At 48.7% G+C, this 64874-nt stretch overlaps 1 protein-coding gene across 3 annotated transcripts; it reads right to left on the bottom strand.

Moving 5' to 3' along the window:
• Positions 1 to 5996: 5996 nt before the first annotated feature.
• TRIM67 (tripartite motif containing 67) lies at positions 5997 to 54514 on the bottom strand. Of its 3 annotated transcripts, XM_057308380.1 has the most exons (12): positions 54390 to 54514; positions 53762 to 54272; positions 53477 to 53698; positions 21665 to 21760; positions 20676 to 20798; positions 19567 to 19677; positions 18289 to 18448; positions 16158 to 16303; positions 13725 to 13863; positions 12053 to 12356; positions 10055 to 10217; positions 5997 to 8924 (listed from the first exon to the last, which is right to left on the bottom strand). In XM_057308380.1, the coding sequence occupies exons 1-12, from the start codon at positions 54512 to 54514 to the stop codon at positions 8859 to 8861; spliced, it is 2166 nt and encodes a 721-aa protein (XP_057164363.1). In that variant the 3' UTR covers positions 5997 to 8858. The 3 variants fall into 3 exon arrangements, with proteins under 3 accessions (XP_057164363.1, XP_057164362.1, XP_057164361.1); XM_057308379.1 differs by having other exon boundaries at positions 53477 to 54514; XM_057308378.1 differs by having other exon boundaries at positions 18295 to 18448; positions 53477 to 54514.
• Between the last annotated feature and the right edge of the window lie 10360 nt (positions 54515 to 64874).

Below are 64874 nucleotides of genomic sequence, written 5' to 3'. Positions count from 1 at the left end.
TTCTAAAAGTGGTGTAATGTTACTATATCATGAAAGAACCAACAGTGTGAAAATTGGGCAGCTCTCTTGTGGGAAAAGCAGTTGTAATTTTTAGCCTCCCAAGTGTATAAAATGTCCTTTGTAAGAAGCTAAGTAAATAAAACGCACCTTTGTGGTATATGTAGCTGAGACTTTAACTTATGCCCTAACACCTACACGTAGGCTAATGTGATCTTCAAAATAATCACCTTGGGTGGCTAAACATTTATTTTTTAGTGATACTGCACTTGCTGAAAGTGTCTGGAACTTCTCAAAGCTTATGACACCAAAAGAAGTCTTCAGAGGTGGTAATCAATTATGACTTTTTTTTTTATGACCAAAAAGTTCTGATCCAAACCTAGTAAATAATAAGGTTTTGATCGCAACAGAGAAGCATAACTGGCTGATGTTCTTGTGTGGCTCAAACTTGACCGCAAAGGCATGGCCAAACAAGGAACTCCACGAAAGCTCTGAGCTGAAGGGAGACGCAGTCTGTGTTCTATTTTCCAAATTCATTTTGGAAGGCGGTAGTCGGCAGGATATGTGTTTTGGCAGTTTCTAAGAGTGATTTTTTTAAAGGTGTGGAAGATCCCAAGTGTGACAAAGCACCAGGAAGCGTCTCAGGCGCTAGAAGTGACCTGTCAGTTCTTTATCTACGTAGAGCCCAGGGTCCGAGGCAGCCCCACCTCACGCCCGCCTCCCCGAGCCACGTGGCGCAAACCGCTGAGCGCTTAGCCAGACTCCAAACCAAAGTCACAGGCTAGTGAGTTCCGGAAAAGTTCCAAGTATAAATTTCTCCTCTTGATTGGTTTCACTTTTTAATGTACTAAGTCAATACTGAAAGAGTGGTTTTGTTACCACTGGGTGCTCTAGAAATACTCGGACGTTTAGAGGCTAAAAGAAACCTGTATTTTAAGGGCTGGAGATCAGGCTTAAGACCATGCTTTTTATTTCCGCTTTGAGAAAGTTTCTTCCAGCAAGATTAGCAGCAGAGAGAAGCCCCCATGAAAAAACAGTCATCCAAAGGAAGATGGTTATGACGAAGATTCTGGCAACAGCCACCAGGGGAGCGGACCTGGGCTCCAGGGCAGTGATCAGTGTGCCCTTACTGTCTACAGCCTGCTGTTTCCCCTTTGCAGGGGTTTCTTCCAGTCCTGGACACAGTTTGGTGGATCAACCATTGCTCCACACCACAGCCCCCCTACCATTATTCCCAGTGACCCACTTAGGGACCTTGAGATTCCCTGTCCCCACAACTCTTGCCCCCCATGGATCTGGAGACCCTTCTTCTCAAAGGAAGAAACAGCACAACACATGTCCTGCTGAACCGAGATTGTCCAGGCAAGAAGAGCCACACCTGGCAGGGGTGACCCTGACCATCAAGAGGAGGTAGGGCTGCTGTCACCCAGTGGGGCAGGGAGAGAAGCTGCATGCAGGCGGTCCCCTCAGCCATCTCTTCATATTCTTTTTGCCTGATTTTGATGGCAAATAGACAAAATGCAGCAACCCTGGGGGAGAAGGGCCTGGTGACCTGAGGCTCGGACCCCCAGGGATGAGGGTCTGGATCACAACGAGAAGAGGGTGACTAGGTGAGGGCGAGTGGATCTAGACTGACTAGGAGAGGAGGCTGACCGGGAGCGTCCCATGCAGCTCCAAGGCCAGCTACAGCCGCAGGGAATGTAGTTTGAGCCCCTGGCCTTAGCTGAGCTTCTCTCACGGGAATTCTGGAGGAACTTCTCCCCAGACTTCAGCAAAGCATAGGTCTGTGGTATGGGGATGGTGCCAGGCGCTGTGACGCCTCACACACATCCCTTTCCAGGAACGAGTAATTACCACTTCATTGTTCTGAGCGGGGATTGCGTCACCTCCCTCCCAGGGTGGCTCACAGTCCTGGCTGGATCCAGGGGAGGGTGTTAAAGCCCCGTGCTGCCTTCCCCGCACAGACTGGCCGAGGCCTTTGCTGGGTCTGTGTCACAGCTCAACCTCCCCGTGGCCAATCCTGCTTCCTTTGCTTCTGTGGGGGAAGATCCACAGAGCACCCTCTAGTGAATGCCCTGCCGCCTCACCTCAGTCTGCAACCGCCCCTACCCAGGGAAGCTGTTCAGGGATCCGCAGGTAACTGGACTGCGAGGCCAGGCCGAAGGGGCTGTTGGGAGGGTGTGACACATGTGCTCCTGAGGGTCATAGTTTGAGGCAGGCCACAAGAGACAGAGTTTCAGGTCAGGCACACCTGGGCTCAGTCTGTGTGGTTGAAGGGGCTGGTCAGTGTCCTTGGTGCTCATAGGTTATTAGGACATGTCTTCCCCCACCAGTGATGGGTAGTAAGGAGGGCACGTATTGCATGGTGCACTGGGTGTTATACGCAACTAACGAACCATCGAACTTTACATTGGAAACCGGGGATGTACTGTATGGTGACTAACATAATATAATAAAAAAAATTAAAAAATAAAATAAAAAGCAGTTTCCCCGGGGGGGGGGGGGAAGGACGTGTCTTCCCCAAATCTCAGTTTCTTATAACCCCTGACCAATGTTTTATTCATGGGTGTATCTTAACCATAGTGTTACCTGTTACCAATTTCCAACCCTGTCACCTCCTGCAAGGATGAATTCATGAACTCCGCATTGTTTGAGATGGACCCTATCGTCTAGAGTCATGGAATCACCCCAAGATCCGTGGGCATACGCAGCGCGGCCACATTGACACTGGTGCCTCACAAGGCCCAGGCCCTCTGGGTAAGAGACAGGGTGGCCTCCCGCCCTGCAGCCTCCGCCCCAGCCGCGTGCCAGCGCTCAGGGCCTGCGGGGTGAGAGGCACGCCCCACTGCTGAGCAGAAATTACAGACCGTGCCTTGTCTCTCAGTTGTTGGCAGTGTCAAAAGAATTTATTTCAAATCTGCTTAAGACTGTGATAAAACTCAGGTTTTCCAAAAGGCAATACACAAAGTTCAACCAACCCCCAAAGACCAGAAAACACAGTGTTTCCAATTCAAAAAATACAAACGCGTGTGGGTACCAATACAAAAATTAGAAAAAAGTTGCTTTCCTCCCCACCTCCCCAACACCCCCCTCCCCCCCTCCCCGTGTTTCCAGTGGGACATGAACACCAACGGGACCAGGAGCTGCCACCAGATACCAACAACTCTCACAGGAAGTGGATGCGATGGTGGGGGAGGGGAGGGAGAAAACGGGGAAAGAAAGGCAGGGACATGGAAGTTCTGTGGACAGTCAAAACAAGGACACAAACTTTTTAAATTCCTTTTGCCAACGTTAAATCTCTCATGCTTAATACACAGTTCAGTGGGAAAGCAGCAATTCTACATCATGCATTTAACTTCTTCTGCTTGCTCACTCTGCACTTCCTCTTGGTGCTGAGGAAGCCGGGGGCTTAGGATGCCCAGTCACCAGGTGTGGGAGGAACTGGAAAGGTCCGGCCCTGGGCTGGGCTCTCACTCAAAGGACACCCGCCATGTTTCCGCTTCCGCAGCCACGAGCAGTCACTTCCAAACCTGAAGTCTGTTTTTTGGACTCTCCTCAGAGCCTGCCTGAGGGCCTGGCCTGATGAGTGGTGCCCACCTTGCTGGGGTCTTCCCCAGGACTCGGGTGGGCAGCCTGCACCCTCCATGAGCTGCACTCTTTGAGAGAAGAGTGATGCCTCCAGACGAGACTCCTGTAAGGTCTCAACTCCCAACCCAACTGACGTCAACCTCATTCACTGAGGGGGGGGGGAGAGAAAGCCGGGAACCCCCCCCCACCCTTAGCAGGTAGTACAAGTGGAGTCCCAGGGCTGTGATGACCACCCAGCAGGTGTCTCCCACCCTACTCTTAGATACTGGTTCTCACAGCTGCTCCCCTGCTGACATCTTGGGAGACAATGGAGTTACACTATGGGTCAGGGGACACCTTAGATATTAGAACTTAAGGTGACCGAGGAGGCAGAAAGGCAGGTTAACCTCTTTCCAGGTTTTATGGGGACTAACAATGAGAATGCTGATACGCAGCCTGTTTACAGCACTTTGTACAGAAAGTACCATTAAAACAGGCCTCACTGGCAATGGGAACATTTGCGTGTTGTGTTGCTTTGTATGGTTATGTGAAGCCTATTTTAAATGTCAGTTTTCCCTCCTCAAGGCCAGGCAGCAGTGTAATAAATACATGCTCCTGGTCCTAAGAGGCTTGGATGGAAGACACTGTCTGAGACACTGTCTGTGGTCAGAGAACATTCTGGAAAGTCACCACACGGGCTTGATTCACTGAATGGGAACCAGTAGCCTAGACTCAATGGATGAAAGACTATATATATTTTTTCCCTTAAAAAATGTTATTCTGAATCCTCTCAATATATCAGAGGAGGTAGGTTAGTATGACTCGTTCCATTTTCGGGTGGGGATACAGAGGCACGGAAAGATTTAAGACGTTTGCCCACACGCATGCCCTGAGCCAATATCAGAGCCAGGTTAAAAAGAGATGAGTTTCTAAGGGCTGAACTTGGTGTGTGATCAACACATCCTACCCCAACCTAGTCTTACCTATTTTACGGTCCACTGAAAGTGAAAGCCACCAGGATCTTGTTCTCACCAAGGAGAGCTTGCCAAGGAATGTGATCCCTGAACACAGCTACTGGCTTACTTGCAAAAGTGGAGATTTCCCGGAATCAGCATAAGCCTTAAATACCTTCTAAGGAGATCTGATTCCATTTTAAAACCAGATAAAGGTCACAAATCCATTAAGGAGTTCCCGTTGCTTCCAGTCAAACGTGGCCAAGGAAAAAGAAGGTAACAAGTTTTGCCCTCTAGGAATGGGGGTGTGGTGTGGGGGGCCTCTGCAGGAGATACAAAGTGAGACCTGACAGCTTGGCTGCTGCTTCTGGTTCACCCCGTCTTCCCCTACCTTCCCCAGCCGGTGGAACACTGCAGACCTATGGAAAATCCTGGACTTGGGTGTTGAGATGAAGGCCCACAGCCTCGTGATACAGGCTTTCTGTCTGACACTGAGGTGGGTGCTTACACGTCACACTGCATACGGACATATGACAAACCAGTAGCATAACTTTGTGATTCTCAGACCAGGGTGTCCCCCAGGGGACAGTTGGCAATGTCTGTAGACACTCAATTGTCACAGCGAACCTGGGTTGCTACTGGCATCTCGTGGGTCAAGGCTGAGGGTGTTGCTAGCCACCCTCCCGAGCACAGGAGAGCCCACAACGGTAAGAGTTACCCACCCCAAAACGTCAGTAGAGCTGAAGTTGAGGCACCTGGCATCATCCATGCACCTTGTAGTACTGTTTTCCAGCATTCACATGCCGAGCCCCCCCAGGGCTCTTCCCTACCCTCACTCTCTCACCATGAGCAGGTGGCCTCGGGACGGACCAGCAACAGCTTTGTGTAAGAGCTGCTGAAACACGCCTTCACAGGGGCCCAAGCCTTTCGCTTGCAACCAGAATTAAGGCTACAATGCAAATATCCCCAGAAGAAGGACACATAGAACCTGTGTTCTGCTCCTTTCCTGAGAGTGCTCTGGGGGACAGAGGGGCGGGGAGGCATTCCCGGGTGCCACGAGCAAGGAGGATGGGCCTGTGGCCATGGCCCCTGGTGAGCTACGGTTCTTCCCCAGGCTCACTCCCCATCCTCCTCCCTCTCAACGGGCACGGGGCGCCCGAGGGTGCTGTCACAACTACAGAGTTCACACAGGGCTGAAGATTCAGCCTAGAACTATATACAGTTTCATAGTTTTCAGGTCAGTTACCTTGTGGGTCAGGATTACTAATGTCCACTCTAATTAGAATCATTATCTTCCCGAACTGGACAGAGAGGGGGAAGCAGGGCTGTGTGTGATACCTTACCTTGGTTTGACTTAGGAGCTAGGATGCTATGCAGTGAGTTGCTATTGGACAGTTTTAAAAAGGATTAATTCTAAAAGGAAAGGCATACACTTTGACCAAACTTGCTCACTAGCAAAGAACAAACTGCAGAATTAGGTGAAGGAGGCATTATTTACAAGGCAATGGAACTTGACATTTTAAGTTACTTTGAATTCCTTTCTCACTGAAACTGCTCGATAGACAAACACCGAGTTATTCCTCAGCCAGCCCAACAAAAGCATCGTCTTGATATAATTTTATGTACAAAAATGCCACCACGTTCGTTGGAAAGGGACAGGGAGTTCGATGGCGGATGAGAAACCCGTGACCCGTCGCCTCTACTCCGAACCCCAGGGGCTTCCGGGGAGGGTGACGTAAAGCCATGGGCTGTTGATGATTCCTTCTTCGTTGGCTAATCCCTCAAAAACACAGGTGTGTGGCACGGACCTGCCTTCTCTCTTCAGTCCGTTCTTGTCCCTGAAAGGTGTTTTGTGCTGAGGACAGGAGAGGTGGCTGAAGGACAGCCTGAGATGGTCCTGGGATGGGCCGTATTGCTTCTGGGCTCCTGGAGGAGTCGGCAAAGGTAGAAAGGTGCCTGCCCCGGGCACTCACAGGGCCTCCTGGGGCTGGGGACTGCTGCAAAAGTGGGGGTGGGGGAGTTCTGGCAGCTTCCTTCTGGAAAATCACCTTGTATTTCCGAAAGAGATCCCCCCATTGTGGGACCTTCCCTTCTCCCTGTTCCAGTCTCCCTCTGACCTAGGCGCTGGCTGTCCTGAGGGTGTCACCAAGGCCACCTGAGCTTGAGCAGCTCCTCTCCAGCGATCCAGAGCCAGGGCCAGCTTCGGGGGTTCTGGATGCTTCCCAGCCTTTCATCCGGACCCCATGGCAGAAAGTCACCGCCGTCTTCCCAACCACACTTACTCCTGGTGTCACTCCCAGGGCGCTGCTCCTTCTTCTCCCACAGCCGATACACCTGGACCCACGGGCCACGCTTCATCCGTCCCAGGAAGGCCGTGGCTCCTCTGCGTCTTTTGGAATCCTCCCCACCTTCCAAGCTGAGTCCACCCGGAGCTATGGCTAAGGAGTGAAACCAAAGGCAAGTGGAAGCAAAGAGGAGAGAGGCAGCTGCCAGGAAGACAGGTGGCAGCCTGGGGCCCAGGCGGGACCTCCCTGGCAGCTGGGGGGATCTGGCAGAGCTCCGGGACAGGACAAGGAGCGCCCCTGTGCACCCAGGGAACCACGCAGCAAGCGGAGAACGAAGAGGCAAGACCTCAGCTCCCCTGGCAGGTGGGTGCCAGGACCGGGGCACGGAGGCTTCGACAGCACCAAGCAGCTTCTGAAGGCCCCGGGCAGCTGGCCTAGCGGCCACACCTGCCCACAAGGCAGGGACAAGGCAGCTTGCGGTCCAAGGGCGCGGGCTCTGAGGTAGGATTGTCGGATCTGCTGCTAGGGGCAGGGTCTACACAGCATTGGCCGGGGTGACTCAGAAAGCACAGGCAGCATCTGAACAAGCAGGTAGAACCGAGTCAACACAGTTGCTGCCGGTTTACCGGCTAAGTTTTATAAAAATCCAATTCAGCAAGTGGACAAAATAAAATGCTTGATAAAATATATTCTTTCAAAAAGGAGAGAGAACGTTTCGCTACCAGATGGAAAATGGAGGTGGCAGGTGACAAGGAAGAAAAGGAGGGACGGGAAGGTGCTCTGGGGACAGGACCAAGGCAGGCTCCGGGCTCAAAGCCCTGAAAACCAGCTCTCTTTCCGAGAGACACAAATGACTTGTGAGCATCTCCAGGGAGAAGGTCTGTGTTCCCAGCAAGGAGGCCTGGGCCTCTCAGACCTGCACACCCAAGCTGAGGGGCAAGGAACACGCTGATATTGCTGTTTCCTGCCTTCTTCAGAGGACCTGCCTCTCCCCCTTACCCCCATCCCCAGGGCAGAGCCACCCCTGCCCTTGGGGTCACCTCCTGCTTTCAGGATGACAGTAGGGGGGTCTCCAAGCAAAGGTAGGCGGCTCTAAGAGGCTTCCCCAGGGCCTCGAATCTTGTGTGCTATGAGTCTGGGAGGGGCCCCCTCTGGAAGAGAGCAACTCAGACAGGCTTGCAGTTCCAGAAAGAGCCACCAGGTGAAGACTCCTCACACTATCATTCCAATGTCAGTGTTTTCCTTTGTGTTTAAGAACTAAGAACTAAATGAATGAATTTTAGCAGACTGCGTGTGTGGGTGGGTATGTGTGTGTGTGTGTGCAAGAGAGAAAGAGACAGACAGAGAGAGACAGAGACAGAGAGAGAGAAAGACACAGAGAGACTGGGTGATTAATGAAGGACCAAAGGAAACCATTTTAAGGTTCTCAACAGTTCGATGGGAGTGGTGAAGGTCAAAATTAATGCCCCTTGCTATCGACCCTGGATTAGGTCTGCAAGGGCATAACACAGTGGAGACTCCAGGACCAAGATGCAAAAGGATAACATTTCCTGGAGAAGATGAGAACCTGCAGCCTCGGGACTGAGTGGTGTCCCGGCAAAGGGTCAACCCTTGGGCCATGGGATTCCGAAGCGTCTTCCTGGCCTCCTGTTCTCAGGATGCCCGTCTGCCCTCGTGCCCGTCCCTTCCCCCAAAAGCAAGCTTTGAAAACAGATGGCAGGAAACATCATCAGAAACCCCAGATGCTTTCTCACTCCCTTGAGAAAGGTCCTTCTTTGGGAGTATCTGCAATGTCCAGGAGGAAGGAAAGGGACATACACACCCATGTTCACCACGGACCAGTGGTCACTTCAAGTGGCCAGTTTAACCAGTTGCCTCAACAAGCATGGCTTGCAGACCTATTCTGCATCTCCCAAAGAAAACATGTCTCTAAGATACTCAGTGGCTGCTGGGGCTGCACCCATGACATCATTGTCCTACCCTCATGGGTTCTTTGAACGTAGTGAGGTGTGGTGGGGCTTTTCCCAGATGCCGGTGAACAGCTGGAGCTGGGAGGCTAGTTGCCTGACGGCTTGGGCCGCCCCAGGTTTGTTGGCACTTCCAGTCCTGTGTGCAGGGTGACCTGGAACAGAAGACAGGGTGAGTGAGGGTGGGGGAGAGGCCACCACGAGAACCCCGACAGCTCACATAGCACAGTGGGTCGCCACAGGCAGCAGCCCGAGGGCTTCTGTCTGTGGTGGGCGACGCTGTTTACTGTGTGGATCAGTATCACTCATGCAATGTCTGCTAGTTGGCCCGAGGAGGTGGTCTGAGCCCGGATCTCCCACGTGGTCCCATGGCCAGAAGCCCAGACAAGGCCGACGTTCCATTGCAGCAGGTGTACTGTTCTCCCCATTGTCTATTGTTTCTGTTTTCTTTCCGTGGCCTCATTCCTTTCCTACACCTGTTCTCTTAACCCTGTGGGAGGACGGCCCATATTTCAGGCTGCCTCAAAGCCCTTCTGTGAATGAGTGGAGGTACAAATCACTGCTTGACACAGACCTGTCAATATTCAGAGCCAGTGGTACGCACCACAAAGCAGGACTCCCAGAGGGAGGAGGGCTCTGCTCAAAACCAAGGGTGCTGCCTCCACATTACTCCCCCCCCCATGGGCTCCCATTTTGTCTCTGTCCTTTTGGGGCCTCCTGAGTCCTCTGCCAGGACGGCCCAGCCCTGAGATCTAAAAGGGCAATTTTCCTGCCTGCTTCATGTGGGAGCCAGAGGGGGCAGAGAAGAGTGAGAAGGAGCAGAAGGAGACTCACAGCCCCTAGGACTGGTCTCTTCCAGCCCACCTTTGCGTTTCTCCTCTCAGGGGAGAGCCACGCCTGGAAGGTCTCAGCACACATCTAGCCATCGGCTGAAGCTGGGCAGGGGGCACCGGCGTCCTCCCAACTGCTTACCGAATGCCTCCATTGCACCTGTCCTAGAAAATGGAACCCCTACCTGCTTCCCCACTCCACTCCCTTCCCCCTCCCTCCCACTGCGGCTCCACAAGCCAACACCTTAGAGTCTCTGCTTATTTCAAGTGAGTAAGTAAGACGTGATCATGCCGGAGAGACCGTCTCCGGGGGTGGGCTGGTGGTAGGTAGCACTCTGCCTGGGCGGGCGCCAGTCAGCTTCTTTATAGCCCACGCTGTCCAAGTGTGCTTCGGAAGCCCCTGAGCCCCCGAGGGGAGCCGCTGGGCCAGCTCCTGTCTGGAGGGTCCACAGTACCTGCACATTGCGGTTGAGGCTGAGGGCTGGCATGAAGACCCCGTCCACATGGCTGAAGGCTGTGGGGCCCTGCTGCTGCCCGTTGATGAAGAAGGTCAGAGTGTGCTTATTCAAGTCCAGGAGCACGCCGACAGTGGCCCCCTTGCACACACCGCCTTCCGTCCTGGGAAGAGAAGCCCCAGGAAGCTCCATCACCACACCCACCTCGGGATGTAGGTGATGGCTCAGAAGTCACTTAAAGGATGTTAGGACTATCCTCACCAGCACACAGCCCCTATGGCCATGTAGGGAGCCATTCTTCTGGGCTATAAGGCTTTTCCTGAAGTGCACTCACCAGTTAAGGGCCACACAGGAAGGCCTTACCCTTCGTGTATGCTTCTTTACCCTGGGGGAACCAGCTTATTCCGTCCCTTTTATCCTCACAGTCCCTGAGACCTGGACACCCAGGGAGTTAGGGTTTTGATGAGTGGGTCCCACTTGCAAACCTGGAGCGGGGAGCGTGGGGAGGGAAGGCTCCTTTACCTGCCAAGGAAAGGAACTAACTTGGGCCCTCGACAGTTTTAACCAGTGAGGATGCTGAGATCCACCAAGAGGCGGACAGCCAAGCCTTCAGGAGATTTCAAAGGTCCACGGGGCTTCAGCTCATCTCGGAAACATCCCGGGGACTCTTGAAGGGCCGTGCATGGCAGGGGACAGATGCTGAACTTGGAATCAAGTCCCCTATCTGATTCGCCATTCCATGTTGCCAACAGAGGAGCCTTGGGGCTAAACTGTGAAGCTCTTGGTAAATGTCCCTGATCCTACTTTCGGCCGTGCTGAGAGTTCACATCCGCGCTGCGACAAGCCTCAGTGAGCGGCACTGTGCTGCGGGGCCCTGGCCGGCTGCTCCATCAGACTGCCTTCCCTTAGCTGAGGGCTGAGGTCTCCGCCTCCTCTCTGGCCGCTCCACTCTGACAAAACCATTTTTACCCTTTTCCCGAGGGGGCAGGAGCTGATCAGCTGCAGGCTGATGGCGGGGCAGAGAGCAAGGTCATGAGGAAGGTCGTGAGAAAACTCGGGGCGCTGACCGGAAAAGCGCGTCCGGGGGTTTCCCCGGGGGTGTGTTCGGACCGGGGCCAGGATCCTGCAAGTGGGGAAACGGAACTCGAGCCGGGCCCCTCGTGCTATTCAGACACTGCTCGCCGGGTGGCGGTAGAGACCGGTCCGCGGCGCACAGATATGATTCCCAACCAAGCGCTGCCTGCGCCCTGGGTCCGCGCGGGGCTCCCCTGGGCAGCCCCCTACCCAGGCCCCCATCCACCCCCCACCCCAATCAGAAAGGAGGCGGGACCCTGAGCTAAGTCCTGACAGCGCCGCGAGGTAGCCCTGTGACTTGGGACACTTGTTTATCCTAAGCTCTTCATATCATCTGTAAAAGCACTTTGGTACCCGAGCCGGACTGAAGGAGATCACGTAAGTCAGGTGCTTCAGACAGTGCCAGGCCCGAAGGAAGCTCAATAAGGCTCCGTGTTATTCCTCCCATGGGCAGCGTACTGGGCACCATTCGGTTTAAGCAAGTAGAGAGGGAGCTGGTGGGTCTGGAACTGGCCCCTCTGTGGTTTGTGAACAGGGACAGGGGTGGGTCCAGTGCCTGGGCAATGGCACCTACTCCCCCTGTAGAGACCTGGTCACAGCCATGAGGGCACTGGCCGTGTGGGGACTCAGGCCCCGGCTGAGAGCACGTAGGGGAAAGTGGAGTGGAACTGGGAAGGGAAGGACAGCCGAGGGGCCTGGCAGAAGCTGCTCCTGGGGCCCGGGGAGTGTCCTGTAAAGCCACGTGCCCTGGGGCTGCTCTAGTCTGTGCAGCAGGCTCTGCAGGCGAACGCTCACTTCTGCTGGGACCCTGGACCCAAGTAGCCGCAACTACCTCCCGCACACTCCTGACGCCTGAGCTCGGGAACAGCTGAGGGTCGCGGTGCACACAGGGTCCCCGGTCCCAGACACCCCACAATGGCGCACCTGTTGGTGTGGGAGTTGCAGTGCATGAACCAGCTGCGGTTGTTGTCCACGTACATGGCCCAGGCCTTGTCGTCCTTGCCCAGCATCATGTCCTTGACCACACTGGCCCTGGCCACCCCGAAGGCGGGGTCCGGGTGGTTGTCGTACCGATCCACGTGCAGCTCCCAGTAGTGCACGCCCTTGGAGAAAGCCGCCGTGCCCAGCACCACCCGGTCGTCATAGCTACTGCAGGTGGCCGTCTGGTTGTCATTGGATAAAATGATGTCCCGGTGCCCAGAGTTGGGGTCAAAGGTGAACCAGGCCACTGGAAAGGAAGGAAGCAGAGTCAGGGATGGAATTCGTTAGCAGTCTCTTACCTGGGCTGGGAGAAAGACTCACGTGCATCTATCAGAAAGTTGGTATCCAGCATTGAATGTTCTTCCCTGTATGATTCACACGCAGGCACACGCACAATCCCCATGTACGTGGGTGCACACACACACTCTGTCCAATCTGTGTTCGTCCAAGTTCTCGATCTATGAACCCAACCTCGCCAAGGAACATGGACATTTGGGCCTCAGAGCCTCAAATCTAAATGCATTTTATGGAGTCTTGGTCTCTGACCCCCTTCCCTTATGCCCCCTACACTGTGGTGAGTTAAAGAGGAAGTAGCTATCATGGCTCCACTTGGTGGGCAGGGGTTTGACACACAGAGAGGTGAAGCGATGTAACCAAAGTCACCAAGTTCCATCCTCCTGTTTCGCAGCCCATGGAGTGGTCCCCTCTGTTCTCCAATCCCTCAGGTTGTGGGAAGTGAGGTGCTTATTCTAAAATTATGACCACAATGTATGGGGCAAGAACTGCTGCTCTCCAGGGCTGGGGGGGGGGGAGGCTGAGGGCAGAGAGCTGGTGGACTCTTTGTGGTTTGTAAAATGAGCCTGCAGGTTGCACCATTTCCAGAAAACTAGCTCCAGTTGTGCCCTTGACAAGAGCATCTGCTCCTGCCCTCTGTCGCCTCTGTCCTTGGGAGACTAACCAGGCATGTGACATTTTCCTCGGGGCACCCAGAGGATGTGCTGGGATACACGACGACAATACACAGGATTGGCATCACCCCGAACGCTGCAGCCGAGGCCAGGGTAGGCCTGGATTAGCAGGACAGATGCATTTTGGAGGCCATTCTTTATTTATGTCATCACTCCCTGCTAAGGACTCAGATGACCAAAATCCCACAAATGCTGGTGTGCCCTTGTTGCCAGAAACCTGAAAGGTTGCAGCTAGATGTGTAAACCATCAGATCTGGACTCTCACACTAGATAGTCGAGGGATCATTTCTCACTGCGAGGAAGGTCACGCCCAGGGACCAGTGGCCTTTTCTCCAGGACCGTCCTACCCCTTCTCAGACCTTGGGTCTCCCTGAGCCTCTCAGACACTCATTTCCCTTCCAAGTCCAGCAAATGGGGTGCAGAATTGGCTCTTTTTTGGTGGCTTGTGGGGACTGAGGTGCAGGCAAGGGGTCGTAGTGGGCAGGGCAGGGACAGGGCAGGGAGGAGACGTGTACACTTCACTGCTGTGCGTTCCCTCTATCCCTCCACTCCTCTGTCCTACGCAGCTGAGTATTCCCGCCCGTCCTCCCTCAGAAGCTCGTCCACAGTGTCTGAATCTGGTCCTCCCCCGAGCCCCGAGTGCTCACCGTCAGATGTCTGCAGGACGACTGTTTTACTGTAAGGCCCCACGCCGGAGGAGTTGAAAGCCTTGACCCTGGCGTTGTAGGTGCTGTTGAAATGCAGGCCGTCGATGGTGCACAAGGTCTCTTTGCCAACATACACTTCCTAAAAGACAGCCAAGGGTGCTCAGGAGGTGCCTCTGTTAGTTGGGAAATGTCTCTCAGCAATATGTCGACATGCAGAGCGTCCCAATAGAGCTCTTGAGTCGGGGGGATTTGGATGAGTGGCCGCAGGGCCACAGACTATGTCTAAGTCAGCCACAAAGTCCGGCCACTGGCTGGCCAGCCCCTCTGCCTGTGAGGATGGGAGGTGTGACAGGGTCCTGGGGAGGCAGGGAGGGACAGCGGGTCTGCAGCTAGCTAGCATGCCTCCTGAGAACGTCCTGCCTCCACTGAGGCCAGCTGATCAGACAAGACTCCCCAAGAGGGTGGAGGTACGGAAACCCCCACTTCCTTCTTGGTTGGAGCAAGAGAAGATTGTTGGGTTTTAGTGGGGATTTAAGCTAGGAAACATGAGCTAAGCATCTAACGAAACAAAATCACCACTATTTTTAAAAGAAGGGTCAGCACACGTGATGGGAGCACAGGTGGGTTCAAGTTGATTTGGACTGAGAGGGGCATTCCACCCCTCCCCATCTTCTGCCACCCCTGACATTGGCATCTTCCACTCCTTGGCCCCTTCCCCTCGGAACTGCTTTGCTCACAGCCTCTTGGGGGGTGGGTGATACATGTCTGCATGGGACCCTAAAGATCCTTTAGTAGGGAGTTACTTTGTTTCCCATTCACTTCAAACTTACCTTTGTCCTCTTAGCTTCCCCCAATGCAGAGCCTGGCTCTCCTCCTATGCCACTGTTTTGGCTTTGTCTAAAACATCTTTCCTCTCTGGTTGTTTAGGGGGTTGGCTTTTCATTTGTTATTCCAAGTTATTAATAATAATAGCTGTGCGCCAGGCATCGTATAAGGCATTTTAATCCTCACACAATCCTCGAAAGTTGTTACCGTTTTTTGTATTTTATATAGGAGGAGACTCGGAGAAGTTAGGAAACCTGCCCAGGATCAGAGCGAACCAATTTGGAAGCCAGGGTTCAAATCCAGGCCTTCCTGCATTCAAAGCCAACACTCTTCCCACTATAACATGCGACTCGTCATGAATTCTAGCCCCTGTATCTAGCTTTCATTAGTGGTCATGTCTCAAAGGGGAGAGGCCATCTGTATTTGAGTTCTGTGGCTGCTTCCTCAAACATCCTAAAATAGTCTTCTCTTCCATTTCAGAAATAGGGGTTCTTTTCCTGGTTTCTGGTCCAGGAGTTCTTTTTGGTCTTAGCTCCTTTGCCCAGCCAGAACGACTGAGGTTTGGAACCGAGCGAGTGATCTGCCATTCCTTGCTGACCTGACCCCAACTCCTCTATTCCCTCAATTGCCCATATTCACATGGGACCCAGTAATTCCCAGGGAAATATTGCAGTTCTTTCCCCAGGTCTTACGTTTTTGTAGGAGACCTTTCAAACAAAAAAAGGAAACAACATATGCATAAATCCCTTTGGGAGAAACAAAGGGAATATTGGTCTTGGGCAAGATTCCTTAGATGGCACAGCTCCCCAGGAGAAGGAATGTCACACTTGTCATGGTGGCTGTGGTTTGTTCCAGTGTGTCCTAGTCTCCTCGGGAAGGGAAAAGAGGAACTCTCCGAAGACCCAGAGTTGTGTTCCTTGGTGTTCCTGCCCACAAAGCAATTTGACCTTCGCTGTGTGAGATCTCAAGGTAGATTTCTATTAGGGGGTCTGGGTTGGGGTGGGGGAGCTGTCTGGGTTGGGGTCTCTACCAAATGGGGGAATCAAAGACCATTTCTGGCTCATTAGGAGCCTTCATTGTCCCCATGATATTTCATCACTGGAAACATGAGTGTAGAAAGTCATTCCAACCCAACCACCATTTACCAAGTTGTCTGTCTTCACATGAGAGCACCTGGCCAGGTAGAAGAACAATCAGTGACCCAGGCAGGGCAGGGAGCGACAGAGCGTTGCGGGAGTGGGGACCTGTGTGAGCGGGGATATCTGGGAGGGTGTGGAAGAATAGCTAGGACCACACTAGTGGGGTGAACTGGGAAGTCAATCCACACAGGTGATACCTTCTCTGAGCTCGTCCTCGGCCTCAGAACTGTGTCAGTCTTCACAGGAAAGCTGTCCTAAATTTTCTCTGTGGCTGCCACGTCTGCCTGCCGGAGCTGCCCAGACCTAGCCCTTGGTCGAACAGCTCCATCTCCCAAGGGTCCAGACCCACCAGCCCTCTGTGTTTGGGCCAATGCCCTCTGGGGGGAGCATCAGGGCTGAGGGCAGCCCCACGGGCTAGTCCAGAGGCCTTGGTGTTAAGACCCCCCCAAAGCAAGCAGCAGGGCCTCACCCGGAACTGGCCCCCGTCGCCGTCATCCAGCTCCAGGATGTAGCCGTCCACGGGGCTGTGGGTAAAGGGCGGCATCCTCCACGCCAGCGTGACACTGTTGTTGTGGGTACAACACTTCTCCAGCTGCAGCAGGGGGCCAGGTGGCACTGTGACAGGAACCGCTGGTTCAGTGCCTGAACCTCTCCCCGGGCACGGGACACCTGTGTGGACTCTCCTCCCCCATGGCTGCAGCCCCCAGCCCCCAGAGGGAACGGTGGCCACCCTGCGGTCACGCCCAGCCTCTCGCAGGCACATGTCAGCCCCAGGAGTCTCAGCCTCAAGGCGAGTGGGGGTGGGGGCGAGGGCAAGCACAGGTGACTGGTAACCATGCACTTCCAGCGTGTCCTGGAATCTGGGGTTGTGGGTGGGGCATGGGAGAGGCATGGCAGATGCTTCCACATCTCTGCATCTGGAGCCCTAAGGAAGAGCTGTCCTCTTCCTCACCTGCCCACTGAGAATCCCTAGTTTTGAGTCTCAGACCCCCGAGGGGCCCACGAGGGATTCTGACAGAACCGGGGTCCGTGTGCCTCCTGGCCACATGCAGACCTGCGTGGACCCTCTCTGCGGGGCCAGCAAGCGGCTTACACCGTGGCTTGGGAAGGTGCTGTTGGGTAGAGGGCATGCAGAATTCAAAGACACATTTAAACCTTTGGCTGGAAGCCCAGGGAACCAGATCCAGGAAGGAGGGGCAATCTTAGAGTATCCAACAGCCAACCCATGGAATTAGGGATGTGAATAAAATGGCCCACACTGACAGTTGCTGAAGGGAAAATCGCAACAACAGATTTCTAAACAGTACAGATTTCAGTCTGGGTCCGGTTATTAGAGCTGTCTCCCCTGTCACACCTGAAGGTTTAGCTGGGTGCAGCCCTGTCTCGTTCACAGACTTGGTCTCAGGGCTGGCTGAGTGGAGCTGACTCCCCGGGCCTCAGTTTACGAGCATGTAGGGGTCCCCTCTCCATCGTAGGCTCTGCTGTTGCCTCTCCCACTTCCTCTGTGAATTCACCACCCAATCCCACACAGAGCAGCATCGGGAGTGGCTCCAAGCCTCCTCCTTTCACACCCCTCCTTTCCAGAGCCACCCTTTCTTCTGCTGCACCTCCCCACCCTCTGTGGGGCTCCCCTGCCCCCCAGTACCATGTGTCCTTCACACCTAAGGCAGGCAGCATTTCCCACCTCACCTGAGATGCAAAACGAGTGTGAGAGTGAGCACGCAGATGTGCAAGACGCTTGTTTTGTCTTTAGTGTAAAACTGGCCACATGTTTTGCAGGTAAGGATTTCCTGCCCTCATAGATTCTGTAGGTGTGGCACTCTGTCCTTTGAGATTTTGGTTTTAAAAAACCAAACAGCTTTATCACCTCCCTGGAATGTACCCTTGATGCCTCTGGAGAGGGAGCCTTTCGGATAGGACTCTGGTTTTGTTATCACTTGCTAATTTTGTAACCTGGTACAAGTCGTGCAACTTTACTTGACCCTTAGCCTGTGTCTCCCATGGCTCTCCCCCACCTCCTAGCACCGTCCATCTTGTTCATTCTGCTCTCATCTCTGAACTTTTTGCTCTTCTTGGAACCCAGAAAATGGATTCCTGCCTCAGGGCCTTTGCGTTTGCCACGCCTCTGCCACCTGGAATATTCGTCTCCTATATTGCATCTCTCTTCTCTTCCTCACCCCAAAATACCCCCTTTCCCCAAAAGCCTCCACTGGACATTATATGATACATTTGTGTACTGTCTGTTTCCTTTTCTAGAATATCAGCTCCATCTTGTGAGGGAGTGTGTTGACGGGTTCAAAGCTGTGTCCTGCACCTAGAAGAGTGCCTGGCACATGGGACACTCACTAAGTGTCAGAATAAATAACTAATCCTCTTTTACAAAACTCAGGCTCAGACTGGGGTGCTACCCACCCTAGGCCACCCAGCTAGTGGGTGGCTGAGCTGGGACTTGAACCCGGGTCTGTGACTTTGGCATCCTTCCCCTCCCACTCTGCCTCACTCTGCCTGTCACCAGTCTTCCAATGACACCGAGCTGCCCCCTCTGAGTGGCTGCCTCTTCTGAAAGAAGCACGGACTGAACTGGGCCGACCACGGCTCACCCCTACATTTCATCTGGATGAAGTCCAGCTGGTGGATGGCCTGCAGCAGTGGCTCGCTGTCCAAGGTCAGGTCAAACTCCGCAGACACTTTTGGCTCCAGGGCGCCTTTGACCCACTGCTCCTGAGATACCTGGACACGCTTGATCAGAGCGTCCGAGATCTTAAAGGCGAGCACAGAGTTTAGGGTTTTGATTTGCAAAGGAAAAAATCATGAAGCAAGTGGTGGGGAAGGAGGAGGGGCTTGGCGTCTGTGGCTGGGGGAGGGGGAGGGGCTGTGCTAGCCACGTGCTCTCAAGCCAGGCAGAGAATATATAATCCCTGCCAGCGCGACACTGTGCAAATAAAAATGCACTGTATCGTTTGAATCATATTTTAAAAGAGCAATCATTGAAATGTAAAGAAGAATTTGCTGTTTAAACATACCCGGCCGAACCATTTTGTGAAGCAAATGATACTTAAACACTGATTTTGCTAGATCTAGTGCTTTGCAAAGTGAACCATACTAGTGGTTTGTCCCAGGGTCTGAAGGAAGCGCTTCTTATATCCTCAGAATTTTGAAGGTCGCTCTCCACGGTGTGTTCCCTCCAAATTGCTCTGCCCCCAACTCCCCAGCACCCACCCAGCTCTGCTCTCCTCTGCTGGAAAGTCCTGCTCATTCTGACACTTGCACCTGTCTCCAAGGAGCCGTGATCCCGTGTACCCTTCTTGGGGTCTGGTCAAGGGGATTCATCATTTTCTGCGTAGACAGAGGACTGAGCCACCATCTGAATCACTGTCGTGTTCTTGAGAGATGCTCGTGGCCCTGAGTCAGCCTGGCTGTTGGAGGAGGCCCCAGCAAGGCTACACAGGCTCTGCGGGCAGCGGCCATCTGTCTATGCCTGCAGGACTCTGCACAGTGAGCTAAGGGGCCGTGTGGATTCTGCTAACTCACTGCCTCCACAAGTCTTTCCAGCTTGTCTGGCAAAGACTGTCCTCTCCCATTTGTGGGGGAAATGTTGAGTTGGGGTCTCTGGAAGTCCAAGCATAAACGCATGACATTTTGGCCCTAGAAATTATGACATTTGACTCCCTCTTTTAACAAGGACACAGAACCAGGGTCACAGCTAGTGAGACTCAGAGCCAAGATGAGAACCTAGGTCTTCTGGAATATCTGAGCAAAGGAATATCTACTTAATTCACTGGAAGGGACTGTCCTAAAACTTCCGCTAGTTTGGAGATTGGTGGCGGACTTGGAGGTGGGAAGCCAAGCCTGTCTCTGTCCTCCGAGCGCAGGCTCACCTGTAGGAACCCGGAGGGGTCGTTCTCCTTGATCACCTCCAGGCAGTACTCCATCAGCCCCGTCGACTGGCGCAGCTTCAGTGTGCAGTGATTGATCTGGTCCCAAACCATCTGTGATGAAAAGAACCCCCAGTAACCATTTCATCAGAGGACGAGCAACCAGGCTGTAGTGGGAGTTGGAGAATTCGCACAGAGAAAGCCCTGGGAGAGGCGACCACCTTGCACCCTCCCCTCTGGCTGCTCTGCTCCAGAGCTCCATGTGCCCTCTCTCCTGGGGAATAAAGGGACCCAGTTCCCAACAAGTGGGCCCAATGCCCAACAGAACGAATTCTGTTCCTGAACTCTGGATAGCAGAGAAAGTGCACAGTCTGAAACTTTCCATGGGACCAGTGACCAGCTTCTTGTCTTACTTCTCACCTGTTGGCAGTCATGGATACCTCTATGAGTGCTGCTTCACTTGAAAACCATGGACCATCCCCAACACTCATTCCTTCTTTTCTTGAAAGTATTATTTCCTAATTCATTTGGGAAATGTCAATAAAATAGGTTGAATCCCCAAGACAATGAAGCAGTCCTCCGTCGATGCAGAGTGTTTGTGGCACCTGCCCGGACCAGGAGCCCAGTGTCCTATGAGGGGAAACCCTCCCCTTCCCGTGGTGGACATGGTTGTATTATTATTGCTGATTACTGAGGGCATGAGGTCTTAGAAAGGGCCTGAAGAAGGGGACAGAGCTGGTGACCTGAGCAGAGCATGGCCTCGCCACCATCACTGGTCACTTCTGCTCTGCAAGGTGAGAGGCGGAGTCCCTCAGACAGGAAACAGGACCTCAGAGAAGATGGGAGAGAGTACTTCTAACCCGAGCAGGAGTCAGGGCATCTGACGGCAGCTCTGCAGGGAGAGCGTGGCTTTGGGGAAAGTCACGTGAGTGTGAGCACGTGCAGAGGGAGCTTGCTCACCCCTTCTTCGCCTTATTCATTCATTCACTCATTCATTCATTCATCCATGCCGTCACTCACCTAATATTGACCCCATGTCTACAGTGTGCTCTACCCCACATGGGGTGCAGAGACTGTGATAGGGACCAGGGTGTCATCGCCCAGGTACCTACCTTCAGCTTGTGCTCCCTCTCTTTGGTGACCTTGGTGAGCAGCTTGGCTTTCTGCCTAGTTAAAGCGTCGACTAGCGCGTCACACTGAGCGACGAGGCAGGCTTCGTAGTCCAGTCCGTTTTCCTGGGGAAGGCAGAGAGCTTTAGGGAGAAGAAATGCTGAAATCTGGCCAGTGCCAGCCACAAAGAAGGATTTCAGAGAAGCTCTCCGCAGAGTCATCTGTAGCGTTATTACACTGGAAACAATGTGAATATGAACAGGGGAGGGCTGCCATGAATCTTGGCGCATCTGTATGGTGGGATAGCCTGCAGTCATCCAAACCCTGTTCATGGAGAGTTTTTAATGTCATGGAAAATGCTCATGAAAGATTGGGAAGGGGAAAAAAGGGGGGCGGGTTTACAAGTTGTGTACAGCATAATCCCACACTGTGTGTGCATGCACACGTGTGTCTCAATCATGGAGGAACCCGTCAAAATGGGGAAGCAGTCACATAAGGTGGGGCGATGTTGGTGAACTTTTTCTTAGTTCTGTTTATTGTTCTCTACTTTCCAAAATTTCTACAATATATGCTTTCGTGTTTTGTAATCAGAAGACAGGAAAGCAAATACAGTGCTCTTGCTGTAGGATCTGTCTCCGTCTTAAAAAAAGAATCCTTTGAGGTCTCTGAGATCAGCGTGGATTCCAGCCCCGGGTTGTGGCCTGCGCTGAAGCTCTCGGGCCCGGCACCCAGAACGTGACTGTGCCTTGCTGATCTGCGTGGGATCCATATGTGGCACAGCACGGGCGTTTAGTAGACACGGGGATTTAGGAAATGACGCATTGATATTTTGATGCACTGATTCCCTGCGTCCGAGGCTACGCAGTAGGACAATTAAACCTTCTATGTTCATCGCCGACAAAATGCTCGCCACGGAACGGTCCCTTCCCTCTTGCCACTGCTCGTCTGCTTGCCTCACTAAGTGCCCTCCTGGGGCTGGCGCTCTGCTTACCTGAATCTGCTGCAGAATGTTCTTCAGCTGCACCAGAAACTCCTTTGCTTCTTTCGCCTTGTCGGAAACCCCATTTAAGGCCTGGGACAGTTGGGCCTATAAAGAGATCATGTGTTGAAAGGAAAATCAGGTGTGAACAGCACACAGTTTTCACTTCACCAGACAGGCTTGTGTGTAGGTGAAGGGCTAGGGCGGATCCCACCTGCCCATGTTCCTCATGTATGAGAGACCGCTACTGGCTCATGGGCCCTGAACGATTGCTTGTTCCTCCAGCAGTGGTTGACAAGTGTTGATTGACTTACACTCTCCTGTCTGGACCCCAAAGCCGGATAGAGGTAAGGAGCGTTCAGTTAATTGGTTGAGGCTGACAGGTCTGCTCCCGATGTTTGCAGAGCCCAGGACCAGAAGGCAAATAGAGCCCTCTTCTCCCATGGTAGTTCTCTCATCAGTAGGACCCTCAGTCACTTACGTATGGACGTCCCAGGTCCCAACCACCCCATCCCACCCTTGTTCTGTCGCCTTTTGGCCTGGGGTGGGGGAGGACAGGGAAGGGGCCTGCAGGCCCTAGAAATGGGCTGGAGCCATCTGGACTGGGAACCCTAAGGCATTGTCTAGAAGTGGGATATGGGCTCTGTGGCAGTCCCCTTATAATATTTGGGACCCCTCACCTTGCAGAGAGGGGTGTGGACATAGGAGGTCCAGAGGGGACATCAGTGGCTGGGACCTAGAGGTGGAGCTGCTGGCCTGGATGGAAGCATCAGGCTACTCTTTAACAAAATGCACACACACACACACACACGTGCAATCGGATTTGTCTCCAAACCTAGCTACCGCAGAGACTGATGACCTTGACTATTAAGCATGTTAACCAGGAGTCTCATTTTTCTAATTAAAAAGCTGAAGATGGGGCCAGAAAGGCCGGGGTCATATCCTTGCTTTCTTGAGATCTTTGCTAAAATATCACCTGGTCAGTGAGGCCTTTCCTCATGACCCCATAAAATAGCCCTCTTCCCTCGCCCTGCTTTGTTCTTTATAACGCTCATCACCCCTCGACATAACTTTGTTTACTGGCTGTCTCTCCTCGCTCGAATGTAAGCCCCCCTAGCCCAGGAACTTGCGTGGTTCGTTCACATCTAGAAGAAGCCCCTGGCACATGGCAGCGTTGCCTAAATATTTGTGGAATGAATGAATCAATGAACGGGATTCTTTAGACCATACCAAGGACCCTCAAAGTGTGGTTCCTGGGCCAACAGCATCAGGCGCACCTGTCACCTGGTACTTTTGTTTGAAATGCAACTTCTCTGGCCCCATCCCTGGGGCCAGAAACTGGAAGGGAAGGGCCAGAGCCTGTCTTTTATGAAGCCCTCTAAGCGGATCTAATGTAGTTTGAGGTCCACTGAACTGTACAAACACAGCCTGGCTGAACATCTCTGAGGACTGTGGTCACTGAAGCCATGGAGTGGAAGAGATGACTCAGGGAGACATGCAGAAAGAGAAGCAGGGAGCCTCAGACCTAGGGCGCACCAACACTCAAGGTGAGGTCAAGGTGAGGTTTGGGCTCGGTCCTGCTCGGAGAAGCTTCTCCTTTCTCCACTGCCTTCCCCATCCCTACCCCTGCCCCTGCCCCAGGTGGTTTAGGCCCCTCCCCCCATGGCTCACCCAGGGTATGCCACTTTCTTTCTTTCTTTTAATTTAAATTTGAGGTAGTGAACAGACAGTGCATTACTGGTTTCTGGAGTAGAATTCAGTGATTCATCACTTGCATACAACAGCCGGTGCTCGTCACAACATGCGCCTTCCCTAACCCCCATCCCCAGGTGTGCCACTTTCTACTGCAAGTATTGATGGACGAAGATGAGCCAAAGGAACTTACCGGGATGACAGAATAGTTCCATTCTGGGCTGTCCAGTTCGGCAGCCGCCAGCCCTGCGTGGTACTGAGCGTTGGAAGGCCGCTAATGTAACTGAGGAGCCCATTGCACATTTTATTTAGTTTAAGCTTCAACCCCCACAGGTGGCCAGTGGCTACTGTTCTGGACAGCATAGGTCTCTGCACCCGGCCCGGGATGGGTGTAGGTCCTCGGACAACTCAGCCCATCCCCAGATCGCTGGACCCGCAAAGGAGACTGAGAGGTCAGCCTTGTTCATGAGCCCCAAGGGGATCTTTAACAACAGGGATTTTATTTATTTTTTTATTTTTTAAAAAGATTTATTTATTTATTTATTTAAGAGAGAAAGAGTGCGTGAGCATGAGTGGGGGGAGGGGCAGAGGGAGAGGGAATCCCTAGCAGACTCCCCACTGAGTACAGAGACAGATGAGGGGATCAATCTCAAGACCCTGAGATCATGACCTCAACTGAAATCATGAGTCGGACTCTTAACCGACTGAGCCACCCCGGTGCCCCAACAACAAGGATTTTAAGTTGAAGTTTATCAGTGTCTAGAAAAGCGTAGCACTTCCTTCCCTATTCCAATCTCCCAAAGCTTCAGGCCCACAGAGGCTGCACCCGTTCCTTCCCCAAGGAGGGGCCCAACTCCCGTTAACCTATATAGTCCTTGATGCTGGGGACTTTGTCTCTTGTCTGCATTTCTAGCCAGTGGTGCCACCACAAAGTAGGGGCGCAGAAAATGCTCATGGCTGATTAAGAAAAGCAGAGTGATCACTTGCCTGGACGGACCTGCTAACGTAGGACAGACCCGGTAGCTCCGTCACTGCTGCTCCCCTTCGCCAGCGAGAAGCCCTGAGAGGCCGCCTTAGTGAGGGTCCTCCACCCTCCAGCCAGCTCTGTCCCCGCTCCAGCCAGCCAGTGCCAGCCTCCCAGCAGCCCAACCCACTGCAGGGCCCGTGCACCTGCTTCCTCCTTGGCAAGTAGAGCAAGGAGCGTGGCAGGGAGCCCAAGGACAGAGTGGTTTTGAAGGACACCAGTGACCTTAAGCCAATACCCAGCTCAAAGGGGAATAATCTCACAGCTGAATAGGCACTGCGGCCAGGCCCACCAGCCTTGCTGCCTGATCTTTCCCGCCCCTTCTTCTCAATGTCCCCTGGAGGGGCTATCTGAGAGCAAACCATCCCGGGGCCCAGCGATGTGCTCACCGGCCTGAGGGCTCCTGCACCCTGGTCTCCTATTTCTCCATGGAAGGACCCCTGATGGCAGTGTGAGTGCCAGGGGGAGGGCATTAGGGGATGTCCTGCAAGCACACACTTGTACTTTTCTTGAACTCGATTGTTCCATGTGTGAAATGGGCACAATCATCTCTACTTGCCCAGGGGACAGCACTGTGGAAGCTGGACCTGGGTGTTCTAGTGGAAAAGGAGCAGAGGTTTTTGGGGTGAAGGCGGAGATCATTTCTCAAGAGGCAAATGGTTTATTTGTTGCCTATGTATCAGGGGTTTGCAGCATATTGTATTTTGCTTCCTTTTTTATTTTATTTTATTATTATTATTTTAAAACATGTGCTTCTCCTTTTCCACGGGGACTGTTTGGAGTACTAGCAGTGGACACTGAAAATTGTCCCTTTCTGGTCTGAGAGAAGAGCCTGCAGTCTGAGAAATGAGAATAAGTTGTGTTGTCTCTTTGGATGGTGACTATACCAAACTCTTGAAAAGAAAGGAAATATCCAGGCAGAAGATGAATGTTTTTCATGATTGAATGGATTTTTAAAGAATTTTAATTCCAGCATGGTTAACATCTGTGTTATATTAGTTTCGGGTGTACAATATAATGATGCATGGCTAAATGGTTTTTTTTTTTTTATGTAGGCTCCATGCCCAGGGTGGGGACAAATGTGGGGCTCAAACTCACAACCCTGAGATCAAGACCCGAGCTAAAATTGGGAGTTGGACACCTTACTGACAGAGACACCCAGGCACCCCATGACTGAATGGATTTTAATCAGAATCAAAAAGTTGCATTTTATGTTTTCCTATTCTTTGAAGGTTAGAATTACATTTCTGTAAAGCCTGTGCATGTAGACAGACAGCTTAACAATGCGAGTATTTCTGAGCTGGGTCAAAGCAACGGCCGGCCTGGCCTAACATCACATCTTCACCAGCAGCTCCAAGGAGAAGCTTCTAGGTACGCAGGGCCCCCATCTTCCATCCTGGATGGTGGTACAGTGCATTATAATGCATGAGGCATGAGGACTCTGGGCTAGGATGGTTCAAATCCTGGCTCTGTCACTGGTTAGCTGGGTATCTTCGTCTCTTTGTTCTACAGTGTCCTCCCCTATAAGATGGGAAGGGTGGTAATAACCCCTCTATCTCCAAAGATGTCTTACGATTATCCTTAGTAAATTAACCCAAGCATTCCTAAAATCCTCTTTAATTGTTCAACCCAGGTCTGTCATATATGAATTACTGAGGACTGAATGTCTGTGTTCCCCCAAAATCCATACTTTGAACCCCAAACCCCCAATGTGGCAATATTTGGACATGGGGCCTTTGGGAGGTAATTAGGTCACGAGGGTGGAGCTCCCATGATGGCATTCATGTCCTTAGAGGAAGAGACAGGAGAAATACCTTACTCCCTCTCACTTCTTGCACACGTACCGAGGAAAGGCCATGCAAGGACATAGTCAGGGGGTGGCCGACCATCGGTAAGGCAGGAAGAGAGGTCTCACTAGAACTGACTCAGCCAGCACCTGGATCTTGGACTTGCAGCTTCTGAAACAGTAAGAAATGAATCTGTTGTTGAAGCCACTTGGTGTGGCATTTTGCCGGCATGAATTTACCTAAATTACTTAACTGGGGATGCCAGGGTGGCTCAGTTGGTTAGGCGTCCGACTCTGGATTTCAGCTCAGGTCTTGGTCTCAGGATCCTGGGATCCAGCCCCACGCCGGGCTTCCTGCTCACTAGGGAGTCTGCCTCTCCCTCTCCTTCAGCCCCTCCCCCCTGCTTGTTCTCTCTGTCTCTCTCTCTCTGAAATAAATACATAAAAATCTTCAAAAAAATAAGTTGCCTAACTGGGATCTATTATAGTTTGGGTTCAAATGGCCTTGAAGAGAATTCTCCTATGTTTTCATGGTCTCTGTGCGAGCTCCTAAGCTGCTTCCTTTTAAACCTGGTCCTTGTTCTCTCACATCCGGGTACCTGGCAGGAGTGCAGGAGGTTAGAACCAAGGATCTAGACATGGCTCAGTCCAGCCTCTCATTTTACATGCAGAGAACCTGAGCTTCTGGTGAAAGGTGACTCTCAAGGAGTGCACAAATGGGCTAGTGTATTCCCTTAGATGGTGGAAGGCACACCCTGTATGGGTAGTGTGCCTTTCACACCGTGGACACTCATTAAATGTTTCTTTTGTGAAGCTGCCCAAGGTCATACGGCTTATGAGAAGCCATTCTTGTTTGATTGTAAAGGCTCTAGAAACTCAGTGTCCCTCTCAAGGAAGCTATTGTCCATAGGCTTGAAGGAAGTGGACGAATAAGACCCTTGTGATTATTTTTTAAAATATTTATTTATTTATTTATTTATTTATTTATTTATTTATTTATAAAGCACAAGTAAGGGAAGTGGCAGAGGCAGAGGAAGAGAGAGAATCTCAAGCAGACTCCACACTGAGTGCTGAGCACGATGCGGGGCTTGATCCCATGACCTGAGCAGAAATCAAGAGTCAGACCTTTAACTAAGCCCGCCAGGCACCCCAAGACCCATCTTATTACAATGTCTATTTGTATGCATCTAACATCATCACTAAAGTCGGAAGAACATTTTTCCCATGAGCTAGGGAATCCTTCCTTTTAGCACCATAGACTCCACCACTAAATGAGAAAAGGCAAGGCCCCCAGTAGAACTATTAGTGCCCATAGGCAGGGCTTTGAGTTCAATGCAATGTGGGGGCAATGTCTGATTACATGCTGAAGATCACCACCTAAAGGTCATGCCAGAAAATTGAATCACACATATCCAAGTCCCCTCCTGATCGTTGTCTCTTAAATGCAGCTCTGATCATGGCATTTCCCTTCTCACCAACATTCTCCACTCCCCACTGAATCAAGGTCCAGCCCTTTACTCAATGTCCAAGGCTCTGGATATTGTCACCCTCTCTAGCGTCACCTCTGAGGGCTGCCCATGTGGTTTCCACCTTTTGGTCAAAACAGACTCGGCCACCCCTGGGCTTCTGTCCTCGCTGCCTTGGTGCCTGTGATGGCCTCTGCCTCATAAGCTCTCTGGCCCACGTTTTGCATGCTATTGCCTGCTAACATCCCGTCCATCTGTAAAGACGCTTCCCAAATGCCACCTCCTCCCAAAGCTTTTGCTACCCTCCCCAAATGAAGTGTGCCCTTTGCTCTCAGACAAGGCTGGCTTCTAGCACATAGCTCACGGTCTTTGAGACAGGTGGCCCAGAAGCACATTAGCTTTCCTGTCCTGTTGGCCAATCTCAGGCCCCCGATGGCTGGCAAGCTTGCCCTGTGCGTGCTGCATGGGCAGCACCATGCCTTACACCTAGAATGAGCTGCATGAATATCTGTGTCAGTGAGTTGACTTTGTTCTAGATTTCGTCTGACTAGCTCCCTTGAGCTATGCAAGACAATTCTCCCACATGCTGGGCATAATTAAAATGGCCATGTGGCCGCTCTGAACCTGCCGTTTCTAGGGCATAGAGCCCCATATGGTACTGGGCACTGGCAGTCTGACCCTACCTTGCTGATCAAGATGCTTTGCATGACTTCTGGGTATTAACTCTTTCTAGTTAACTGCCACCACTGATCCATCCAAATGTCGTCATACTAAGTGGGACATACTGATGTCCTTCCATGCCTGGTGTCTGCTTGGAGACCAAGCGTTCTTCCACCTAGTCCTGCTGTCTCCCTTTTCTGAGTGACCAGCCAACAGCTGGAGAAGCCCTGTCCTATAGCAGCAGCCCCTCTCCAGCTGGCAGAGAACAGCTGTTTTCCAGTCTTCTCCAAACTGCTAGCCACAGGCTTCAAGAGCTCAGTAACCACATAAACAAAACTGTCCTAATGGTTGGCCTAAATTGAGGCTTAGAACTATTGAAGCAGATATAGTGACAGAGCCAGAGACTGGAAAATCTAGCATTCCACTCCTGGGGGACAACTCAGAGGGACAGGCAGGTGCATGGAAGTCCTGGGAGAGGGGAGGGGACTGACCCACACAGGGTGCTAAGATGACAATGGGGATACCCCCTCTCCCCAGTGAGGTAGTGGCAGCGAGACCTCCCAGATTCCTTGACTCCATAAGATCCCTCCTTCCCAGTTGGCTTCCAGGACCCAGCGCCCACCCCAAAGGGGCCAGGTCATAGAGACTTTGTTCCACAGGGTGTGAAGGACCGATGCTAAGGAGACAGTATCCTTAGGTGTAAGTCCACTTAGGGAAAGATCGGACCAGTATTTGCTGTGAGGGGAGCATCTACTGTGCGTCAGAGGCTAAGGGGACCTCTGCGCCCCCAGTAGCAGAAAATATCTTTGGTGGAAGAACTAAGCAACCAGGGGTTACCCAGGCAACTTCCTTCCAGTGGATGTGGCCCAGATTTGGGGGGGGGGTGCCCTGAGTCTAGACAGCATAGAGGATCAGCTCTGTCCCCACTGACTCCTGTGTTTCTGGCTTGAATGGGGCTCTAGATGCTGATCCAGTGCTCTGTTCTGTGAGTCCCCCCAAACCCAGAACCTCTAGATGGAGGTTGCTGCCACAGTGGACTGCCATGTCCGCACTGAAGAACTGTATCTATGAAGACCCCACCGCCCCCTTACTGCCCCCACCCAGGGCTGATGCAAAATAAGAGAATAGGAGAATCCTACTGAGAATCCTCTGGGGGGATCTTCCTTTCCTTGAGTTCCCGGACATATTCAGTTGCCCTGGTTGTGAGTTCTTAGGGTGTATTAGTTTCTTGCTGCTGCTATGACAAGTTACCATAAACTTAGTGGCCTGGATCAATACTGGGTTTATTCTCTTACAGTTCTGGAGTCTTACAGGGCTAAAATCAAGGTGTCAGCAGGGCTGGTTCCTTCTGGAGAATCTGCTTCCCTGACTCTATCACTGTCTAGAGGCACATGCACCCCTGGGCTCTTGATCCTCCTTCCATCAGTCAGCCTCCTGCTGTGGTCCTCAGGTCTCTTACTAACTCTGGACTCTCCCTCCCCTTACATGGATCTTCATCATGACATCAGACCCAGATGAGTAATCCAGGACCATCTCCTCATCTCAAACTCCTCACACCTGCAAAGTCCCTTTTACCATATAAGGTCACATATTCACAGGTCTGGGGATTAGGACAGGGGCTTCCTAGGGGGCCGTTATCCAGCCTGCCCCACCTGGCAACCTTAGCCTTTCCAATCTCATCTTGCATGTGATCACTGGAATGTTCAGTGTCTGCACCTCAGAGGCCCACGCTTGGGGTGAGGTCACGCTAGGTGTATTCACTGTTGCATTCGCAGCTCTGAGCCAGGTGCACAGTAGTCTGGTCACACAGTAGTGACCAGAAACGCCTGACTGAAGGCCTGTTTCCACTTGGATCCCCCATTCCTTACTGAGGGCATGGGGCAGGTATAAGCACAAGACCCATTCACGGAAGACCCTCTTCTGAGGCCAGAAGCAAGGGTCCTATTGAGAGGGGTGAAGTTCGTGTGCCTCAGAGCACACTCTGGCTGCCTGAACCCAGCTGCAAGTTTTTCTCCCTTGCAGTGGCACAGCTCTCTGTCCCTGGGGACGACCCATCAACAACACAGCAGTAACAAAGGACAACGCTCCCTAAGCGCCAAGCCATTACATGCCTAATTTAGCTGATTCCTCACAACCTCTCAGGGAGATGCTATTATTATCCTCATTTTATAGCAGAAAGGACTGAGGCTCAGAGAGGTGAAGTACTTTGCTCCAGATCACACAGCTAGAAAAGTGGCAGAGCCAGGGCTCAAAGGCAGGTTTTTCTTGAACCCAAAGGCCATGCACTTAGCTCATGCTGCTTTCAGATATTCAACCAACATGGAGGAAGGAGAAACCTGATCTTCCACCAACACTCCTTGGAGGCAGGGCTGGTGGGCTGGGACAGCCTGTCATCTCTGGCTGCCTCTTTAGTCTTAAACAGATCCCTGTCCCCAGCATTCTGTTTGTTCAGGCAGGGCTGTCTACCTGCCAATGTCTCAGTAATTTGTCAGACCTGAGCTCCATTCTCCACTTGATGAAAATTTCAGATAATCAATGTCCATAGCAACTACCCAGATGTCAAAGTGACGTTCCCTTCAGCCTGGGCAATGCACCTGCAGAACCACGCAGCCTGGTGGCCAACCCACAGGCGGAGGAGATGCTGACCCCGGGGGTGGGCTTACTGGGGAAAGCAGGAGAGCCAGGAGTGCACTGCGTAGGTAATGGATAGAGTCGGCATGTCATCCCCACACCTCATTCAACACCGGTCCTAATGCAGTTGAGGGGTGGAAGGGATTATGTGGACAGTCATAGAACACAGTTCTTGAAAAGATGTTTCTATTTATGATTCTGACACCATTTTCAATGTGTGATTTCTCTCCCCCACACTGAGCAACACCAGCTGGGTGTGCTCCAACTCAGCATCAGATCCCATAGGTTAAGGGCTCAGTCCTACCAGACTGTCCACCACCCACTTCAGATGCCAATCTCAAGCCCACGTGTCACTTGTGCTTCTGACAGACTGGCTATAGATAAGAAGTTCCCATGACCTCCTCCTTGGGTTTGATTAATTTCCTAGAGCAGCTCCCAGAACTCAGAGAAATACTTTACTTACTAGATTACTAGTTGATTAAAATGGGGTAAAACTCAGGATCAGTTAGATGGAAAAGATCACAGGGTGAGGCCTGGGGAAAGTGCGTTGAGTATCCATGTCCTCTCTGAGTCCCCCAGTCCCTACATGTTCACCAGCCAGGAAGCTCTCTGAACGCCATCATTTTGGGTTTTGATGGAGGCTGCCTCACAGAGGTGTGATGGATTAAGTCATTGGACAGTGGAGATTGATTCAACCTCCACCCTCTTTCCCCTCCCTGGAGGTGTGTTGGGGTGGGGAGGGGGAGGGTGGGTGGAACAGAACACCTAACCTTCTAGTCACAAGGCTGTCTGTAGGTCACCTAGGGGCTTCCCAAAAGTCACCTCGTTAATAACTTTTATTGCTCTCATCATGTAGGATATTTCTAGGGTTTTAGGAGCTCTGTGCCAGGAACTGGGATGAAGACCACACATCTATTTTATTTATATATGGCAATGTCCCACTATCACACTGGGAGGGTGTGTGAGGTAGGGGAGGGGCACGTAGGCAGCTCAACTCAAGAAGAGCTAACAGAAAAGAGGACTTGCTTTATCTGTGAAGGGCATTCCCAACGACTCACTCTGCCGTCACTAAAACTGGATGTCCTGTCCCTCAGCCTAACCAGGTGCCCATTAGTGGCAGGCCTGCTTGGGGAAGTACCACCAGGAGCGATCTGCACAGAGCCCGGCTCAGAGCGAGTTTGCTGTCCCTGCTCCTGTGCTGCTGGGGCACGTGGCTTCCTCGTGACCTGCCTTTCCCACACCTCTTCCCGCAGCCTGACACCCCCTTGGGAGACAGCAGAGAAGGGACACACATTGACAGAGGATGGATATTCAGGGAGCATTTGGCCCACTCACTAGACGCAGAGGAGGAGGTGGTGAAATGGGTGATGTGGACCACAGGGGGTTTCTCCCACTTTTTCATCCTCCACTCAGTAATAAGGTGTTGGTTTTTTAAATTTGTGGCTCATCATCATCCCTACAAACGGTTAAAAATGCCCTAATCCTCTGACAGAACAGCAGTCGTAAAACAGAAGTATATGGGACTCACTTAAGAAAATGAAAAGTCAGGGGCTCCGGGATAAGAAGAGACTAATTTCCAAACAGCCTCCTGGAGAGGTGCAAGCACTAGGACATACCCACATCCCACCCAAGCAGGTGGTCTCCTCACCCTTCCAGCGTAAAATCCTACCTCCCACTTGGGGAGTCCAAGCCCACTGTGACCTTTTCCATCCACCTTCTAAAATGTTCCCTCCTGCTGTGTAAGGGATGAGGACCCAGCGACCGGGACACCAACGAATGACACAGTGGCGACCTTCCAGCCTCATCATTTCCCCGGGCAGCTTTCGAGCTTTCCATTCTTGGATTTATCTTCTGTTCAAGATTTGTGTGCCTGGTAAGATTAGCACCCTGTTGACCTTGCTGATCCAGCAGACATGGATGCCACGGGAATATGTTGGTAAGACAGGACTCTGGCAGGGGACAGAAGCAAACCAGATGCCAGAGCATCCATCACCCTGGCCATTGGGGCTGCCATTTTCCTGCAGTCAAGATACTTCTCAATTCAAGCCCTCACCCTTGATCACTCTCAGGGGGATGTGTTATGGGTTGAACTGTGTCCTCCCAAAGAGATATGTTGGAGTCCTAACCCTAATACCTCAGAATGTGAACTTATCTGGAGACGGGGTCTTTAAAGAGGTATTCAAGATAAAATGAGGTCATTAGGGTGGACCCTAATCCAATAAGGCTGGTGTCCTCAGGTACAGGGGAAGTTTGGACACAGAGCCAGACACACATGGAGGGAGGTCACCATGTAAAGACCGGGGTTATGCAGCCACAGGCCAAGGAGCTGGGAGAGAGGCCTGGAACCAATCCCTCCCTAGAGCCTTCGAAGGACATGGCCTTGTGTCACCTTGGTTTCAAACTTCTGGCCTCCAGAATTGCAAGAGAATAAATTCTCAGTATCCCAAGTCACTCAGTTTGTGGGACTTTGTTGGGGCAGCCCCAGCAAAATGCAGAAGGGTCTAAGTAGGACATTCACAGATGGCCTGCTTAAGCCATAAACCTGGGGTCGATCTTCATCTGTTCCGCTCTACCTGGAAATGCATTCCTCCTTCTGTAAAAAATCCCGTCTCTGCCAGAATGTCTCTCCTTACGACCCCTGGGGTTCAAGGTTTTCTCTCCTGTGGCTCATGCACAACAAAGTCAGAACTTCTCAGCCTGGCTGTCAACCTTTTCATCTATTCACTGGTATTCATTCAACAACCATCTGTTGGCCTCCTACAGATGAGGAAGACATGTGATATGCTCAGAAGAATTAGCACCTTTTACCCCCCAGGCTAACTTGCAACCCAAGCACCTGCCTCCTGGCAGATTCACAGCCCTGGCTTTGCCCCCCGGTGTGAGCCCTTGTCCCAGCTGTCACTTCCATTGATGATGTCCATCTTCAGTCCTGCTCGGCGTGCCCAAGTCCCACTCCTAGTTCTCCTCTTCCATGAAGTCTTCTGAGAGTCCATGTGTTTGTGGGACCCCTTCTCCCCTGTTCTCCCTCAGCCTTTCACTTTCCCCCAGGGCTAGTCCTTATCACTGTCTATATTGAGATCCAGTTACTTGTCTACCTGCTGGTGTCGCTCACTGGCCCAGGACTTCCAGAGTGAGCAGTAAATTCCTCTTTGTGTCCCCAGTACTGTGCCTGCACAGTACAGACACTCACTAGTGTCTATGAATTGCTCACTTGTGAATAGTGAATGGACCAAATCAGTGCCATGGGCTCTGGGGCAGCAGAAAAGCAGGGATGAGTCTTGGCTCCTTTGGGTGGGGCCCAGGGGCACAACCATAGACTGAAGTTCTATTTCTAGAGCTCTGATGCCTTGTTCCTGACGTGGCCTCACCTCCCGGCCTGCCCTGTCTGGCTCATCTCAGCTTTGTGGCCTCTTCCTAGGGGTGGGAGCCCCTGAGACCCACTCCTTTGGGTGATTTTAGATTCTTCCCCACTTCAAATGAGAAAAATAGAGCCAGACACCCTTCCAACTTCCTTCCTTTTTTCCCCTTAGATCCTTCCAAAGGAGGTGGGTGAGTTGGAGGGAGGTTCAGGGGAAGGGGAGGCTCCTTTCTTGCAGAGAGGTTTCAGACAAAGGCTATGTGAATCTGGAATGGATGCAGGGTAGCTACACGTCGGCTGGGTGGACTCAGAAATTCCTGCAGAGAGATCATTGCCACCAAGCCAGACACTTGGGCTTTGGTAGATGGGAGACTGTCACTGAGATGCTCTGCTCCCCAGGTCACAGTTCAGCCTCCTGCTAACAGAGGCCTTGTGAGCAGAAGAAGCTAACCCTCCCCAACCTGCTGGCCACGTGCTCAGAAGCCCTGCCGAGTGGACCCCTAGAAGTGGACTTGGGAGTCAGGGTCTGAGCACGAGCCCTAATTTTCTGAGCTCTTGTGCCCTTACCTGGGAAATGGAGTACGACACACACCTCGCGGGGCTGTTTCAGGTTCATGGAAAGGCCTGGGTTCAGGGCCAGCACTCTACTAACAAGACTCCAGAGAGGCTTCTCCAGAAATCCCAGGGACCAGAGTTTTCCTCCTATTGGCCATCCACTTCCTCATAAGAGCACTCTCATTTTGCTTCGAGAAATTGCCACAGTCTGGAGGGAATGGAATCGGTGCTGATACATGGCCTTCACCCCCACGGGGGGCAAAGACATGCCCTGATCTATGCCAGCAGAATGCCAGCTTCTTGGAACTCAAAACTGAGCAAAGACAAAGAGACCTAGAAGAATAAGCATTTGTTCCATTGCTCCCTGTCCAGACTCCTGCTGGCAGCCCATTCCTGCAGATCCTGCTTCTTGGCATTTGGAAAAGCCTTTGGAGCCTGAGTGCTGGGTTCGACTTCTGACCCACATACTCCGTGAGCTTGGGTGAATCATTTCACGTCTCCCTTTCCCCATTTTTCTCAACCATGAAAAGGGGGATAATGGCAGTGAGGAGCTGAGAACAGGGCACCACACACAGGTGATGGGCTTACCGTTCTTACACTTTCTCAAAACTCCTACTGATTCTGCGAGTGCTCAGAAAAAAAGTATTCTATTTCCAATAAATTCTCTTCAAGTTAACCGGAGTTGATTTCTTTTGTTTGCAACAAAGAACTCTAACTGATTTAGTGGTTAGGAGGCCAAAGAAACACAAAGATAGCTAGGTTATAATTCATGATTCCTGCTGCACCTTGACGAGTGTGACCCTTACGGAGATGGTGAGGCTTCTTTTCCTTCCTCACCGCGACTCAGCTCCCATCTCCAAATGCTGACAGCTTAAGAGTTCTCCGTGAACTCCTGCCCTCACGCATGCAGCTGGAATCTGGAAGCTGCCAATATCGATGATGTCAGAGCCCCCAGCCACACTTCCCTGCTAGGATGTCATGCTGAGGTCAAACATAAGAAGAGGCAACTTGGTGGTGGGTATCACCGGGAAGTGGCTTCCAATCATTAGATATACCTGCAGGCACATGGTTCCTTCTCACGCTGATAAGGGGGTCAGTGAGTGCCAAATGACCCTCAGAAGTGCACCTGTGCAGGAACCAGACTCAGAATAATTGGAAAATTCATGCCCCACTGGGACTTGGGCCTGTCAGTACCCACTGCAGGGAACAGGCAACGGCAGCCGCAGGTCCCGCCTTCCAGACACAAACCACCTTAGCACAACCGTCGGGCTGTCTTACACCTTCGCGCCTCTGCACCTGCTGTGCCCTCCTCCTTGCTTTGCCAGTGCACACAGTCGTCATTCAAAACTCGGCTCAAGTGTCCCTCCTTCATGTTGTCTTGCCCCCCAGAGTCTACGGAGATGCACCTTTTGTGGGCGCCCATGCCTCCCCACCCCTTATCATATTACCCTGTCATCATGCATTTACCTTTTCTTCTGCTAGCCTGTGTGGTCTTAGAGGATGGGGACTCCGTTTGCTTCATCTTTGTATGAACTACCAGGGTAGAGGCAATAAGTATTTGTTGAATAAATGAATTGTTTTTTTATTAGATAAATGACAGAGAAGTTTAAAAGTGAACCAAGGATCGGAGGCAAGGACTGGATCTCTATCTTAGCTTTGAATCTGACAGGCAATGTGATATTAGAATGGTCATGCAATTTCCCTTCTTACTCTTTGGGATCACTCGCTATAAAAAAGGATTATATGGTTCTCGTTCGTCATCAAGCACAGAGATACTATGAGGAGAATACGCTTGTTGAGGTACACTAACTCTCTAACTCTCTCAACTATCACTTTTAAACTTAGGAACTGCTAGATTCATGTTTCTACCATAGTAGAGTACGTGAAACAAAATGAAACCAACCGGAAAGAGGTTTAGGGCAGAGAAAAGAAGTTCAAAGAAAACCAAAGTAATAAAAAAGACAATTTTGGGGGAGCCTGCGTGGCGCAGTTGGTTGAGCGTCTGACTCTTGGTTTTGGCTCAGGTCGTGATCTCGGGGTCCTGGGATCAAGCCCCGCGTGGGGCTCCGTGCTCAGCAGGGAGCGGGCTGGAGATTCTCTCCCTCCGTCTCCCTCTGCTCCTCCCACCCTGTGCTATCTCTCTCAAATAAATAAACAACCCTTTAAAGATAAAAAGGCAATTTATACTCACTTCTGGACAGCATGCCCTGTTCCAGGAGTTGTATATGTGACAGAGAATATCTATTTCTCCCTAGCTCAGGGATTGTGGGGAAAAGCCCAAATTAAAAAAAAAAAAAAAGTCAAGACTAAAAAGAAACCTAAATATGAGTCTGGTAGAGGACACCACGAAACTTAAAAGTGTTTCCTCAGTGTTATGCAATCAAAGGAAAAGAGAGAAATATTTTGATCAGGAAACAGGGCAAGGCTCAGAAGAGAGACGCAAGATAGGAAGTGGAAAGAGTGTGGTTGTATCAGACAGGGTAAGCTAGTGAAGCCGTCATAACAAACTCTCCCTCCCACCCCCGCCCCACAGCTCAGAAGCTTCCAACAGCAAAGATTTACTTCTTGCTCACATAGAGTGCTCACTGCAGGTCACCTGTAACTCAATTTCACGTCCTCCTCATTTCAGGATCCGGCTAAAGGAGCATCCCACATTTGAGAGAAGAACAATGGCTACAGCTGAAACACATCCTGACTCTTAGTGCTTCTCCTGGGAGGTGGCGCCCATGACTTCAGCTCTCATGTCATTGGCTCACGTGAGTCACACGGCCCAGCCTTGTGAGGATGGGGCAAGAAGTACAACCATCCCACAAGGAGAGCAGAAAGTACTTGGAAGAAAAAACAAAATGTAGCAACGTGTTGCCTGGAGTCAGGCTGACTTTGGCTTCCCTTTACTAGCCATATGATCTTGGGGGAGTCCTTACTCTTCTATAGAGGCTGTATGTTGGGGGTTATAGTGCCTACTTCTTGCTGACGACAATTAAAATTGATAAAACATACCAGAATGTGTGCCTTTTTTTCTTCCTTCCTCTGGGTCACCTACCCCTCCTTCTACCATTGCCTTCTTCCTCCATCCTCCACCCTCCGTGCTGCTGACTTCAATGCAATGGATTTGGCAGTAGTCCCCGGTACAGGTTAGGGCAGGAAAGTATTTGAGATCCATCTATCTATCTATCCTGTATCTATCTAGCCACTATTAAGGTAATTGTGTGTGTGTGTGTGTGTGTGTGTGTGTGTGTGTGTGTGATACACATTGTAAGTTATAAGAGTACAGCTGATTTTTCACATTTTTCTTTGCATCTTTCTATTGTCTGAATTTTTTAAACAATGAGTATTATCCTTCTTTTGCAATCAGAAAAAACAATAAAGGGGCGCCTGGGTGGCACAGTGGTTAAGTGTCTGCCTTCGGCTCAGGGCGTGATCCCGGCGTTATGGGATCGAGCCCCACATCAGGCTCTTCCGCTATGAGCCTGCTTCTTCCTCTCCCACTCCCCCTGCTTGTGTTCCCTCTCTCGCTGGCTGTCTCTATTTCTGTCAAATAAATAAATAAAATCTTTAAAAAAAAAAAAAAGAAAAAACAATAAAGCTATTTCTGTTAAAAAAAAAAACCCAACATGTTACTAAGATCACATTTGAAATCTCCACCCTGAACTGCTAAGTAATTTTACAACTGAAAACTAACAGCTCCATGCTCTTTCCCCCAAATATCTTTAATTCAGGACATTTAAATGTGAGAACAATGTCCTGATGCAGCAATACTATATATGTTGCTGCTTTTATTTTTTTATTTTAATTCCAGTATAGTTAACATATGGTGTTAAGCAGTAATATTTCTTACCATAACCCTGGATGGTTAAGATTTTCAATATAGTTACTTTGGGTGCTTATCGTGAGGATTCATGGGAAAGTTGTAAGGATGAAATCTGCTTCTCCTGCGTCCTTCTCCTATTCTTTGCCCGGAGTCTTCAGGGCCCTGAGGATGTCGGCGCTGCCACCTTACACCCCCAGCTACCCTCACCCCACCCCCACCCCCCAGGACCTCATTGCCCCTGGCCCACAACTGGAATCTAAACTCCCACACCTGTTCCTGAGCCTGGTCTCTGCCACATCAGGAGCAAAGCCATTCAATGTGGCTGAATATTTTCTCAGGGCTTCAGGAAACAGTTGGTTTAATCTGCCTGGATTTGTGACTTTTGCCTTTCCATTGCCAGCTCTTTTTTGTTTCATTCCTCCATCCAGACTGACTATGAATGTTATTGTGTGCCATGGGTTGAACTGTGTCCCACAGAAATTCTGACATGGAAGTCCTAATCTCCAGTATCTCTTAATGTGACTTCTTTGGGGTTAGGGTCATTGCGGATGTAATCAGTGAAGTTAAAATGAAATCATAGTAGAGTAGGGTGGGCCCTTATCCAATGTGACCGATGTCCTTATAAAAAGGGGAAGTTTGGACACAGTGACACACACCTGGGGAGAAGGCCATGTGAAAATGGGAGTTCACAGCCATTAGCCAAGGTACCTCCTTAAGCTAGGAGAGAGGCCAGGGACCCATCCTTCTCTAGAGGCTTCAGAGGGAGTGTGGCCCTGCTGGCAGCTTGGTCTCTGACCTCGGACTTCCAGAGCAGTGAGACGGATAAACTGTGGCTGTTTTAAGCCACCCATTTGTGATCATTTGTTTCAGCGGCCCTAGCAAGCAAATGCATTCTGTGTCCCCTTCTGTCCTGCCACATGCTCTTTCATACGTATCACGGCATGGAAGCATAACACACACAGTCTGTCTCACATCATAAACATGGGGGTCGGGCTAAGGGGAAGCAGGTCAAGTTCCTGGGACCTTCAGGAAAGAAGTCGGGGACTATATTGAATGAGTGTCTCGAAGGTACTTCATCTCACCTCGTCCCACACCAGCCTTTCCAATGTGAGGAAACTGAGGCACAGAGGCATCAGAAACTGACTCAAAAACACAGCTCCAAGCCCATCCTAAACCTTTTGATTTCAATTCACATCCTCCCTGTTACTTCAGCCAGTGAAGGACTGGACGGTGGGGCAGGCGATCCTGGGTTGGATCTCTCTAGGCATCCATTTAATGCGACGGTGTGAAGGGGTCCCATCCGAGGACGGCGCAGCCTCTCAGCCCTACCGCAGGAGGACTCCTGTGAACGACCTCTGCCCCAGTGCCCTGCCACACCACACTAGGCCTTGACCCTCACAATAATAACCATGACAATGATGGCAGTGCTGGCTTTCCCCTACTGAACACCTACTAGGAGGTACGCACTGCCTTAAGTTCTTCAAGGGCATTATCCCATCAGTACAAGGTCATTCCATGGCAAGAGATAGAGTTTTAGGACTGTTGTCTCTGAAATGAATTTTCTTTCTTTCGTTTTTTTTTTTTAAAGATTTAATTATTTATTTATTTGACAGAGAGAGACAGCCAGTGAGAGGGGGAACACGAGCAGGGGGAATGGGAGAGGAAGAAGCAGGCTCCCAGTGCAGGAGCCCGATGTGGGGCTCGATCCCAGGATTCCGGGATCATGTCCTGAGCCAAAGGCAGACGCTTAACGACTGCGCCACCCAGGTGCCCCTGATATGAATTTTCTTATTCCCTGGTTTCTACTGCGTCCATAGCACTAAAGATTTCAGTAATATCACTTTAGCAGACTTCCGCTCAACCTAGTCTCTGGGCAAGAGGTAGCAGTGCTTAAGTGATGTATAGAATTCTTGAGTCACTATACTGTGTACCTGAAACTAACATAACACTGTAGGTTAACTATATTGGAATTAAAGTTTTAAAAACTTAGTGGAAAAAAAAAGGCATAGCAATACTAACATCTGGGAAAAGTCACACCGACATTTCCAGCCAGCTTCTGTGATGCCAGGAGATCAGCTCACTGTTTCTGATACCACTTCCACATATAATGAGAGATGGGGTGCCATGCTAATGAGTGTGGATGGCTCTTTTTAATCAGGGGCCCAGAAAAACGCAAAATCCCTCCTCCCCTCATTTTCCATGCCATTGACTGGGATGCCCCCCCCCCCTTCGTGAATTACTCTGTTCCATGATTCACCATGAATTAACACACACTGCACTGAAATAGTCACCTGTGGCATTGCTGTTAGAATACATTTTGGTGTTATCACTATTCCTTTATGAAATAAATGTTTCTCGTGGCCTATTGGGTGCTGGCTGCTGTGCTGGGTCCTGTGAATACAAGGATAAATAAGGCACAGTCCTTGTTGTCAGATGTTCAAAGTGTAGTGTTATTTATGCACGTGCTGTGTAAAGTTGGTTAAATAAAGAAAGACACCTGGTAAGTCTTAGCTGCAAGACACCATTGATAGGTATAAATAAGAAAAGTCTAATCAAGATGGGATTTTATTTTTAAAGCTGTCTGGATTATTAGAATGAGTGTCTATAAAGACTCTGAGAAGACCCAGTTGGCAGAAAAGTAAAATTGGGCACAGCCAGGACCATGCTTGCATGAAGACAGGACAGAGACCAGACAGTAATTCTGATTATGCATGGATGGTACCAAACAAGCCTGGGATAGGACGTCATGGGCACAAACGCCTGGGACCAGAATCCTGACTTTGCCCATGTACAAAAGCCATTTGCTGAGCAAAGGCAAGTGAGGTTCTCTATCACCCAGTAACGCAAACTGCTTTGTTAGGATCAGGCCAACTGCCGTCACTCGTAACTGAAATAGAATTGTCTTCGTGTCAATCACCTTTGATGAGAATTGGTCTTAGAGGTTTCTTTTCATGGCCAAATTACAGAAAAGAACATTTGCCTTTTTGTTGGGACATCTCCTTCCTTTTCACCTCTCCAAATTCTTCCCGTTGTCTGAAACCCCCCTCCCCTCCCCTCCTTTCTCTCAGTCCTCCCTCATGTCTCTGTTGGGCTGACTCCCTACTCCGTGCTCCTTCATACTCAGGGTTGGTTCCATACGCTTTCAGCACCAGCTGCTTGTACTCTGGTGTCGTTCTTTACTTCTTGTGCATCAGTGGAGAGATGAACCTCCCATCTATCTAATGACTGGAGCTGAGGACCAAGCCCGAATCATCCTCTTAATCAACCTTTTGGTCTGTTCCCTTTCATTGCCTCCTTCCTCCTGTGAATCTCTTTTCTCATCTAGCTTTCTCACTTTTTTTTTCTTCTGTCTCCTCTGTTCCCACCCTTATCCTCTTAACTGAGCAAAGCAATCTGAAATGTTCAGAGGTTTTTGCTACCACGTTTTACTGGCAAACAGGGTAAATATAACAACCTGGGGAAATGATAAAAATTTATAAGAATCTTCCAAAGGAATATAGCCAGGCTATTAGGGTTCTCCATTGAAATTGAAATAAAGCTAACATTAGATCTTTCTTAGCCCTTCAGGCTAGATGTGTCCTTAAATGTGGCTTCTGGAATTCATTTATCACATCATTCTTTTACCACTCCACATCTCCAGTGTTTTCAGTAAGTCTCACATGCTAAAAAATGGGTAATTGAAGATCCCTTTTTAAAAAACAAAAATCAGAAATGGCATCATATTTCTCAGTGTTCCTCTCCTTCAAGTGAATATATGTTAATCCCTGGCACTCTACCAGCAGATAATAAGCTACTTGAAAGTAGGAACTAGATTTTGAACATCTTTCTTAACACCTCACACACTGCTGTACGTTTAAGTTCCTTCTTTCTTTCTTGACTAAGAAAACTCCTCATCGTTCAAGACATCAGCTCAAACATCATCTTCTCTTCAATCTCCCCTCACTGCTCTTTTCCCCTTCCCCTTCTGAAACTCCAGGCAGAATTAACTATCTTCTCCTCTCTGTTCCCTCACTGGTTCATTCACATTTCAAATATGGCACTCATTCCACTTTTTAATATTAGTTCAATGTACATTAGGTTGGTTATAAAATGATCCTGCTCCTCCAGTCGCCTATGAGCTCTCCTGTGGCCTATTTTATATGTACCCACAGCCCCCAGCACAGCCTGTGAATTATAGTAGGTGCCCAACGAATGCTTTCCCAGTGGAATGTTTTGATTGGATAAAACAGAGAGCCATGGGATGATGTTTGTCCTTCCTGTGTTAGAGGAAACACAAATAGACTCAGGAATGAAGGTATCTTAACTGTGCAGCTTTAACTCATACTTTATTGGGCCCCAGCACAGAGGTTCCATCATTATCACCACCACCACCACCATCACCATCATCATCGTCATGACACCCAGCAAACCCCAAAGGAGCAAGAAACATGGCAGATGACAGCATGAATCCTGCCTGTTTTACCTAGATAGCTCTAACGCCTGGGAACCCCAATGGAGAGAAGCAGCAGAGGGACCTGTGTAACTTCCTATGATGTACATGAGCAGAAATCCCTCGAGGAACAATTTCAATTTTGTTTTACTAGTATAGGAAGATACTTCCCCATGGTTCTCTCATTTCTATAAGTCTGACCAATGAGGCACAGATTGCTCTTTTTTCTGGACAACGTTTCCAAGAATGTTTGTCTAGACAATAATCTTGGAAGCTAGAGATGCTGTCTCTTTCTGGAGCAAAGTGTCTCCCACTAAACAAAAAGATTTGGGCTCCCCAAGTTCAGGGGTCCTCTCCTGTGATACAACCTACTACGTGTGCTGGTGGCATCTGGCCCTCTTCATATCACCCAGTGGTACAAAGTGTGAGCCCCCCAGTGTGAATGGGGACTCAGGAAAGTGGCACAAACATGCTGATACTCTGACTATGGCTCTTGCTATGAGTGATAAATTGTTCTTCATTTCTGACCTGGGAGTCTCATGGCTTCTGCCTGCATCCATGAAACTGTGGTAAGTGAATTTGATAGCTGTACATAGGCTAAAATTTCAAACCCCTCACAGCTGCTTACACTTTCACCCCCAGCAGGATTTTCTTGCCTTTAATGTGCCCTGACTTGCCCTTCTGTGAGGAAGACAAACATTGGTCAGTGATAAGCTGCAAAGACTTGTAAAGGAAACCAATCTGAGAGGTAATAATCACACCTCCTAACAAGCTGATGGTATGTGCTGATGTTCCCATGAAAGATGTGAAATAGGGTGAATGATCCTATTGTCTAGGGCAGGCACAGTCATTTTGGAGTCTCTTTATTATACAGGGCTGAAAGGGAGCAGTCACATGTCCCAGTGACTGGGAAGGTCCCTGTTCCTTGATCTGAATGTTTTCAAGCCGCATTTCTTCAACAGTTACTGAGTACTGCTCAGAAGCAGGGTTCTATCTTAATGAGATTTTCCAGAGGTTTCTTGTTCTCTTTGGTTTTATTCAAGCAAGCCACTGTTTGATTCTTTTTAAATCTATCTCAAAAGGTATTTAAGGCAGTAGAATTCAGTAGTGCATACCTTAGAAGAGAGAAGGAGAAGGGTGGGGACATAAAATGAAGCCAGAAATAAGTCTTGGAATCTGTAACATAATTAAATCTATTATGTATGCACCAAATATTTGGCTCTAAGCATTTTAGCAACTGAAGGGAAAAGTGAAACCTGATTAGTTACATAACCTAAAGAGACCGTTAGATTAAAAAAGGGAAACATTTGCACCCGAGAAGTTGGCTTGCAAGAGGAATGTGACAGTCACTGCAGGGAGGTGCAAAGCCCCATGAGGACACTTCTCCCTTCCACAACAAAATCCTAGAAGCAACTCCTATCCTTCTACCCCAACACTCTGAGCAAGGTGAAGCCCCATGTGGCTGGAGAAAGGGAAAAAAGAGAAAACCTATCTTTCTGGGGAAGATGCAGGAAACAGTCATAGGTCCAAAATATTTGAAGGTTACTACTGCTGGAGAAGGGCAGGACAACTAAGAAAATGCAGAGGAAATCTGGAAAGGTGTTAATCAGTGGATATGACACAGCCTAGGAAAGAATCAGTGAGCTTGAAGAGTGGTCAATGGAAATTACTGAAACTGTAACACAAAGAGACAAGAGGAATGATTGAAGAAAAAAGAACAGAGCATCTAAAAACTGTAGGACAATATCAATTTAACATATATGTAATTGGAATTCCAGAGATGAGAGAGAAAGAGAGAAAACAGAGCAAAGGAATTATCTAAAGAGATAATAAAAGAGAATTTTTCAAAAATAATAAAAGAAATCCACCCACAAATCTAAGAAGCTCAGAGAATCCCAAGCAGGATATGAACATGTAAACTTCTTTCTATTACTGCTGTCTTTCTCCTAATTCAAGTCTCCATCTTTATAGCCCAACCTACTCCAATAGCCTCCAGTTGGTCTTCCTGCCCCACTCTTGTCCCCCTACTATGCAGTTTGTAAACAGCAGTTAGAATGAGTTAAAAAAAAAAATAAACATCACTCCCCAGCTTAAAGGCCTGTGTCCCACTGAATTTACATAAAAGCCAACCTGTTCATTGTGGCCCGCCTGGCTCTGAGTCCTCAGCTCCCTGTCTATCTCTCTGTTCCTGCTACTTATTCATCTTTTTTTTTTTTTTCATTACACTCCAAACACAGGGGCCCATTTCTGTCCTACAAACACACTGGGCATCTTTCAACTCTGGGTCCTGGTTCTTGTTTTCCATATGAAACACACTGCTTTAAGAACTGGGCAGGGCTGGCCAATTCTCATCCAGTTTTCAAGTCTCACTTTTTCAACCTTCTCCCCAAAGAAGTCCACCAGGTCCTTTTTACCACATTATTTTACTTCCATCAGGAATTACTCAATAACCACTAAGAAATCATCCAATATCAGAAATTATCCAATTAATCTGTGCACTTGTTGATCTCCTTTCTATTAGAACTACATTTATGCTCTTTGTGGGAAGAGAACACATCTTCCTGTGGCCTCAGTGTTTAGAATGGTACCTGGTATGATTTAGACATTCAAGATTTACTCATTGATTGAATAAGTAATTAGTTAAATTGAAGAATAAATACTCATTAGAAGCATAAGCTCAGAAAAAGGACTTCAAGGTCAAAAGGCACCATCAACTTTTTAGTTATCCATAGTTAAGTACTAGAGATTACTTTTAATTATGTGGGTATACTGCTCAGCTGATAGGTGAAGTCAACCATATGGCAACACATAATTTATTGAGTGATGATAAGCCACCATTTTCATTTTAAGATGCCTCTCATTTCTGATTATTCATATTTTATTGGTTTCCTGGTTTTATTACTACCACCCAGAATCAAATTATTAACAAAGATTGAGAGAATGGACAATATTTGTACAAATATTTGCCTATTTTCCTAACACAACCTTGACCTCATTTTTAAAACTATGTACTGTCTGAACAGGTTTTTCAAATGACATGTGACCAAGGCCCAGCCTTCTGGCAGGGGCCAATGTTTCTGTCTGCTATGTGTGTCATTTAGACCTCTTCCACACTCTTGAGTTCACCAGCCCCACCTCACCTGTCTCTGTCCCTTCTGGATGATTCCCTACTGTTGGTCTCTCCTCCAAACCTCTTAACCTCTCTAGAGCCACCTGGAAAATGAAGAGGCAGTGCTATGTGACCTGTTACATTGCTTCCTGCCCTCAAACTCTTTTATGCTGTTTATTCTAAACTCGATGCTTTGTCTCTTCCTCACCCATTTACTTCCATTTTCTGCTGCTCCATTACAGTTGAATGAAAGAGGGGTTGTGTCCCGATCTCTGTCCCTACCTTTTAGGATATTTCTCCCATTCATAATTACTCTTTAGATGATGCTCTACACTTCTGTTGTTGTTCAGATACATACACAGCATTCTATTACATTTTTACAGTTAATCAAAATGTACAATGAAGAAATTTAAAGGATCTTTTTACAGAATCATTTCACAACTTGCTGTGCAACCGTAGCAAGCCCCTGAGCCTTAGTTTCCTCATCCGCAAAATGAGTAGGCTGGACTTTATGATGTCTGCTGGAAACAGCCTATCCTAGGAATTAAAATTTCTAAATCCTGCAGTTTTTGCTTTGCAAGACGAAATTCCAAGCAGGGAGGGGTGAATTCACACCTTCTCCCTCCTCCCCTCCAGTGTCACCTGGATTCTCCCTTGCCCCTTTAGGTTGCATAGTTTTGATACTTCCAACCTCTACCACTCCCTAGGCAGGCCCTTAAAAACTGGCTCAAGAGTGGATAAAGCACTCTCTGCTTCTTTATAGAACAGCTAAGTAGCAAACCAAAAGGAAATCCAGAGATATCAACAGTAAGCCTGTTTCTCTTCAATCCAGGAAAGCAGCAAAGAGCATTTGTCCAGCATTTCCTTCTCCAGAGACACCCACACTGGAGCCCAGAAGGGCTCAGATGGCTCTGCACACACCCCCACCCCTCAGAGATTCCTGTTCCCCGGGGCCCCACAGTCCTTGAACATTGCATTGTCTCCCAGCACACAGAATTTGCTGAACCTAAAGATTGTGTTTAGTGCGAGAGTAATTAAGTAAGTCTCCCGGGTTCAATCTGCTCAGACCCGCTAGAGTCCACGTAGTGAGTCTCGGCTTCAGGCTTGAGGCGGTGCCCCATTTCTCCGATGACTTGCACAGTTACAATGACGGGCCCAGTGCCAAAAAGCACCCCCACCAGGGTTTCTCAAATTCTGAAGTACATGCAAGTCAACACGGGGTCTCACTAACATGCAAACCCTGAGTCAGTAATTACGACTGTGGCAGGTCTCAAGATTCTATATTTCCAACAAGCTCCTGGGTGCTGGGGCCGCTGCTTCTCAGCTGACTACACTGTGGTCATAGGTCCTCGTCCAGAGGTCAGCGCACTGTTTCCCTACAGAGGACCAGATGGTAAATATTTTCAGCTTTGCAGTCCACAGAGCTCTGTTGAAACTACTCACCTCTTCCAACAGCCACTGTAGCCAAATGCAGCCACAGGCAATATATAAACAAATGAGCAGGGCTCTGTTCCAGTAAAACTTTATTTATAAAAACAGATGGTGGGTGACAGTTTGTCAACCCTTTCCCTAGTCTGTCTCAAAGATGAAGACATACGCTCCCCTCGAGAACACTCCACATTGTTGACATCCACAGCTCAAGTCTCAGCACCGTGGACATCCATCCACATAAAGGACCTCTCACGGCAGGCTAAAAATACCATACCTCAACCATGGAATGAAACCACAGCATACAGTATGAAGTATATCTACCACTAGTAATGTCCTTTCTCGTTCTTCAAGGTCTTCCTAAATTCTAAACCCTTCCATCGTTATAAACAGTCTTCAAAAAGAAGGTAAAACAGTTCAAGCTTACGGGTTTTTGCCTTCTTCTCTGAAAGCCACTTTGTTTTTCCAAATGTGTGGAGTGCTGAGGAAAGCATATCTTTCAAAGGTTGTTAACATAAGGTTCTTTCTAATAATTGTTCCAGAATTACCAACCTGTTTGGAATTAAATCCAAGCATGGGGCTGGGATATAGCCCAGGTGGCTTTGAAAACATGGTGATGTTAACATAGAGCATGGTTTGAGAGGATGTGGTTGACTTTAGTTATCAGAGTAAGCTCTTGTTTCCAGAAGTCAAAGCAGATCAGCCATTGTTTCTTAGACAACTTGGGTCAGATGGAACAGAAGCCAGCATACATACTTCATTTCTGAGAACTTCAGAGTTGGTGAAAGATTCAACTTCTCAAAAATCCAGACTTTGGCTCAGATTGTGCATATTTCCATGGCATGTGCTCCGAGGACCCTGATGCTTTTCCATTCAGTAGCACTGGGCTGAGAATCAGCTGCTAGTGTGCCACAGTCAGCCATTGAATGGTAGCACTCAGACCTCCCCAAAGGGTTTTACCAGGTACGTCTCTCTACTGAGCTCTCTTTCCCCCCATCCAACCCCACTCTAAAGTGCCTAAGTAGGCTCTGAAGGCTCGGTCTTTTCACAGGCATTCAAATCAAGAGGGGTGCTTGGGCAATTAGCTGCTCAGATCAAACCAATTTTTGAGAGAAGGCAGATCGACAACTAGTAGTTAAAAATATAAAAATCTAGATACTTGTAATCCTGTTTTTAAAAATAGCTCTAACAATAATGTAATGAAAATAGCAAACAGCAATTACTAGACACAAGATAATCCACCCTATTTTCACTCCCCAAGGTCACTGTCTACATGAATTTTTTCTTATTTACATAATTTTTCTATTGGGAGAAAATAGGTATAAACTTTATGGAAGGCAATTTGGCAACATTAAACAAATATCTTAAGGCCAGATATCTTTTCACATAGTATCTCCATATTTAGAAATTTAACCTAGGGAAAAAATAAGAGTATAGGCATAGATTTAAGTAGAAAGATGTGTATAACAGCATAAGACTGAAAACAATCTAAAGCCCAGCACTGAAGTGTTGATCAAATAAAATATTAAATCCTTATGAAGGAATGGCATGCAGTCATCACGAATGATGGACATTAACTGACAGAAAAGATACTTATATTGTATTATTAAAGAAAAAAGATACAAAATAAATGTATGATAGAATTCTACAAGAAAAACCCAAAACATTAGAAATGTTTTTCCTCTCCAAATTAGAATTTGGAGATATTTAATTTTTACATTTCTACATTTATAATTCTAATTCTTTTTTTTTTTTAAAGATTTTATTTATTTATTTGACAGAGAGGCAGCCAGCGAGAGAAGGAACACAAGCAGGGGGAGTGGGAGAGGAAGAAGCAGGCTCCTAGCAGAGGAGCCTGATGTGGGACTCGATCCCAGGACCCCGGGATCACGCCCTGGGCCAAAGGCAGACGCTTAACGACTGAGCCACCCAGGCGCCCCTATAATTCTAATTCTTAATGAGTATTTATTACTTGGGCTATAAAGTACTACCGATATCCAAATAAGTGTACTTATGATCCTAGTTCAGCTATGATTACACGTTCTGTCTTTATGTTGTTTCTTTTAATGGAGGAATCTTTCCCCTGAGGCTTTAAAGGCTAAAAGCCTTTCCTTATCCCTTTTATAAAACAAGGTAGGACATGGTGCTGAGAAGCCAAGTGACCTTTGGAAGAACTTCAGGGCATGAGAGTAACCTGAGGTCCTGTTTTCCCTGAAATTTCTAGGCCTTATCACTTCCTTTGCTCTTGTGAAGTGATGACTCATTAGGAATGGTAATCCTGGGGTATCAACGAGATTTTGTTTTAATACTCTCTTATTTTCCAGGGTTCTCCAAAGACTTCTAAAGACGGGTTTATCCAGCATTTTATACCTCAGTTCAGGAATCAATTTCTACCCATTTTAATTCAGGGTTGACCATTTGCACCCAGCAAGAGTGCACCCAGGACGAACTGGTTGACATTCTGTGATGTGTCACTCTAGGGAAGAGATACAGCTCACAATGATCCTTTCTCCCTGGCTTCAGGAAAATTAGAATTCCATGATCAATAGGCAAAAAGACAAAAGCTCTCCTGGAAAGCTTCCCTTCTGTGTCCCGTCTTCCACAACTACTGTTTCTTCATATCAGAGCTCTTTGAAATTATTAATCTTTTTCCAGAAGAATCATCTGAAAATGTGTTACAATAACCAACATATGGAAACAACCTAAGGATCCATCAATAGACAAATGGATAAAGAAGAAGTGGTATGTATACACACACACACACACACACACACACACGCACGCACGCACACACAGGAATATTACTCAGCCATAAAAAAGAATGAGATCTTGCCACTTGTGACAACGTGGATGGACCCTGAGGGTGTTATGTTAAGTGACATAAGTCAGAGAAAGACAAATACCATATGATTTCACTTACAAATGGAATCTAAAAATAAAACAAATAAACAAAAGAAAACCCAGACTCATAGATGCCAAGGACAGGGGTGGTTGCCAGAGGGGAAGAGATTTGGGGGTGTGTGAAATGAGTGAAGGGGATTAAGACATACAAACTTTCAGTTATAAAATAACTAAGTCATGGGGATATAATGTACAGCACATGGGAGATACAATCAATAGTATTGTATTAACTTTGTATGGGGACAGATGGTAATTAGATGTATCATGGTGGTCAGTTCGCAATGTATATAAATGTGGAATCACTATGTTGTACATGCAAAGCTAATAGAATCTCGTATGCCAATTATACTTCAGTAAGAAATTAAATACATAAAAATGTGTTTAGCCCAAACCTGAAGTTTTTACACCATTTTCAAAAGGTGATAATCAACCTTGTTTTAAAATAGATTTCAGTGTCACTTAGATGTCTCTTTGCTAAAGAATCACTAATTAGATGGCAAGCTCCAGTCACGCTTGGGAGGAATTAGAGCAGGGCTTTAATGAAGGCTCCTGCAGGCACAGGAGTGTAGGGAAATGTTTCTGTCCCAAATCTAGTTCTGGTACTACCACAAGGCTTTGTCATGGCTGCTGGGATTTTTGGATGATAACAACAACAGAGACTTCAAGTTTTACTGAAGAACTTAAACTGTCCCCGTGGGAATGTGAAATCAAGTGTTTCAGTTTCTCTTTCAAAAGTAGCCACCCTTACAATGGAGGTCTAGATGCCTGCCCACAAAACCAGACCAAACACTCCACTTGGGCTCCCTAGCCCCTCGTTGAGCTGCTCATAGTAACTACTCAACAACTGTCTTTTCTGTAGAAAAAATAGCACCTGCTAAAAGATAACAGGAGAACTTCTATTCATTCTTAAAAAGTATCTCACGTCATTCCTTCCGGATTGGGGAGGATATCTTTGTTCCCTGAAGCTGTGGCATTGCGTATAAAATTGAGACACCAGATTCTGCATAGTCCTGTTTCCCATAGATAACTTTCCCACTCTGTTGAGCAAATATCACACGTGCTTACAATATTTCCTCATAACTTTGCATGGTTGGTTGAGGATAGAAACGTTCTAAAAGTACTGTGTATACCAAGGGAGGGATGACCAGTGATTTTTTCCTGCATAATCTTTGTTCTTGAAACCATAGCTCCTTATCCAACTCACTTTTCCTGGCAAGAGTCTTACTCTCTTTTAAGATTGCATGCTCATCTCAATTCATGTTGGTTTTCACTCTTCACTAAGTCTAAAGATTTCGGTGGCAACACCTAGAATTAGTTCTGGCCCTCTAGACTGTGAAAGGTAACAGCTTGTGAAATCTGAATGTGAACCTACACTTCCTGTCTTGGTAACTGATCACGGCCTCTTTGCAAAGATTTATTTATTTGGGAAATGATGTCTCTTCTGCAAATTTCCCATTCCAAAGTGGGTGTCTAATGTTTTCCCCATTTCTTTTCTAATTTTCTGATTTGAAAATGTTGAATTACAACAATAGCACCCACATTGTAGCAGATGAAATTATATAGTTACTAATTATAACAAATCTATAGTAGGAATGGTTAGTCCCTTCTCTTCTCATCTATGCTACCTTTTTTGTCCATTTCCAGTTGGATGATACAAGGTAACCATGGCAAATTGCTTGTTTTCCTGTCTTTCCTCCTCAAGCAGAATATGTAGTTCCTGTTGGGCCATTTGGAGATCTTCTGCCTCGTTGGGGGGTGAGAATTTACCGTAAAGAGGATATTGAATGATAAGTGTCCAAATTTGCAGATGTAGTTGGAGTCATCAAGTAAGGGACTCTAACTCTGCTGGGCCAGAATCACCGACCTTGGGTGCCAGTGAGTCCAGTTGTGTGGCTTGCCCTTTGGATAGAAAATTAAGGTGAATGTTCATTAGAAGAACTGACCCCACTCTTGGCTGGGGACCTGAAAAAGGATGTGACCTGATTTTGAGGATTCTCCCTCCCAGTGTCAGGTACTGAGGACACTTTGACAGCCACGAGTTGGCCCTTAAGAGTCTGTTCCATTTTCACTTGGGATGTGGCAGCTCCAGGCAGGTCACTGGGGAGGAAGGCTTGCAGCCTGCAGAGCAAAGTATGGCTTGATCTGCAGGGCCCCCACACTCCCACTGCCATGAGTGGCAGAGTCCCAGCAAGAGAAAGTCTCGGGGGGAAAATGATGCTCCCTTCTTAGAAGGGCACACACCCAAATTCTCAAATAAGGCCCACAAGGAATTATATCTTTCTTCTAGGCTGAGAGGCATTCTGGGGTAGAAAGTGCTGGAGACTCCTTGAGAGAGTAGGCAAATTTCTGCTCTGGAAGCTGAGGGGAATTCTGCTCTGTAGGAAATAGTGTGTCCTTTCACTGAGGGCTGGGATAGAATCTTTGCTGCCTTCAGGAAGGATGAATCAAGAGTGGGGAAGCATCAGACATTTTCCTGCAGGTGGATGGGAACACTTGCACTTAAAAAATCTTTTTCCACAGCGGAAGGGGGCTTCGGATGCCATAAATCGGGGAGGGCCGTCGGGGGAATTTATAAGTCAACTTTGAGAACAAAAAAAGCCCTGCTACTGCATTCTGGGTGTCCTTTGTGTAGAATCATACAATTTCAGGGGGAAAGGGACCGAGTAAGTCACCTTTCCATGCCCTTCCCATTCCCGACACCCAGTTCAGAGTACCTGGATTCATTTCAGCGTTTGTTAAATGACTGATGAGGGAAGGAAGGAAGGAAGGAAGGAAGGAAGGAAGGAAGGAAGGAAGGAAAAGGAAGGAAGGGAGGGAGGGAGGGAGGGAGGAAGGAAGGAAGGAAGGAAGGAAGGAAGGAAGGAAGGAAGGAATTACTGCCTTCTGCCAGCTCTTCGGAGAAGAGGCCAGTCACCCTTCTCGCACCCTCTTCTTTGCACCTGTGCCCCCGGGGCCCTGCCCAGGCTGCTCTCACCTTGTGCTGTTTCCACATGGCTCCCAGTGGCTTCACCTCGTGCTTGCCGTGACGGCCCTCCTCCAGGCACAGATAGCACACCGGGGTTCGGCAGCTCACACAGTACATACTGTAGTTCTCCATTTCGTGTTCGGGGCACGTAGGGAACTTGCGGGCCGCGCTGCCCCCAGCCGCTCCTGCGCCCCCCGGGCTCTTGCAGCCGCCGCCTCCGCTGGGGGCGCCCTGGGCTGAGCCTGGGGATGCTGAGGCGGCCTCCGCGGGAGCGGGCGGCGGCGGCGGCTGCACCAGGCGATGCTTAGCGAAGGGTCCGCGGGATGGATGGCATTTGAGCTGGCAGGCAGCGCAGTAGAGCACGTCGCACTGCTCGCATAGCGTGGCGGCGGGCTCCGGCGGGGTGCGGTCGCACAACTGGCAGATGGCCACTGCAGCGGCTGCGGAAGCCCCGTGCACGGCCCCGCGGCCCTGCTGGTACCGTTGCACGATGGCCTCGAGCAGCCGGTTGCGCTGGAAGCCGCGCAGGCCTCGGTGGTCCAGGGAAGCGCTACGGTGGCACTGCGGGCACGTGATAGAGCTTGAGGAGGACGAGGACAGCGAGGAGCAGGCGGCACCCCGGGCCGCGGCGGCCGAGGAGCCAGGTGGTGCAGGCACCATGGGCAGCACGCGAACCCCATTGGGGGACTTGAGGCTCGGGGTGTAGGAACCATAACCACTGTCCGTCTCACTGTACAAGCTCAGCTTGTCCGCGTGGTCCCCGCCACCTCCCGCACCGCCGCCCAGGCCGCCAGCTGCGCTACCGCTCGCGCCGCTGCAGGCCTGGCCAGCAGCTGAGTCGTGGTCCAGAGGGGGCGCCGCTGCGGCGCCAGCCGGTAGCCCCGAGCCCCGGGAGTGCAGGAGCGGCTGGGGCAGGTGCTGCTCACCGTCCGGTGTCTGCACGGCGATGGTACGAGCGCAAGGAAGGCAGACGTTGTGGGAACAGGGCAAGATGATGGGCTCCCGAAACAGAGAGCCGCACACGGGGCACTTCAGCTCCTCCTCCATCGCGGCGCGGGCAGACCGAGCTGCTCAGGGTGGGAGGTGGAACGACCCAAGCTCCAGAGACAGGCGGAGGGAACCAAGCGTGGTTAGCACCGGAGAGACTGCAAGCGAGGGCATTACACAGGCATGACCACTTCACAGCCCGGGGGCACGCCCCTCTCTCTGTCCTGGGGCCACCGCCCTAGGACCACTGGGGGCAAGAGAAGGGAGGGGGTCCTCACCTCCTGCCCGCGAGGCTTCTGCGCCAGCGGCTTCAACCTGCGGCCAGAGTCCGGAGCCAGTCGGCTGCCCTCGTGATGGCCTGTGAGGCGCTCTAGGTGATGAATCAGCACTAGCGCCGCCGCCGGCTGCGGCGCGCGTCTCCTCTGCACATCAGGACCAGCGGCCCGGCTGCCGTTTCCTAGCTGTTCTGTTTCAACCCCTCTTCTCCGGTGGGCAGCTTCTCAGGAGCTCCCTTTTGCCCCTGCCCCGCCCCAATCAGAGCGATCAGTAGGTGAGAAGGCGGGTGAGCAGGCCGCTTGGCCGTGGGGCTAGGTTCAGCACCACGAGGCGACGGACAGCGCCCAGAGCTTGAGGCGGAGCCCCAGCTCCTAGCGCGCGGACTGAGGGGCAGCCACCTGGCGTGCAGGGTCGCGGCTCCAGCGACTGTATCTGCGGGGCCCGGCCGGCTCGGAGACCTTCGCTCGCCGCTCTCCCCGGTGGCTGCTGGTGCGAACCAAAAGCGCCCTGGGCTTTCTCCCCCGCGGCAAGAATTGACCCGCTTCCTTGGTTCGCTGCTGCCGCTCCTGCGGCGCCTCTGACCTTGGCCGCGCGACGCTGCAGCCAGCGGGCGGAGGGCGAGTGCCCGGCTGGCTCGGGAATCCCCTCCCCGCCTCCCTCTTGCCGCCGCCGCCTCCTCCCCGCGCGGCGTGCTGAGGAGTTGTAATTTCCAGAGCAGAGAGTAGTGGGGGGCGGGGGGAGCCGAGGAGGCGTCAGCTCAGCGAATAAGGGCTCGCCTTTTGCTGCTAGGGGAGTCAAGGGGCAATTTTAAGCGTTTCGTAGAGAGGATAATTGTTAATAATAATCTATTATTTGGATGGAGATTGCATCTTGAATTAGTACAACGCCCCGCCCCGCCCCGCCCCTGCCATCCTCTCCGGTGCCCGCTCCCGCGCTCCCACCCATCACCATAAAAGGGTAGAAGGGAACCTAAAAAGCCAGTTGTTTACAAATGGATAGGTAGCATGGTTTGACAGTCACTTCCTGAATCTATGATAGAGCAAAAAATGCAAGTCACAAAATGTCGGACCGCCTGAAGTCAAAGGGTGAGGTTGTATTTACGGATTGAACCACAAGCCATTTTCTCTCTTGGTTTCAACCGCGGTCTATGCCAGTCGTCCTACAGACTGAGTGAGGACACGAGATGGGATTTCTAAAATGGGACTCCCTGGCGAAACGCGAAAACGCGCCAGTTTAGGCCCCTTGGTCCTTGAAACAGAGCACCCGGAACCCAGTCCTACCCTGCCGCAGATGGGGCGGTTTGGGTCCGGCGGGGAGTCAGCGAGCAGAGGTGTTAGTTTTATGAATGGGGAAATCTCCACGCCAGCCACGAGCTACGGGAACAGCCTCCCACCCGCGGCCCTGGCTGCTTCGTCTGCTCCGCTGTTCTCTCTCAGCTGCCGAGGGAAGGATGGTGGGGGGAGGCCGAGGGCTCGGTGGGTGGGGATAGGCAGAAGGAAGGGCTCTTCGTGCGGCAGGCTCTGCCTACGGAAGTGTCACCAGGCATGAAACAGACACAAATTAGAAAATCGTTTGTTTAGAAATGATATGAATATTGAAGTCACGCCTCCTGCGTTCTCAGATTTTCCAGTACCCCAAACAAAGACAAGATAGGCGCCACAGAGCAAGGCGTGGAGCGTCAGCATCTGCCAGTCACCGGGTGAGGGGGCTGCTGTGGCTGGCGGGTTACAGCAGGAAAAGGCTGCGGTCCTGACTGCGGCTGTCAGGGATCACTCGCACGCAGACCACTGGGGGAGAGGGGTGGCGAGGCTCTCCTGACAGTAGTCCGCCCGGCCCCGAACTTCGCGATTGCCAGCTCCTTTACTGAGCAGTCGCCCCACCCTGAGCAACTTGCTTACGCTTTCCCCGTCCCGGATCTCACATCTGTCAAATGAGTCAAATTATGTATGCGAACTAAATGAAGTAATCCTAAATACAAATTGCATAGCCTACTTCCGGCTTAACATCCTGTGACTCTTTAGTGCGGTTTTGTGTTGAGCCGCCTGGCTCCAGTCTGTCTTAAGGCTGAAGAGCTGGCAGGTCAACCTCGTGCCAGATAGAGCCCCACGGAGCTAAGAGACCTGACTTGACTTCCTTTCAGCTACAGGGGGCTTAGAACAATTATTTAACCAGGTATCAAGGATCCCCAGGTGGGAGATGGTGACAAGCCTGTCCTAATCTGGCTTCTATAGATAAAGCCATAATGAGCTGGATTCTGCCTGCAATGCTTTGATAAGCCTTCAAGAAAGTTCCTACAGTATCAGCTCCTGGATGCCTGGCATGAGTATAGTAGGTCTGTGACTGAATGCACTTGAAGATGCATTTCTTGTGATTTCAGCATCGTGATTGCTCAGTCCAGCCCAGCCCAGCCTCCTGGTGACTGCAAAGAAAGTAATAGCCTCTTTTCTATTGTAAACAGCCCCCTCCCCCACCAAGCAGTCATAAACCTGAGACCCACTCTGTCATTTTCAGACCAAGGTAAACTGCTTAGGGGCATGGGGAGGGCTGCTGGAGGGGTATGTAATCTTTCCCTGTACAGAGGACCTACAATTCCAATAACTCTGTCACTCAAGCTGAGCATGATTTTGTTTCCCTTGGGGAGGAAGCTCATCTAATACATCAGAATTGTACACCTATGCATTTCTCACATGTCCTCCATCCCCACCACCTCAGTTCCACGACCTATCAGCTTAGACTTGTACTGCACTGTTGCTAAGGCACTGCTCACTTGGGGGACTGGTATTCCATAGCTGCTTTGTATGAGCTGAGGTTACACAGTCAGTTCCAACATTTCACTGTATAGAATCATAATTACTAACAACTGTCAACATTGCCTATAAAAAGGCCTCTTTCTGTCCCAACTTTGCCACATGCCATAGGTGTAGAAAAGTCTTTTGTTTCTCTGGTCCTTGGTTTTTGGTATGATAAATTTTAAGGGTAGAATTCATTGAACCTTTAATTTCCTTTTGGTTCTAAAAGACTCTGTATGTTAGTTGTTAATCACAATATATCCTACTTTAAAATGACTGATGAAGAAATTTGATCCCAGGATTGAATGCCATATCCATTTTTCTCAAGTCACTTGTATATTATTAAAGGCGGGGGCCATGCAGAGGGTGAGGCAAGTAAGGCTGGCAGGTCTAAGATCAAGGCACTGGCCGATCTGGTATCTGCTGACACCCCTTGCTCATTTCCAGCCTTCTCTTCTTGTATCCTTACATGGATGGAGGAGGGGAGTGAGGAGAGCAAGCTATCATGTATTTCTTATAGGGGTACTGATCCCACTCACGAGGTTCCACTCTCATGACCAAATTACCTCCCAAAGGATTTCAGTATATGAATTTGGGCAGGGGGAGGGGGAACAGAGATGCTCAGTTCATAGCACAATGTGGAAGTATAGTCTCACATATAATCTCATTTAATCTTCACCAACAACCTTGGGTCACCACATTTCCTCAACTTTATGATGTACATATTTTTACATATTGATGTGGCTGAAGTCAGGATGTATCCTACAATTGAGAGATATTTCTCTCACTCCTTACCCTGACCTTGAAAATCTTTTATTAAATTAATGTGCATCTTATAATAGGTTAGAATCATGGAAATATTTTATTATTTCCATTTTATAAGCAAGGAAACTGAGATGAGGAAGCTCAAGGTCTTGCAGCTTGTGGTGATGGACCTAGAACCAGTTTGACTTCAAGTTCAAACATTTTCCTTTAAGCCACAGTTGCTGACTACCCTCTGAGCTTTGAGTAACTGGTGGATAGTAGAGGGGAGCTTAGTAATGCAGATAAGCCATGCTCTCTGTTCTCACTCAGCACTGTTGAACACGAGGCTGTCCAGGCTACTCCCATCCTCCAGGTTGGGTGTGCCTCTAATATGTTCCCAGAAGCACCCTGTATTATTTCTCTTTAGCGTTATCATCATCTGCCATTTTGTTTATGTATCTCTCTCTTCTAGACAAGAAGCTCCTCAAGGATGGAATCGTGTCTGTCTTGTTCCCTGAACTGTGTTTTCCCCACTATTGCCTGGCTCCTACTAAGTTATCTGTCTTTGTGGACCAACTGACTGGCTGTAGGTTCAAAATTATCCATCCCCATAACCTTCCCTGAAAACCATAGCTTTGGTGGAAATCTTTCTTTTTTTTTCTTTTTTTCCTGTAGAAAGTATTGACAGATCCACACGGAAATTTTCTCCTTTTAAGTTTCAGATTCAAATAGGTTACTTTCTTTTTGTTCTTGTGTGTGTGTGTGCTGTTAAAGGCAACAGGCACAAAATGGAGTCACTAATGCTAAGCTGTGTGTCCCCAAACTGAGACTTAACTTAATTGCAATTTTGGTTCTCCTAGAAATGGAGTCTGGACCCAGTCAATCAGAAATTGCCTGATTAGCACTCATTAGGTAGTCTGCCTGATAGAGCCTTGTCATCCCCTAGAGAAAGTCATCTGGTAATAACCAACCTGTGTTTTTGTCTAGTATAACATCCTTGTTCCCGCTCCCTTCTGCCTATAGTCTTTCATTTTGTATAGCTCCAAAGAGCTCCTTTCTATCTGCAGATGGAATGCTGCCCAATTCATGAGTCACTGAATAAAACCAATTAGATTTTTAAAATTTACTCTGTTGATTTTGTTTCTTAGCAATGCACATCTTCTCTTAATATCCTTTACTTCTGATCGTCTTAGTGTTTAATTATTTCTACGTGTTTCTCCTTCCTTTGGTCATCTCCATCTCTATTCTATTCTAAACTACTTATGGATCTCAGAAAGATGGCCCCATACTTAATGCCTGGTTATGAACATAAATCCCTCTAGCGTCATCCTAAGTACTCCATTTCCCATAGCCCTGTTTCTTTTAAAAGAGAAGCATTTGGATACATTGGAATGGAACATTAGTAATTAAAACTCCACAATGCACTGTCTTCAAGGCAGAGAAAAACATTCTGTCATGAGTTTCTTTGTGCTCCAACATGTTTTTTTTAAAGATTTTATTTATTTTAGAGAGAAAGAGAGCAAGAGCACAAGTGAGGATAGGAGCAGAGGGAGAGGGACAAGCAGACTCTGCTCTGAGCATGGAGCTAGACACAGGGCTCAATCTCAGGACTCTGAGATCATGACCTGAGCCAAAATCAAGAGTCAGTTGCTTAACTGACTGAGCCATCCAAGCACCCCCCTCCAGGATGGCTTTTATGCTTAAGTGTCCCAGAAACACACTAGAGGCAGGATAATGTTGCCTCTCCTCCCAAAAAAGTAAAAATAATTTGAATAATTTACTCAAACCAACACAGCAAGTTACAAGTAAAACAATCAATCTGCTTTGTCCTTTGAATTTCAAGTATGAATTAGAAGGGTATTTAAGGCTTTATCAACCAGAAATAGATGCTGTATTCTCAAGCATAAGATTCTCTGAAATTTTTAAATGAAAACTTTTGATATTTTTCTTTTAAGTTTGTGTTTGTTTATTTTTTACAGTATAGAACGATTCAGGAAATTTAATAAAAGTCTACAGCCCAGGAACCATATGGTCTAAAGTAGTTTCAACTTAACTAGAAAAAAGTGGCCACATCTACTGCTAGGTACACTGCACCAATGCTGCTCCGTGGCAAAGTTAATGAGGAACAATTACCACTAGCAGCAAAAAGCATCCTCTCCAGGGCATAAAATTGGCTTCTTCTCCAGAAGACAGATTCTATAAAGGAATCCTAAAATCCAGCCACTTTCCTCTTCAGACACCCTTGACTGGTGCTTAACAGTCTTCTGTTTTAACCTTTTGAGTACCAAATAATGAATGCCCCACACCTCCTCTAATGCTGAGACTCTTCTCAACAGATCAGGATGGTCTTGGAAAGCCCATCCTTCTCTCACTGCATCCTTTGCAAGCAAAAGGGTTTAGAATAAAATATCAGATGAAACAAATTGCCTTCAATTTCCAGGGCTCTTTATATACCCAGAGTATCTTTATACTGCATGGAAACTACTATTATTACCATAAAAGCAATTTCAAATATTTCCCCATGGTTACAAATTTCAGCCACGAAAATTGTAATAATGCTTTATATTTTTCATGGATGCTTTCATATATATTATCTAATCTGACCCTAACAGCAACACAGACTAGCTTGGGAGATGGTGAAACTGAAGGGTAGGCTCCAGCCTTACATGATAGATTCTCCTCAGCTCCGCTAATACAACTTGATCCCAAACCTAGGCACAGTTGTTTAGTCCAAGGGTAGACACCTGACCTGGCTGGGTCACTTAGAATCTTCTCTTCCTAGAATGTAGAAATGGAATCCAGAGAATCTGGATGGGATAGGCCTCTAAGACCAAAATTAATGAGCTGTTGTGATCTTAGGAAAAGCAAAAGAAGCAGAGAGTGAAGAGTGGAGCAGAAATGCAGAGACAGTAAAGAAAGAGAGTCTTCTGAGAGTCCCACAACCTTGCATGCTTCTGACACCCAGCTATACTCCTACCTTCAGGTTACATGAAATGCCCTTTGCCTTTATGGTATTATGATGTCCTTCTTTTTCTTTCAGAAAAGATAGTTCAGAAAAGAGTTCAAAAAGACAAGATTGGGTTGACCCATCTGCTTATTCAAGTGATTAAGGTAATGCCCTTATTTAGTTGGATACTTTGGTCAATTCTGTCTGGATGTTGACATTTTTCTGCTCTCAACCCGTTTTTATTGAATAATAGCCTTGGCTGTTCTTTAATTTTTAGATGCTGTTTTCTACCCATACCTTGACCTCTTAAGCTTCATTCTCCCTTTGTTCTCACCCTAACCATCAACATGAATGGGCCATGGTCTTCCCTTTGTTGGGCTCCATGCTTCCTCTCCCTGACCACAGCAGAAGTCATGGCTCCATCATGTCCTTATTTTCTCCACTCAATATTCTTTTAGACAGGAAATCAGTGGGATGTTAGAATGTATTTGGTAGTGTCTATGTCTACCAGTCTCCCATGATAAAATAAAGGGCCAACCCTCAAGGTTTATAAACAAGTTGGTTAATTGGTAGGAAAAAGAAAGATCAGAGAAGAAATTGTGGACCATTGTGTGGAAGCGCTTTCAAATTCATAGCTTTATTGACCCACCTCCCCAGCAAAGATATACCATGAAAAGGAGAGAACACGTAGGTCCCCAAGCAGGGCATCTTCTGTATGGCAAAGTGCTAGAGATGACTCAAAACCATGTCACTGTCCAATTCATAGCCAAAAGCATTCCTTTATGATAAGAAAGTCACCATACAACTAAGCGGACTGTAGCTTCCTCCTCCTCCTCCTCCTCTTCTTCCTCCTCTTCTTCTTCTTTGCCTTCTTCTTCTTCTTCTTCTTCTTCTTCTTCTTCTTCTTCTTCTTCTTCTTCTTCTTCTTCTTCTTCTTCTTCCTCTTCTTCTTCTTCTTCTTCTTCTTCTTAAGATTTTATTTATTTGACAGAGAGAGAGACAGCCAGAGAGAGGGAACACAAGCAGGGGGAGTGGGAGAGGAAGAAGCAGGCTCCCAGTGGAGCAGGGAGCGTGATGCGGGACTCAATCCCAGGACCCTGGGATCACACCCTGAGCCGAAGGCAGATGCGTAACAACAGCCACCCAGGCGCCCCTGGACTGTAGCTTCTTAACATCCATCATATTTTGACTTATTTCTACCTGAGGATACCTCAGGTTTTGAGAGAAATTTGACAAACCTTCTGAGTTCTGAGGCAGGACAGATATTGGAAGTATGGACTTTGGAGCTAGACTACATGGGTTGGAATCCTGGTTCTAGCTGGGAAAATTTGGGCAAGATGTTAATCTCTCAAAGACTTGGATTCTTCAGCTGTAGGTGGAGATAATAAAAGTATATTCCTCGAAGAGCTGGGACAACTTAGTGAAGTAACACATATAAAACATTAAGAACAGTGGGCTATATGTAGTGTTCAACAAATATTAAGTATTATTACTCTTTTACTTTCCTGCCCTTCCACCCCCAACGTATGTTTATGTTATATTCTCAATAGATACTGGTAATAAGTGAATTGAAAGTAGACTGTTTTGGCTCAAATATAGGACTGTATTTGAGGATAGTAGGGAAAGTGAGCTACATATCTTGTGTGAGTGACAAAGAAAAATGGAAGAGCTATCAGAACCAGTTCTCAGGAAATGGATGTAGTATTTAGGAAAAATACAATCTCTACTCCAGAGGAGCTTAATATCTAAGGCAGATATCACAGTCAGAGCAAAGAAAACACAGAAGTAATGGACTTGCTAAAAATAGAGAACGACGGTTTTCTTTTTAAAACAAAGGAAGCAAACAGAGACTTTTAAGTGCTTACACTATGCATTGATTAAAGTCTAAGAGCATTGATTTGAAAGCTTTTAGTGAAACAATGTTAAATAAAGACATCGTGACCAACTCATACTTTCACATCTTTTATGTAAGTATAACTGGATGATATTTTTGTGTATTAGTCAAATAGTCTCACTATTTTTTAATAATTTATTTTCAGTTGTTTCTCTTCACTCAAGATTCTTTCATTGAAATTCCATACCCATCTGGAAGGGATGGTGGTCGTGGTAGAAACAGAAAGAAAAAAGAAAGTGAAGTCTTGTCTTGTGACTTCCAGATAAGGTTTTGAACTCATGACAAAGACAGTATTTTAAGAGAAAAAGTAATTTTCAAACTTTAAGAAAGTTTTGAGCTTGAAAGACAACACAGGATCAGAGGGAGAGCTGGAGAGTTGAGTGTTGGCATGTCACTAGGAGGGTGTTGCAGACCATTGGCACTGTACTGGCCCCGCATGAAGGGATGGGGAGAACAGACCCTTCATGCAGATCAGGAGATCTGAAAGCAGAGGGAATCAGAGCTTTAATTTTTAGGAGTAGCCTGAGAAGCCACAAGCTTCATGGAGGGCCCATATGGGTGCAAAGGCAGGAGAGCTGAAACAGCTACATGTTGTGTCCAGATGGACAAGGCAAGGCAGCCCAGCTGGGTCCCTGCACTCCCCACAAGTGTTTCAGAAGCACCAGAATGGTTTTTGTGTGGCTTATTATGGCTCAGATCTACCCCCAGAAAACTGGCAAACCTAAAGCAACCTTTTGGTTAAAATCTACAAGAACCATATGAACAGAAGCCAGACTGGAAACCAGATATGTCAGTAGATGCCAATGTGTGTGATGGTGATGGTTACATGAGACTAGAGGCTTAGTGCCCCTTCACAGACACATACTCTCACAGTGGAAAGCCCTCCAGAACTCAAGTTAACCTGAGGGAGGTAAGGTGGGAGGGGTGGGGGTATTTGCCTGGAAATGACTGAGAAAACAGTTAACTAGCAGATAATAAATTTCTATCATCCAGCAAGATGGTGGCTGAAATAGAAACTGAATTCACTTACAGAGACAATAAAAAAGTCACATTTTCCCCCCCTGTTTGCTGTGAGAATCGTACCCTATGCATATATTCCCCAATTTAATCATCACAAAACTCCTGTAAAACGAATTATGATCACTCTACTTTATAGAAAGGAATGTAAAAGATGGAAAAAATTAATTACTCAAGTGTGCTTGAATGTTAAGTGGTGGGACTGAAATTTAACACACGCTTTCTGATTTCATATCATCATCCATTTGAAGATACTTGTGTACCTATTATGTGCCAGGCACCCTTAGTGAAGAAGACAAATATGATTGCGATTTTCATAGAATTTCCAGGCTATGTAGAAGAGATAGCAATTTAATTTTTTAAATTTATTTTTAAATTTTTAAAATTTAATTTGAATTCAATTAATTAACATATAGTATATTATTAGTTTCAGAGGTAGAGTATATTGATTTATTAGTTGCATGCAACCACCAAGGGTTCATTACATCTTGTGTGCTCCTTAATGCCCATCACCCAGTTACCCCATTCCACCACCCACCTCCCCTCCAGCAACCCTCAGTTTGTTCCCTATAGTTAAGAGTCTTTTATGGTTTCCCTCCTTCTCTGATTTTGTCTTATTTTATTTTTCCCTCCCTTCCCTAAGATCCTGTTTTCTTAGATTCTACATATGAGTGAAATCATATGATGATTGTCTTTCTCTGACTGGCTTATTTTGGTTAGTATAATACCTTCTAGTTCCATCCACATTGTTGC

Source organism: Ursus arctos, unplaced genomic scaffold, assembly GCF_023065955.2.
Source record: "Ursus arctos isolate Adak ecotype North America unplaced genomic scaffold, UrsArc2.0 scaffold_7, whole genome shotgun sequence".
Taxonomy (NCBI): Eukaryota; Metazoa; Chordata; class Mammalia; order Carnivora; family Ursidae; genus Ursus; species Ursus arctos.
This window is presented reverse-complemented; position numbering and strand designations above follow the sequence as displayed.

Excerpts from the sequence above, each read along its gene's own strand:
- TRIM67 (XM_057308379.1), bottom strand. The coding sequence starts at position 54,514 with ATGGAGGAGGAGCTGAAGTGCCCCGTGTGCGGCTCTCTGTTTCGGGAG. Across the intron at positions 21,761-53,476 it reads CCATGTGGAAACAGCACAAG|GCCCAACTGTCCCAGGCCTT; the intron begins GTGAGAGCAGCC and ends ATCTCTTTATAG. Across the intron at positions 12,357-13,724 it reads CGTCCTGCAGACATCTGACG|TGGCCTGGTTCACCTTTGAC; the intron begins GTGAGCACTCGG and ends CTTCCTTTCCAG.